General features: G+C 47.9%; 6 protein-coding genes and 3 long non-coding RNA genes across 26 annotated transcripts; 2 read left to right on the forward strand and 7 right to left on the reverse strand.

Annotated features, from left to right (window-relative positions):
* Positions 1-15,569: 15,569 nt before the first annotated feature.
* On the reverse strand, positions 15,570-19,998 carry LOC120681917. Its single transcript, XM_039963597.1, has 3 exons — positions 19,465-19,998; positions 16,286-16,385; positions 15,570-15,970 (listed from the first exon to the last, which is right to left on the reverse strand). The coding sequence occupies exons 1-2, from the start codon at positions 19,901-19,903 to the stop codon at positions 16,318-16,320; spliced, it is 507 nt and encodes a 168-aa protein (XP_039819531.1). The 5' UTR covers positions 19,904-19,998; the 3' UTR covers positions 15,570-15,970; positions 16,286-16,317.
* Positions 19,999-20,089: 91 nt separating this feature from the next.
* On the forward strand, positions 20,090-23,716 carry LOC120681914. Of its 6 annotated transcripts, none has more exons than XM_039963591.1 (5): positions 20,090-20,350; positions 20,696-20,898; positions 21,992-22,201; positions 22,315-22,457; positions 22,880-23,596. In XM_039963591.1, the coding sequence occupies exons 2-5, from the start codon at positions 20,696-20,698 to the stop codon at positions 23,065-23,067; spliced, it is 744 nt and encodes a 247-aa protein (XP_039819525.1). In that variant the 5' UTR covers positions 20,090-20,350; the 3' UTR covers positions 23,068-23,596. The 6 variants fall into 6 exon arrangements, with proteins under 6 accessions (XP_039819525.1, XP_039819523.1, XP_039819521.1 ...); XM_039963589.1 differs by having other exon boundaries at positions 20,093-20,350; positions 21,986-22,201; positions 22,880-23,374; XM_039963587.1 differs by lacking the exon at positions 20,090-20,350 and adding an exon at positions 20,566-20,598 and having other exon boundaries at positions 21,986-22,201; positions 22,880-23,716.
* LOC120681916 (putative RNA methyltransferase At5g10620) lies at positions 23,523-26,054 on the reverse strand. 9 transcript variants are annotated; one of them, XR_005678134.1, is made up of 8 exons: positions 25,814-26,051; positions 25,472-25,611; positions 25,214-25,356; positions 24,879-24,945; positions 24,679-24,756; positions 24,381-24,533; positions 24,023-24,153; positions 23,523-23,916 (listed from the first exon to the last, which is right to left on the reverse strand). XR_005678134.1 is itself a non-coding variant. In XM_039963596.1 (5 exons), exons 1-5 carry the CDS (start codon positions 25,893-25,895, stop codon positions 24,712-24,714), a joined length of 477 nt encoding a protein of 158 aa, XP_039819530.1. In that variant the 5' UTR covers positions 25,896-26,050; the 3' UTR covers positions 24,537-24,711. The 9 variants fall into 9 exon arrangements, 2 of the variants coding, with proteins under 2 accessions (XP_039819530.1, XP_039819529.1); XR_005678135.1 differs by lacking the exon at positions 24,381-24,533; XR_005678137.1 differs by lacking the exons at positions 24,381-24,533; positions 24,679-24,756 and having other exon boundaries at positions 23,523-23,904; positions 25,814-26,054.
* Positions 26,055-26,339: 285 nt separating this feature from the next.
* On the reverse strand, positions 26,340-27,890 carry LOC120681915 (probable plastid-lipid-associated protein 8, chloroplastic). The gene is made up of 4 exons (XM_039963594.1): positions 27,656-27,890; positions 27,300-27,423; positions 26,863-27,039; positions 26,340-26,761 (listed from the first exon to the last, which is right to left on the reverse strand). Exons 1-4 carry the CDS (start codon positions 27,827-27,829, stop codon positions 26,571-26,573), a joined length of 666 nt encoding a protein of 221 aa, XP_039819528.1. The 5' UTR covers positions 27,830-27,890; the 3' UTR covers positions 26,340-26,570.
* A 361-nt stretch (positions 27,891-28,251) lies between these two features.
* Positions 28,252-32,481, reverse strand: LOC120681912 (glycosyltransferase BC10-like). Of its 2 annotated transcripts, none has more exons than XM_039963582.1 (11): positions 32,295-32,481; positions 31,473-31,929; positions 30,547-30,645; positions 30,308-30,408; positions 30,152-30,163; positions 29,876-29,966; positions 29,690-29,770; positions 29,145-29,207; positions 28,922-29,044; positions 28,782-28,820; positions 28,252-28,699 (listed from the first exon to the last, which is right to left on the reverse strand). In XM_039963582.1, the coding sequence occupies exons 2-11, from the start codon at positions 31,824-31,826 to the stop codon at positions 28,571-28,573; spliced, it is 1,092 nt and encodes a 363-aa protein (XP_039819516.1). In that variant the 5' UTR covers positions 31,827-31,929; positions 32,295-32,481; the 3' UTR covers positions 28,252-28,570. The 2 variants fall into 2 exon arrangements, with proteins under 2 accessions (XP_039819516.1, XP_039819515.1); XM_039963581.1 differs by having other exon boundaries at positions 30,152-30,223; positions 32,295-32,480.
* A 1,276-nt stretch (positions 32,482-33,757) lies between these two features.
* On the reverse strand, positions 33,758-37,102 carry LOC120681913. 4 transcript variants are annotated; one of them, XM_039963586.1, is made up of 12 exons: positions 36,827-37,102; positions 36,370-36,476; positions 36,057-36,125; positions 35,868-35,981; positions 35,708-35,776; positions 35,514-35,570; positions 35,347-35,400; positions 35,204-35,266; positions 35,043-35,105; positions 34,592-34,735; positions 34,302-34,506; positions 33,758-33,994 (listed from the first exon to the last, which is right to left on the reverse strand). In XM_039963586.1, the coding sequence occupies exons 1-11, from the start codon at positions 36,969-36,971 to the stop codon at positions 34,315-34,317; spliced, it is 1,077 nt and encodes a 358-aa protein (XP_039819520.1). In that variant the 5' UTR covers positions 36,972-37,102; the 3' UTR covers positions 33,758-33,994; positions 34,302-34,314. The 4 variants fall into 4 exon arrangements, with proteins under 4 accessions (XP_039819520.1, XP_039819519.1, XP_039819518.1 ...); XM_039963585.1 differs by having other exon boundaries at positions 35,514-35,579; XM_039963584.1 differs by having other exon boundaries at positions 36,370-36,497.
* Positions 37,103-37,486: 384 nt separating this feature from the next.
* Positions 37,487-43,789, forward strand: LOC120683545. The gene is made up of 4 exons (XR_005678821.1): positions 37,487-38,081; positions 40,895-41,028; positions 41,306-41,463; positions 41,910-43,789. It is a non-coding gene; the product is annotated as an uncharacterized LOC120683545 (long non-coding RNA).
* Positions 43,790-46,544: 2,755 nt separating this feature from the next.
* Positions 46,545-47,549, reverse strand: LOC120683546. The gene is made up of 2 exons (XR_005678822.1): positions 47,223-47,549; positions 46,545-46,942 (listed from the first exon to the last, which is right to left on the reverse strand). It is a non-coding gene; the product is annotated as an uncharacterized LOC120683546 (long non-coding RNA).
* Positions 47,550-52,393: 4,844 nt separating this feature from the next.
* On the reverse strand, positions 52,394-52,886 carry LOC120683960. The gene is made up of 2 exons (XR_005679009.1): positions 52,698-52,886; positions 52,394-52,611 (listed from the first exon to the last, which is right to left on the reverse strand). It is a non-coding gene; the product is annotated as an uncharacterized LOC120683960 (long non-coding RNA).
* Positions 52,887-57,881: the final 4,995 nt, after the last annotated feature.

Raw genomic sequence — 57,881 nt, forward strand, 5'->3', positions numbered from 1 at the left:
TTCACTCGCGCGCGCAGCTAGTTTATCTCGATCGAGGCTACAAACCGAGCGCAAGAACAGGGAGGGGTCACATGCGGCGATGCCCCATCGTCAAATAATTTGATGGTTACCTCAGGAAAAGGACAGATGAGGGGGGCGCCAACTAACCATGGCTGGTGATGCCCAAACGCTACAAGCTAGCCTTCAGCAGATATCCGCAGGTACATGTTCAGACTACAGTTAAAACTTTATAAAAAGCTTGAGCGTTTATTTGGTTCCAATTTTCTTATATTAGCTGATAAGAGTTTTAGCATGTGAGTTAGAGGTTGGGTCATCTCTTGAGAAAACATCAATGCTTTTCTAAGAAAAAAAGGGAGTAAATTGTAGATGACTTCTGCTCCAAGTGTTGCTGCATATAATTTGTTAGCAGGCTGTGAAAAAAATTCAGGATGTGACTGGACATGGGGCCATTTCGAGATGTTTGTGATAAAAAGGAAAAGCTATTACAAATAAAATTAACAAAAGAAAAAAAAACTGTTGGAAGGTATGTAGGGAGAAGAGGAAAGCTCTGCGGGAACAGCTCTGCTAGCCAGGTGCAATATTGAATCGATTGGCTGGCTCCGCCATGCTACAAAACGATAGAACAGGGACTGCGCCCCGGCACATGCAGGCGATGCGACCCGTTGAAAAAGATTTGCAGGGACGGAGACAGATAAGACACGAGTTATAGTCTCCTTGCCCTTGGTTGCGTACACACATTATTCTACATCCAAATGCAGGCTGCCTGTGCCATGCGTTGGAAAAGGGTCTCCTCACCAAGCTAGCTAGTAGTGCACTGCATGTATCCAAACCTTCAGATTTCCATTTCCTAGCTAGTGTGAGTTCCGGCCAACTCAATTGGTTGGCTATGCTAGCTGCAAGTCACTGGGGCAAGTAGAAGCGTAGCTGTAGAACCGTGGCAAATGTGAACCTATTGGGGGATGTGAAGCTCCGGACGACGCTCAAAACAGAGTACTGACAGTACTGGATTAATAAGGACAATGGCTGTGGATTATTGTAGGCAGCCAGTCATCAATCCACTGGAAGGACAAAACAAGAAAACATCAGTGCCAAGGTGTGCTGCTGTGGGGGTTGAGGCGTTGAGCCGTTGAAGCTCTTTTAAACTTTATAGTGGCTGGTGTCATTATATATAATCATAGTAGCATAGTACCACTACTACGGAACATTTGTCCCAGTTCCAAATGACCATTTATCCCGGCTTTGGAATTGGATTTTGTCCTGAATGGTAGAACCGGGACTAAATGTCCCTCACACTAAAAAGTTTTTGCGCCTCGCGGGATTCGAACCCAAGACCTATTGCCTAGCGCATGGTTTTCTTGCCAACTCACCTAAGTAGTACATGTGACTTAGTAAAGAATAACTTCCTTTTGAACTATCACGTGGAGGAGCCTTTTGTCCGGGTTGGCACCAACCGGGACAAAAGGGTTGGGCCTTTTGTCCCGGGTGGAGCCACCAACCGGGACAAAAGGCCTCTGTCCCCTCCGCTGGCCCGACTAGCCGTTGGACCCGGGACAAAAACCATCTTTTGTCCCGGGCCTAAAAACAATCGGGACAAATGGCCTGGAACAAATACCTGTTTTGTAGTAGTGTACACATGCATGGTGGTGTCAATGCCCCAGTTTTTCTCCCAGTCTTGACAAAATGATGACAGAAACCAAACATTGGACCGAAGCCACCAAACCAAGCCACACTGGGAGAAATGAGCGAGCGGGCGGGGCAACTGATCCAAGAACCCGAACCACGCCCGTTGATCGTACCCGACTGCATGCGTGCGATCGAACTATTTGGCTTTCAGGTACACTATACGAGCTTCTTTAATTTGCAGATCTTTCGCCACTTCATTTCACACCCGGAGCGATTCAAACCATGGGCTCGCGCTCCATGATTAGAGCAACAACTAAAGAGGAAAGCGAGGACGGCGACGCTGTAAGGGAACATGGCACGAGCAGCCGAGCAGGAGCTCCCTAGGGATGGAGCTCTCACGCCGTAGCTATTAGCACGCCCATGCTGCCGCCGTGTGCTTGGTGTTCCGCTACAGGGAGATCAAAAATTCGAAATGCAGCTAGCTGCTAGAGTTGGGTACGTAAAGAATATATGGAGGTCAAGAAATCATCATCTATTGTCACAGGAGTGGATGATGCAATAACAATGACTGGTGAGACCGTGAGAAAAAAAACAAAACAAAGGCAGGGGGGCCGGCCTTTCATCGTCGCAAGGCATGTACACCAACGTAGAAGTCCTTTCAGTCGGCAAGACAGCGACGGTGGAGAGGCCACCTCAGTTTTCAACGCCGACCGGCACTGCACCAACCGCGACGTTTACACCTGGTACGTGTTACATCATCATGAGCCAGCGTGTCACATTCGATTTGGTGAGGAATCACTTCGCACTCTGATGGAATTTAGTTGAAGTCTTGGTACAACCAGAAGTTCTCGGGTGAGAGGAGCACAGTGCAGTAGCTGCCAAATACTCCTATGTGGGCTGTGGCATTGCTTCAAGCCTTCAAGGCAATCATAATAGGCCCAGCTGGGCTACAATAACTCCGGATTATGTATCCAGCTAAGTACGAGTTGAGTACATAATGCCATTATTTTCAAGGAAGGGCCCCGAGCAAAAAAAAAAAAAAATCAAAATTTCCTGAGGTTCTTCATTGCACTGGCGGGAGCTACGATCAGAGGTGAAATTTATTTTAGCTGTCCAAACCTAAGGCAAGCGCCGGGGGCCATTTGGCCGACGGAATCACCATCTGCATGTGCGACGAATGCAACCTTTATGCTTGCAGAATCATGTGTATATAGAACATGAGACGGTGATTAATTACCCCATTTCGATCAGGGTTACTGTCGGGTATCACAATTAGGGACACCCTAATCGGGGTACTAAGATCGCTCTAAAAACACAAAACACCTGTTAAAGTAACTGGGCCCACAAAGGCCCACGACCTGCCTCCCATTCGGAAGAAAGGAAGGGACTCAAAGAAGCCCAGCGGGCGGCCCATTCGCATCCCCCTCGAACCCGCGGAACGATCTCCGCCTCGCTCGAGGGTCCCTCTCGGGCCCGCCGGACAACCTCCGCCTCGCTTGAGGGTAGCGGATCTGCCCTCGAGCAGGTGACTTATCTCCGCCTCGCTCGAGGGTAGCGGATCTGCCCTCGAGCGGGTGACTTATCTCCGCCTCGCTCGAGGGTAGCGGATCCGCCCTCGAGCGGGTGACTTATCTCCGCCTCGCTCGAGGCCGTCTCTCAGCACAAGGGACAAACGGCCCCGCCGTCCAACCGACCGCCGTACGAAGGCATTAAAGGCCAGCCACTCCGCCACGGCTCAAAGGACGGGCGGCGTCAGACTGCCACTCCCACAGTGGATGTGACCGGGGTCCCCATCCGCTGACTCCGGTCACCATTCCGCCATCCCGGATACTGTAGCAGTGCCTTGGGACCTGCACGCGGAACAAGATGGGCTCGGCACTGCTCCCATCACTGTTCTGCCGACGCCGACCATCCGGACTCGCCTCCCACTGGGGAAGGGGTCCGGGACTTCCACGTGTCCCCCGGACCTTTTAGTGTGCACGCCAGCACTCCCACCAGGGGGTCCGGGACCGTCACGCGCCATTACTATCGCTAGTCCACAGGGCCCACTACACACCACCACCACGCCGCCTGCGGGACACTGCAGGACGACCGGCGCGATCTTCACAGGACCAAGGACAATGTCCAGGACGACTGCGATGCGCGCCGCCTTCCCACAGTGTACTTCCTACAGTGTTCGATCACTGTACCCGCGATTCGGGGGAAAACAACGACTTCCGTGCCCTACACTCGTGTATGCCGCCCCCTCCTTGTGACTATAAAAGGAGGAGGCGGACCCCTTTTAGCCTCTCTGGGCTCTAACTGGACTCTAGGCTGCTGGCTAGTTAGTCTCTCTCTCTGGTTTCTATCTCCCAAGAGAACTCTCGGCACTACTGAGCACTCATCTCAACCGACTCCGCTCTTAGCAGAGACTTGGGAGCTTCCCTCCCGCTCTCGCCTCGCTTGTATCCCATACTACAAGCACTCCGGGTGCAAGATAATACAGTGCCCTCGCACACCCCCTTTGCTGGACGTACGGCCTCGCGGCCGGAACTAGGATAAACCGCGCGTTACTGTGATTGTCTCTTGCATCATCATCTGGGACGAGGAAACACGCAGTATTTACTAGTTGGGATCCAGGCTCCCAGGTCGGGACTCCGACAGTTGGCGCGCCAGGTAGGGGCCGCTGCGTGACTTTTTCTCTCTTTTTCCCATCTTCAGGGATGGCGGGCAGATCCAACCCATACCCTATGGGTGTTTCGGATCCGTTTCCGGCGGGACGCGTGATCTCGTTTCGGGAGTCTCGAGTTCAGGGCAACCGGCAACGGTTACCTCATGCAGCTCCTCTCGCCCGGACGTAACCCCGTCACCTCGACTTCACCAGCCCGGCGCAACAGGCGCTCGGGCCAACGTTCGCGACAGGCACAGGCGGAGCGGCGTCGCGCGGTACGCCACAACTCCCCCACGTGGGTCGAGGCTGGCATGTCGCTGCTCAGCATCACGACTAGCGGGGCCACCGCCTCGTCATCACGTGCCTCGGCGTCATCTGCGCCGATATCGTCACCTGCTGCGGCACTAGTGCCTCCCAGGGGGGGCTTGACTTCGGCGTCGCCCTTCCCCTTCGGGATGCGCAACGCTGCCGCCCACGCCTCGTTAACCAGCGCTAGCTTCATCGAGCATGAGGATCTGCCGGGTCATCATCTTCGGTCGATTCGCAGCCCTATCGCGTCGTCCCCTGACGAATCCTACCCCGAGACGGTGAGCTCGATCGCCGACGACATCGACTTCTTCATGAACAACTTCGTAGCCGAGGAGGCCGAGGACTACTCCGGGGTCTGCGACCCCGACGCTCTCCACACGTTTCAGCTGGCGACGGCTTACTGCCTCACCTGCTCCGAAGACTCCAGCGAGGGGGATTTCGATCCTTCCAGGGAATGCTTCATGGCGGACCTCGCGGACGAGCAAGACGACAATGCTCCAGCCAACGATGAGGACGACGGGGCGGACGTGCGGGCAAAGCAACCGGTGGTCCCGCCTGCAGCCCCTTCCTCGTCAAGTTCAGCGGCGCGACAAGCTCAACTGGCGCAGCTCAACGAGCTTCAAGCCAAGCTCGACGAGCAGCGTCAACAAACCCAGGAGCTACGCGCCGCACTCGAGCAGCAGCGTACCGTGCGTGGTGCACACGCCCAGGCGGCGGGACGTGTTGCCCGGGAGCGCATCCTGGCCGACGACAACGTCGACAAATCCCCGGAACTGAAGACGGCGGGCGAGAAGCTCGTCGCTGCGGCTTACCTACTCCAAGCTATGCCCGAGCCATCGACACCTTCGGGCCGCAACCTGCGCCGCGAGGCACAGGAGCTCATCGAGCAAGCTGTCGTGCAGCAGGTCGAGAGTTCTGCGTCTCGTATGCGCTCGAAGGCCCTGGAGCAGCGTGATGGGACTGCGCATCAGGACCGCGAGGTTTCTGTGCACACACCCCCAGCGGGGAAGGGCAAGGCGGCCGTAGCGCCCGGTGCGAGGGCACCCTCGGTGCACGAGCACATCGGAAGAGTTCCCGTAAGGGAGCGAATCCGTGATACTTGCGGGCACGCTGGCGACGGCGACGCCCGCAACGTCATCGACGGCAGGAGGTACACCCCTCGACGGGGTGGACGCTTCGACCCTGAGCACGACAGGGGTGAGTCACCGGAGCCTCCGGGCACCCGGGTGTTCAGCCGGGAGATTCGAACAGCATCTTTTCCTCCGCGCTTTCGACAACCCAATACCCTCGTCAAATACTCGGGCGAGACTGATCCTGCAGTCTGGCTCAATGACTACCGCCTAGCGTGCCAGCTAGGCGGCGCGACGGAGGACGCGGTCATCATCCGCAACCTCCCTCTTCATCTTGCCGACGCCACACGAACGTGGCTCGAGCACCTGCCTGCGGATCAGATCCACAACTGGGCCGACTTGGTCCATATCTTCGTGGGCAATTTCCAGGGCACGTACGTGCGCCCTGGGAACTCCTGGGATCTCGCCAGGCGGGCCAAGTCCTTCGTTCTGATCGACAACGAGCTACACAAGCGCAACCCCTCGGGTGTCTTGCAGCGATGCATCCCCATCCCCGAGGGCAAGGAGCTGATCCGCGACATCCATGCTGGCATCTGCGGCCATCACGCCGTGCCACGTACCCTCGTGGGTAACGCGTTTCGGCAAGGATTTTACTGGCCCACCGCGGTCGCCGACGCCACCGACGTCGTGCGGACCTGCGAGGGTTGCCAGTTCTATGCTCGAAAAACACACCTCCCGGCACATGCTCTGCAGACCATCCCCATCACGTGGCCGTTTGCCGTGTGGGGACTGGACCTCGTCGGTCCACTGAAGAAGGTGCCCGGGGGCTTCACCCACTTGCTAGTGGCGGTCGACAAGTTTTCCAAGTGGATCGAGGCTCGACCCATCGGCAAGATCAAATCCGAGCAAGCAGTTCTATTCTTCACCGACATCGTCTTCAGGTTCGGGGTCCCAAACTCGATCATCACTGACAATGGCACCCAGTTCACAGGCAAGAAATTCTTGGCGTTCTGTGACAGCTTCCACATACGTGTGGACTGGTCGGCTGTGGCACACCCACAGACGAACGGGCAAGTGGAGCGTGCCAATGGCATGATCCTCCAAGGACTAAAGCCAAGGATCTTCAACAAGCTGAACAAGTTCGGCCGGAGGTGGCTCACAGAGCTACCCTCGGTCATTTGGAGCCTAAGGACGACCCCGAGCAAAGCCACGGGCTTTTCCCCGTTCTTCCTCGTTTATGGCGCCGAGGCCATTCTCCCCACTGACTTGGAGTACGGGTCGCCAAGGCTCAAGGCGTACAAAGAGCAACAAAACCAGCGAGCTCGCGAAGACTCGCTGGATCAAGTGGAAGAGGCTCGAGACGTGGCACTCCTACACTCTGCATGCTACCAGCAATCCTTGCGAAGGTATCAGGCGCAGAGGGTCCGGCGCCGAGACCTCAACGAAGGGGACTTGGTGCTGAGGCTTCGACAGGACAACATGGGCTGCCACAAGCTCTCACCACCATGGGAAGGACCGTACATAATCGCCGAGGTGCTCAAGCCCGGCACCTACAAGCTGGCAAACGAAAAAGGCGAAGTCCTCACCAACGCTTGGAATATACAACAGCTACGTCGCTTCTATCCCTACAACTTCAAGTTTTTTGTACATTTGCTCGTACTCGCATTTTCAATTTCCCGAAGTAATAAAGTACGCTTTACTGGTTTATTTTTGGGAACCATCCGGGCCCTCGAAGGCTAGGATGTGCGCTAACTTTGAGGTACGCTCGGCTTTACCCTCGGCAAAGCCGAGCCTCCCTCGGGGGCTACTACGGGAGGAACCCCCGAACGTCTCCAAAAAGTCGCCAATGTTTTTCGAAATATTTCCGTCTCGACCTTAAGCTTCTCGTATCCTTGGAAAAAACGGACGCGAGGCGTAAGCAACTATGGTACGGGGCTGGCCGAGTCGTGGGGCCGCCTACGCCTCCGGGATACGGCACCCCCCTCACCACCCTACGCCTATGTTGCTTATGAACGCGAACTTCCTCGCAGATGTTTATCTAAGTCGCATACGAAGAACACGGAAATAAAGTAAAGAAATATAGGCTCGAACGCACAAGGCCTCGACGGGCCACACATTCAAATTACGAAAATAAAATCTCTTATATTCATAGGATGCGATTACAAAGCGCGACTATGATAAACACTAATCTATTTACATGGGCTTCGAGGCCCAGTTTTTCTACAGGCTACCATCCCCCCTTGCGGGCCCTCAGGGGCGTCGAATTCAGCGATGGGAGGGATGTCCGCTTCGAGCTTCTCGGCGAGGACGGTGGCAAACTCCTCCGCGGCTGCATCGGCTTCATCCATGATGACCGACGCGGCGTCCGTATCCGCATCATCGGGAACGACGTACCCCGACGACACCCTCTGGAGATCCATGAGGTAGTGTGTCGAGGCCACGGCGAGAGCCCGTAGGACACCGAGACGGACGGTGCTCTTGGCGTGTTCGGCAATCCGGCCACCTAGCGCGCGCAGGCAGCTGATCACCGAACTGCCCGAGACGGCACCCTCCCCCTCGAGCTCTTGACACACGCTCACGGCGGTTTGCTCCAGCTCAGCAAACTCCATCTGCGCCGCCGTGAGCGCGGTGTGGACCGCTTCCTTCGCCGCGGTCTCGTCCGCCACCTTCTGCCTCAGCTCTGAGCAAAGGAAACCAACGTCAGTTACGAAAAGTAACAAATCAATGAAAAATTGAAGGTACTCACCCGTGATGTTCCTCTGCGCTTCCTCCCTCTGGGCTCGAGCGGCCTCTACGAGTGAGGACAAGGAGGCTTCCTTCTCCTTAAGGGTAGCCCCCATGTTCTGGAGAGCCACCTCCTTCTCTTCGAGGGCCTCGCCCTGTTCCTGGAGGGTCCCGGTGAGCGCAACCACAGCTACCTCCCTGTGGAGGAGCTCGGCCTTCTGCTGCTCGAGCGTGGCGCTGAGACGCTGCAGCTCGGCGCTTTGCGCCTCAGCCTCCCGGGCTCTATCCTCAAGCGCCGTCCGAAGGCGCTGCGGCTCAGCAGCTTGTGCCTCGGCCTCCCGGGCCTTCTCCTCCGCCGCCGCCCTCTGGACATCCCGCTCACCAGCAACCCGCGCCAGCTCCTCCTCCAGCGCCTGCTGACGCGCTCCCAGATCCGCCATCTTCACGTTGGCATCAATGTTCTTGAGTACTAGCTCGGCGTTGTGCTGCCCGAGCCGGCTCAGCTGGGAGTACAGCCGGTTCATCTCGGCGCTCTTTTCACGCGAGATTTCCCTCAGCTGCTGCAAAGGGGAGGACGTGGGTGAAGACGCGTAAAAGTTAAACTGAATCCGAGCAATTTTCGGGGGGGGGGGGGAGTATTTACCTGGCTGACCTGGTAATCCGCATCCTGGTGAAGCGTAAAGGCGCGGTCGAGGGCTTGCAAGATCTCGCGACCCACGCCCATCTGCTTATTCCAGGCTTCCTCCTCCTCTTGCTCCTTGCGGAGGAACTCCGAGGGGACCCCGGACGGAACGATCGCCCCGAGATGGCCCCCCCCGGACATCCCCGCCTCGAGCATGCCCGCGCTGGCTGACGCGAACTCGGCGATGTGCGCGGCGGCGCTCGCCGCAGCAGCGGGGTCGATGTCCATCGAGTCCCCGTACTCCTCGCTGCTGTCTGGCAGCTCCACCACCGCCGTTACACCCCCTCGCGCCGTTGGCACAGGCGCTACCACGACAGTACCCTCGTCCCGGGCCTCCGCGGGCCCTGGGACGGGAGCTCCTTCCACCGTCGGCGCCTCTTGCGCCGCCTCCTCTGCGACGCCCTCGCCCTCGGCCCTCGGGGGCTCGAAGACGAGGGTCTCCTCCTCCACACGGTCGGCAGGGCGCTCCTGCGCGCCCCCGCCGGTCTCTCCTCCTGTGTCCGGTCGGGCGGCGCTGGCCGTGTTGCCCTGACCGGCCTCAACTTCAGTAACGGCAGGGGTGGCGCCGTCCGCACCACCCTGACCGGTCTCCCCGGCGTCGGCAGCCGGAACGGCTGCTTCGGCACCGCTCTGGCCGGCGCCATCCTCCTCCTCCTGTGCCCGAGCTTGCTGCGCCGCCTGGGCCCCTCGCGCCATGGCCTCCCGTAGCCTCGCGGCCGCCGCCTCGAGATCCACAGCAGGCGGAGGCTGCGGCGCTGTATGCGGCGTGCTTCGTGCCCCGGTCTTGAGAGCCTTGGCCGGGGCAAGCTGCACTGCATCCTTGGGGACGGCCCCGGGGCTGGAAATCGAAGAACACGAGCTGAGGACAACAGGATCGAGAAACCCACCAAACACGCAACAAAAACGAAAGCGAGGTCTGCTTACCCGGATCGAGCACTCATGCTCCGCTTCCTCGTGGCGCTTCTTCGGGACCGAGTCGCCGTGCCGCCCCTCGAAGACTGCCCCGAGGGCGCCCCCCTCGTGTCGGCCTGGTGACTCGAGGCTGCCAGCACGGATGACTCCTCGCCTTCCGCAGCCTCATCGCCACGGACCAGCGCCTGGGGCGCAGGCGTCTCCTCACCGGCCGCCAGAGGCGACGACCCCCGCTCAGCCCCCTCGAGGGATGGGTGCGCCGAGGCCTCTGCTATGGCCCTCGTCACCTCCGGCGCCACCGGCTCCCCCTCGTCGTCATCCCACAGGTAGAACGGCGGGGGGCTCGTGCCCGCTGCTTCCCCGTCGCTCCCCAGAGCGTGGTCCTCGGCATCCGAGGCCTCCTCCTCCTCCTCCTCCGAGGACTCGGGCGTGGCGGGCCGTGCTTTCCCCTCCACACGAGCAAGCTTGCACTCCTTGTCGTGCTTCGCCTTTCTCCTCCTCTTCCTCTCGGCCTTTGCCTCCATTGCGTCCTTCCGCCTTTTCATCTTCTCCGCGTGGAGACGATTGATTAGGCGTTGTTTCGGGACCGCGGGCCTCGAGGAGCCACACCTCAACCCCTGCAAAGCACGCCCGAGATAGGGTCAGGAAAAGGGGAGCATACAACATACAGCACATTCAAAATCAAAACTTACCAGAGAAATGTACCCCGGCTCGGGGCGCATCTTGATCCTCCAGAGATCCTCGGGATTTTGGAGGAAATCCGCCACCGCGTACTTCGCCCTCCGGGCGGTGGTGGTGTGGGAGAGGAGCTTGCTTGACGTTCTCGAGCCCTCAACCTGGCTCCCGGGAGTGAGCTGGAAGATCGGCAGCGCCCTCTCCACGAGAGGGATCACCCTCTGCCGGTGGAAGTTCGCGATGACAGCCGCCGCCGTCAACCCCTTCTTCGCCAAACGCGCCAGCGCGTCCGTGAGGCCCTCGAGCTTGTCCTGCTGTGCTGGGGGCGACACCCCCAATCCCACTTTGCCGGTCGCTCGCGGAGGACTCGGTTGGTGAACGCCGGGAGCGCGCCCCTGTAGTTCCGAAGGTAGAACTACCCTCGACTCCACCCGGCGTTATTCGTCGTCATCCTGCTGTGGATGTAGAGGTTCCTCCGGGAGTGGCGCACGTGGAACGTCAGGCCACCGGCGCGCGCGAACCGCCTCGGCTGGCCCCGCCCGCTCTCGACGAAGAGTTCACCGCGGAACAGATGGAATCCAGAGATCCCAGTGCACCTCTATCTCGAGGTACCCCTCGCAGACGGCGACGAAGACTGCCGCCTGCGAGATGGCGTTGGGGCTGAAGTTGTGCAGCTCCGCTCCGTAGTACTCGCACAAGGCCCTCATGAACCTACCGACGGGAACGCCGAAGACTCGCTCGTGGAGGCGCACGAAGCTCACGACGTAGCCTTGCGGGGGCTTCGGCTCGGTCTCGTCCGGATGTGGGGAAATCCACGCCGGCGCCCCCGAGTCGGTGATCCGCGGCAGCAGCCGGTCGGCGACCAACTGTTGCAGGACCGCCACGGTGGCGGAAGACTTCCCCCACGGCAAAGGCTCCTGGATGTCCGACATGTCTTCGATTCGAGGTGGGATGCGGGAATGAAGGCTGCGAAACGGCTAAGGTTCTCTCTCTCCTCCTTCTTCCTCCTTTTCGCTCTTGGCTACAGGTTCAGGATGCAGAGGAGGCGGAGAGGGCGGAGAGGGATGAAGGCAAATGGCCAGGTGAGCCCAAACAACCCATTCCTCTTCATTTTATTTCACCACGACGGGCGCATCCGCAGCCGCGGCCCAAATCTACCGCACTGAATGCGGTAGGTTTTGCTATCGCTGACGGATGGGCCCCACGACCGCGGAGTCTCCCACGCGCGCATGCAGCAATAAATGCGGCACGGTAACCGGCGGGCGCGGTGCGACTGTTGCGCTATCCCATCCATCAGCCGCCGCCCACGCTGCTTCGTCTGCCCGAGGCTGTCGCCTGAAAAGGCGCGCCCACACCGCACCACACAGATCGGGCCACGTCGCCCACCACCAGCGGAAGACCCGCGCGCATGACTCGCGACTCTGTGACGTTTCTGAATCACGACGGAATATTCCCTCGAGGGGTCTCTTTACCCTCGAAGGAATCACATTCCGAGGCCTTACTGATCAGGGGGTCGAAGCCTGGCCCTTCAGGGGGTTCGACAGGCGCCCCAGATCACCAGAGCCAGGGACTGCAGGGATGTGCCGTATAAGCTACCCTCGAACACGGAGTTCGAGAGATCCTACACAGTGTTCAAGGCCAGTCGAGGGTGCCTAGAAGGGGGATCCCATCGAGGGAGAGCATCGAGCCCTCGGACCCTATCGAATGGGTCCGAGCCCCGCCTAGCGAACCCTCGCGAGCGCTTTATAGGACGTGTCTATGGACCACGAGCCGACCCCTATCGAACGGGGCACAGACGTCCGCTTGAACAACCCGCTAATAGCTCACTGAAGCAGCCATAGCTCGCGGCCCGGGCATGGGTAGCATGGTGCGCTTCACACCTCCTCCCTGCGGAAGGGCGACGAGGGTCGTAATCGAAGTCGAGGGTTCCCCTGAACGCCCTCATACAGGCCTGGGCTCGGGGGCTCCTCGCACACCACGGTTCAAAACCACACCCTCGAATAAATCGACAACCGTCACTTATGAAGCTCCACGTGTAAACCGAACCCACCGCTATTAGCGTACGTTCCCCTAACCGCTAAGCTGAACGTCGGGTCGCTGTACCAGCACTAAGAGTGCCGAGGCCGGCTGAAAATGTGCCGATGCCGGCTGAAAAAGACGCTGGACGGCCATCCCAGTAAAGCTACCCAGCGGGACAACGTTTATAGCCCTTGGACGAGCACAAACTCTCCTCCAAGGCCTCGGGGGCTACAGCCGCGGGTGCGCTGACGCGCCCCCGCGAAGGTGACTTCACACATATTCGAGGGTCGTGACTCTATGTACACCCCTATACCCTCAGTGATCCTCCCCGCAGAGGAGGAAGGGAACTTTATTGCTCAATGCAAATAGAGATTACAAAGGGTCACCGGCGCGAAGCCATCGAAAGATACAAACACGTTGCCACCTACGTGGCAATTTTCCCTGTCTTGGGGAGGAGCGCGCGACGAAGAAAGGCACCGAGCCCCTAGCTGACGCAACAGCGAGGCTGCTAGGGATGCGAGAAGCGGCCCCCAGACCTCACGGGTCCAGCAGGACGCTCTCCTCGCAAGCCTTCTTCTAGCGTCTCCTCCACCGAAGACCACGCGGGGGGTCGAGCTGGCGAACAGCGCCCTCCGCACCATCTCCCCGAGAGCAACCTTGTCGCCGGGGGGGGGGGGACGATGCGAAAAATAGCCGCCGGACCTGGCGCCAGTGCCCCGGTCAGGCGTCTCCACCCCCCTTCAGGCCAGGGGACATCGCAGAAGCATGACCCCACGGGCCCAATGCTCTTATGCTGATCCCACTGAGCCTGGGGGATGGAGCGCACGCCCACTCCGGTCTTCCCCTACCGCTCGCAAGCATTCTTCTAGCGCCAAAAGCATAAAAAAGCCGGGCCACCCCATCTGGGGGTCGGTCATAAAAAGGCAAAGGAAACATTACAAGATTTAGGCAATGCTGGAAGAAAGAGTTGGGAGGCTGGAGAAGGGGAACCCCACGACCCCTATTTATAGCTGCGCCGGGCACAAAGTTTCAAGCTTGTCAAAGAGCGGAGGCTTGTATCGCCCATGACGAAGCGGCGCTCCACGAGCAAAGGATGTCCTCGGTCCCCGCGCCGAGACATGACCAAGCAAAATAAAGCGGAGCTGATCCCCTGGACGCTAAGCGGTGCAGCATCGGCTCTGGCCGGATGCCCTCGAACGGCGCACCGTAAAGCGACCAGGAACGCCGGGGCCAATGCCCTACGTGCGGGACAGCGCGATGGGAGCACCAGCTGCCAAGCAGCGGGCGCTACCATCACCCTGGCCCCCCTCAGCGCGCGGACACATCTTGTCCTTCAAACAAACAAACAAACAAAGAGGCGCGCGCCTCGAAGCACTCCTCCCACGGGCGTACTACCCCGACCGGTGAGTTGTCACATCCGCCGGGCTGGCGCTCAGGCACGTCTAGCGGGTGCGCGACATTGACTGATCACGTCAAAAGGGAGATCCCCGAATTACCCTTTGGCCGAACCCACTGATTCAACCAAAGCCTCGGGGGCTACTGTCGGGTATCACAATTAGGGACACCCTAATCGGGGTACTAAGATCGCTCCAAAAACACAAAACACCTGTTAAAGTAACTGGGCCCACAAAGGCCCACGACCTGCCTCCCATTCGGAAGAAAGGAAGGGACTCAAAGAAGCCCAGCGGGCGGCCCATTCGCATCCCCCTCGAACCCGCGGAACGATCTCCGCCTCGCTCGAGGGTCCCTCTCGGGCCCGCCGGACAACCTCCGCCTCGCTCGAGGGTAGCGGATCTGCCCTCGAGCAGGTGACTTATCTCCGCCTCGCTCGAGGGTAGCGGATCCGCCCTCGAGCGGGTGACTTATCTCCGCCTCGCTCGAGGCCGTCTCTCGGCACAAGGGACAAACGGCCCCGCCGCCCAACCGACCGCCGTACGAAGGCATTAAAGGCCAGCCACTCCGCCACGGCTTAAAGGACGGGCGGCGTCAGACTGCCACTCCCACAGTGGATGTGACCGGGGTCCCCATCCGCTGACTCCGGTCACCATTCCGCCATCCCGGATGCTGTAGCAGTGCATTGGGACCTGCACTTGGAACAAGATGGGCTCGGCACTGCTCCCATCACTATTCTGCCGACGCCGACCATCCGGACTCGCCTCCCACTGGAGAAGGGGTCCGGGACTTCCACGTGTCCCCCGGACCTTCTAGTGTGCACGCCCGCACTCCCACCAGGGGGTCCGGGACAGTCACGCGCCATTACTACCGCTAGTCCACAGGGCCCACTACACACCACCACCACGCCGCCTGCGGGACACTGCAGGACGACCGGCGCGATCTTCACAGGACCAAGGACAATGTCCAGGACGACTGCGACGCGCGCCGCCTTCCCACAGTGTACTTCCTACAGTGTTCGACCACTGTACCCGCGATTCAGGGGAAAACGACGACTTCCGCGCCCTACACTCGTGTACGGCGCCCCCTCCTTGTGACTATAAAAGGAGGAGGCGGACCCCCTTTTAGCCTCTCTGGGCTCTAACTGGACTCTAGGCTGCTGGCTAGTTAGTCTCTCTCTGGTTTCTATCTCCCAAGAGAACTCTCAGCACTACTGAGCACTCATCTCAACCGACTCCGCTCTTAGCAGAGACTTGGAAGCTTCCCTCCCGCTCTCGCCTGTATCCCCTACTACAAGCACTCTGGGTGCAAGATAATACAGTGCCCTCGCACACCCCCTTTGCTGGACGTACGGCCCCGCGGCCGGAACCAGGATAAACCATGCATTACTGTGATTGCCTCTTGCATCATCATCTGGGACAAGGAAACACGCAGCATTTACTAGTTGAGATACAAGCCCCCAGGTCGGGACACCGACGGTTACCACTTGATGAAAAATAAGAGTCCAAGACCAGAAACATTTGAGCGGCAAAAACTGCGACCTCAGTACGAAAGAACACACAACCAAATGGACCTTACACTGTTACACATCGAGACCTGTCATGTGCCGCAAGGGTTCAAGCCCAGCGCATGTTTTTATTCAAAAGGAAAAACATGGTACTAAGACTATTACATCAAGCATCGCAGCTACTGAGAATCTTACCCCATGTTCAGGTGCTAGCGCACCGGGTTCTGCGAAATACAAAGGATTACATTCGTGGCTTTTGCCTGGCAGTGCGCAAGCATCATATTCCAGCGAAGAGATGAAAGAGGGGGGTGGGTGGGGGGTGGGATTCATTGTAGCTGGGCTCCCTAGCTTCTATATGTACAACCATCAGTGGTGTTTCACAGCTCCGAGCTGCCACCGCTTGGAGCCTACACAACAAAAATATCAGCCCAGATTAGAGTTAATAACTCATCATACTATTTGTAGGTGCATTTCAACTGCAGTGTTAGAAAGTTCTTCTTTATAACAGGAAGCCACTTCAGAAAGTTAGCTAAAATGTTAATATTTTGCTGCTAAAGAGCAAAATTGTTTTGGGATATGTTAAGCATGGGTGAAAATTATGGTGGTAAACTGTTTCAAAAAATGCTAAGCATGTGCAAAATTATGGCCTCAAAATGCAGCCATGGTATAAAAACAAAGTGACTACCAAATATTTATATTTACTTGACTAAAGAAAATCTTACCCTGGGTAGACTGGTAAAGTAGCATTGGTGGATTAGCTTTCCTCATCATCAGTTTGAGTAGCATCGTTTCTTGGTCTCATTACAGGATGTGGAAATTTTCCTTCGAAGAATATATTTTTTTAGAAAAAATAATGCTGAGAGTATAAGAAAATGAAGAACCAATTGCAATCTAGAATAACATAAATAGTGGTGGTCTAAGTGCAGAGACAAGAATAATACTAAGATACAAACCAAAACAATCACTCAACCCTGACAAGTTGTCAAACAAGCAATCTTTACTGGTAATAAATTGAAATATGCCCCAAGTGCCTAAGGTTGTTAGCTCAGTTGGTCTGGGCGCAACCAGCGGCACCAGCAGGTGGGGGGTTCGAACCCCCACCGGGGTGGATTTCCCCCGCCTGCGGAAAAAAACCCTCCTCGCTGTGCTCTTGATGACTTGGGCTGGTGTAGTCAGCCTGGGCCCGGTCCGGTGGGTAACGGTCCCAAGAACGTGGCACCAGACCCAGTGGGCTGAGTTGTCAGCTTGGGCCCGGCCCGTTGGGTAACGGTCCCAGGAACGTGGCACCAGACCCAAGATCAAGAGCCGGGGTTCGGGGGGTTTTCTCGGCCGGGGTCAACTTGGCCTCTTCTTAATATAATGCCGCAGGGGCGGTCTTTCCCCTGCCCGGTCGAGTTTTTTTATTTTAAAATATGCCCCAAGTCCTACATGCAACAAGAACTACTAACCAACCCAAGTACCCAACCCAATTGAAGAAAGCAAGATCAATTCAAGACAACAAAACCACTATCATCTTAGTATCTTACCGACAATTTGCGCTTAGCTCATCCCACATGGCACTGAAAGCGCAGCCTGCTCAATCAAAAACATTTCTGGTCCAATATACAATTTGTACCTAACCAAGATCAATCCAAGCTAACCAAACCACTACCATCTTAATATATTACCAATAACTTGCACATAGCTCATCCCAGGTGGCACTGAAAGCACTACCTGCCCAATCAAAACATTTTCTGGCCCAATCACAGTCACACAGATCGAGGTACGTAGCCACGATCCACGCCCCGGGATCTTTCGTTTCGGATCGGGATCAGGATCGATCCATACTTAAGACGGATCGATGCTTGGGATGGTACTGGGGACGTCGTCCCATTCGTCGAGGGTACCTGCGGCGAGCGCGTAGGGCGGCGGGCGCAGAGCGGAGGTAGGGTGGCGACGGCAGCGTCCGGGGCAGGCGCACGTGGGAGGAGAGCGCAGAGGCACAGCTTCGACGGGCGCAGTTCCGACGAGCGCGCAGGGCAGCGGCATAGAGGCGGCGGAGCGGCGGCCAAAGCAAGAGCGAGTCGAGCCTTCGAGAAAGGTTGCAGAAGGGGACGACGAAGCAGGAAGGAAGGGGCGATTGTTTCTTTTTTCTTTTCCGACTGCACAGTAACGCATTATATGGGCCAATTGGGTCTTAAATTTAGTGGGCCGTGTTTACAATTTTAGGAGTTTGACCACATCAACTGATTCATTCTAATTTCACTAGAAAAACTAATTCAATCTAATATACACGTTTAATTTTGTTCATGACTCAATTCAATCTAAAATCATAATAATATAAACGCTTATGTAAATAATTCTTTCTTGGATCACGATTCTCATTTTATATCTATGCTACAGGTACATCGTCCCAATTATCTGAGGATCGTGTTCCACTTTTCATACCAATCGTTCCGAAGAGGTATACCCCTCTATGAACCGGGAACTTAAAATTGTCGATCCACGTTCCACGTACCACGTTCCTCGTAACTACGTACCGGGAACATTTGTGACTGTGGGCCCAATACAGTTCACATTTTGGACCTAGGAGAACGCTCTGGATGGCTTTGACACCCAAGAAAATAATATTCTGTCAAGATTGACCCCAACAAAAAACAATTCATTTCAACGGGCCTGGCTAATTTACGGGCGACCGGACGAAGCGCTCCGTCCGGTCGCGGTCCTCCACCCCATCATCAGTCGCTCCATACACATAGTCTGTACTCCTAGTTTGTACATGATTTTATTTGCAAATATATAACAAAATTTCCAGCATTCAAACCAACCAATTTCTTCAATTCTCATTTTGAATCAGCAACCATTAAAATTCTAGAAACTAAGAGTGATATAAATCACCCCACCATGCTTTGTTGCCAGCAACTTGAAAGACCAAATAGGATGATTGAGTATGCTACTGCAGGAAATATGTAGTCCACATAAATGAACATGTACGGGAAGGAACACTGCTTTGGGTTCCTGACATAGCTCTGCTTTATAAATTAAATATTAAGTGTCATGTATCTAGGGGTAGTAATGGGCCATGGCCCTAATGCTCTCTTCACAATCCTACATGGCCCTTTATTTTTTTAGCTCAAAATTGAATAAGATTAGAGCCTGATCCTTTTAGGGTCCGGCCCTTAGATTATGTAGGCAAAAAATTAAGGCCCTTGATGTATCGATAAACCTTTCAATGCAAAATTGGGTGCAATAATTTTATTTCATGAAAACTTATGAGGATATAAAACAAACATGCCTAGGAAGCTAACCAGCTAGAGAATCATAACATCATGCATGCAAAAAAGCTAAGGAACCTCTGTTCACAAAACAAAAGTAATGGGGAAAAAAGATCATCATCTGCTGCTTAAGCTTGTTTGTCCAGCAAAGCAGGAAAAGAAATGAGAATACCACAGGCAAAGTAGTAACATGAAAATAGGATACTACAACTAATAAACATTTGTTGTTTTTATACCTCAGAATTCAGGCTAATCAAGTATGAATAAAGATCGTGTTTCTTTATATGTCTCAGAACCTATCATTACAATACGACTGAACATGTTTCATACTAGTGGAATAACCGATACACCAAAGGAATGCCATTGTTATGACTCATAAATGAAGTGCCAAATCTCCACTGTGAACATCTCATCAGGATTGCCATGATATACTAATTACCATCTTGCACGGTTCAGCATAATATCCAGATGTATACACTAAACGTGCAGACATAAATACCCAAAATTTCAAGCACAACTTCCAAACACCCCCACACGGCCACACAAAAGTTCCGAATCTACTATGATTCACCGGAGAATCAACAATAGAACGCTAAACGCATCATCATTCCGCAAACAAAATGAAATGGTACCTTAATCCATCTCACCTTCCACAAAGTACGCCGCGGACGGCCACCCTCGCACGGTGGTGAAGCTCATCGCCTCCTCAGCAGTCATCGCCGGGGCACCCCTCGCGGTGTATACGGCCCCGCCGAGGAGGTCGGCCACCCCGAGCGGCCGCGGCATCGGCGGCACCCAGTAGGATGCCCCCGGCACGAAGGGGAGCCAGTAGGGCGCCGCCCGCCGCACGAGCACCCCGTGGATGGCGTCCTCCAGGCGCCGCAACCCCCTCTGCGCCTGCACCTTGGCGGAGTCGCCCGCGCCTCCCCCTCCGGATGAAGAGGACGGGGACTCCTCGGAGAGGTCGATCTCGACGAACTCCACCTTTGCCGACAGGGCACGGGAGGGGCGGAAGCGGAAGGCAGAGGAGGGGCCCGCCGCGGCGCGGGCCACGGTTAGGGTTCGCGCCGCGAGGAGGCGAGCCATGGTTTGCGAGAGCGTAGCCGCGGATGGATTTCGATGGCGCTAATGGAAAGGTCGAGAGGGGACGCGAGAGCGAGACGAAGCCACGAAGGGGACGGAGATAGTTGCGCTACCACCGATGACGTGTAGCCTTCCCATTTGCTGCTATTTGGACCGTGGGTCCCGTGTGCCAGTGAGACATATGGTGTCATCGGTTTCACGGAGTCAAGGGCCCCACTCTTCTTCCCCCAAGCCTTTGCAGGCTCCGCCCCACCTCCATCATCGACGGCCACGTCTCCGTCCAGATCCAGGCAGCTGGCATCCTTCCATAGTTCCGCCGCAGCTCCCCCCTGCCGCCTCTCTTCCTTCTCCTCCTGCAGGTATCCTTGTCGCCCTCGTCCCCGCTCGATTGCAGCCGAGTGGAGATCCATCCAGACTTGTGTTGATTTCTTCTTCTCCTGACTCCTGCCGGTGAGGATGCCCTAGCTTTGCCTGGATTAATTGTTCCTTCTGTTCTACAAAAACTCATCTTCTCCTCCTGTCAGACACTGAATCCAAATGTCTTCGATCAAAAATAGTTTTTTCCCATTATGAATCCAAAATTCAGTTTTCTTTCTGGATTTGAATCCACTTTTTTTTGCGAATGGTGGAGTAGTGATACCGCCCTTTATTTTTCTGAAAGACAGAATTGAGAAGCCCCCATGACCTCGCCCGCCACTGTGATCTTCGTAGCATCGTTTATTCCTATTGAAAACCTCCTGTAATTTGTGCTGCCTTCTGACGATACTGCTGTTGCTGCTGGTGATAATAATCCAGATGGCCGATCCGAATGGCCCCGCTACTTCTCCGATGGTCACGTATCCCTTCTACCCCGCTGGGGCGTTTCCCCAGCAAGCCGGGGATGATCAGGCTCAGGGCCCGGGGATATATGCCATACAGCAGAATCAACTAGCAGCGCCAATGGGAATGGGGTGTTATGCTCCAACTACACTCGTACCGCTCACTTACAAGATCCCAATGTAAGTTGTTACCTTCTGGTACTGAACAATCTGCTACATTTTCCAGTTTCTTGTGTAGTTCCCTTCTGCTAATGAACAATCTGCTACATTTACCAGTTTCATGTGTTCATATTTGGATTGCTGAGGCTATTTGCATGCCGTAGTAGTAGTCATCATATTCTGTCCGTGCAAGTCATATGCGTTTATAGAATTATGCTTTTGAAATTCTTGGACACTTTTTGGGTGGCTGTATGGGACTTGTGTGGTAAGAGATCGCAAAATCTATGTTGAAAACTTGAGATCCAAGTGCTGTTTTCCCCATTGTCCTGGGTAGAGGTTCATAAAAGCATGCTCAGGAGCTGCAGTGCATAACCAGTGTTACTTCAAGAATGACGATATCCTTATATATTCATTTGAATTATACATACTGGATAGGCAAATAGGATCTATTTCAGGCTAGCGGCAATCTTGGATATCCAGAAAGCAGTGAATCAACTTTTGCTAGTGTAACTTTTCCCATGAATTCATTCACATGGCACTTTGTTGATCAAGTAACGGTGATTGCTGATTAACTCGTCAACTTGACATGTAGAAAAATCTCTCTGCTGTAGCAATGTGAACGACCCCATCCATCTCTCTTATTTATCTAGGGACTTTAACATGCAGAACAGAAGTAAGGCGGAATATATATTGATATTTACTTCAGTCCTAAAGTAATCTATAATTTTTTTATCACTATGACTGTATGGACTTGACATTTGATATTAGTGACTAGTGACTAATTTGATTGAGAATACCACAAAGCAAATGTCTTTGCATAATTTTCTCTCAGCTAAGTTTTATGTGAACATTGCCTAAGTGCTTTTGATGCTGGAAGCTAGAATGAAACTACAGAGGAGATGAAAGGCCTAGTTAGAGAATATTGAGTATCTAAAGAAAATTTTTGTTGTGAGAATGATAGGGTCCATGTAGTTTTCTACTATGTTCTTGCATTCTTCATGTTGATTTGAATATTTGAGAGTCAGGGGGTACTTAGGATCAGTGCAAAGCATTATTAATTTATGGCCCCTCCAATTGCTTGCTTATTTCTGCTCTTTTGTGCTTGAAGGGAAAGTGTCGGTGCTCCGGCTGGTGAAGAGAATGTACAGAATGCTGGGCAGCAAAATGGACCTCAAAGACAAGTTGTTGTGAGGAGGTTTCACTTTGCTTTTCAGCTTGACTTGGCCCTGATCATCAAACTAGCAGCAGTGGTCTTTCTGTTTAGCCAAGAAGGCTCAAAACAAAGGCTGTTTCTTCTCATACTGTTTGCCTCATTGATTTACTTGTGAGTACTCATTTCTCCTCCAAAATACTTTATGCTTTTCCACAGTTTGCTCTTCATTCCTTGTATGGCCTATATCGCGCTGTTAGGTAATTTCGTTGTTCCGTGTCCTGCAGATATCAAACTGGAGCAATCACACCTTTTGTAAGATGGCTTCAGCGAGCAGGAGGTGTGGCCGCTCGTCCACCACAGGCTCCTGCTCGAGTGGAGAATCGTGCTCCTCTACCTGCCCAGAATGATGCCAATGGCCAACCCAATGGTAGTTTCCACATACTTCTCTCTGTATTGTCTGTGTGCTATGCATGAATATTCAACATATTGCAACACCAAATTCACTTTTTAGTGATATCAATATTGTAAGCTTCCTTTTCACTACTATCTGCTCTTCGATGGGAGGTTCACACAAACAACAGTAGCAAGTGCATCAGAAAATAAATTTGTAATGGGCCACAGTGAGCACCAATGAATGATGCAGATGTTAAAGCTGTCTAATGTTTGTCATGTTGATTTCTGTTTTGACAATGGCGCTTCATGTTTAAGCGATCAGTTTATATATCTTTTCATTTGTCAACAAGCACCAAGCCACCAACAATAAATCATATTTCTTGTTGTCTTAAGGAAATGTTGATGGATAACTACTCTATTTCTAATTGTTTTTGCTTTTTGGGGAAAATCTTGCAGATCCTGCAAACCCTGATCAAGCTGCAGAGAATCAGGAACCAGGGGCTGCAGCTGGTAATGAGAACCCACAAGCAGCGGAGGGAGAAGGCAACCAGCGCAATTGGTTTGGAGGCATATTGAAAGAGGTCCAGCTGGTTGTTGTTGGGTTTGTTGCATCACTTCTCCCTGGGTTTCAGCACAATGATTAGGCCTCATCTCGTCACTGGAATAAAGTTATCGGCAGTGATATAGTTATTGTGACATAGGGAGAAAAGAAACAATTATATCAAACGGCTAAAAAACTTCTGTTTAAGTGTATACATCAATGTGTGGTTGTTGTTAATGTTGTTTTGTCTCATTTGCTTATGTTCTCGTTGGTGGTACATTTGTTGTAGAGCTTGAACTTATCTTGGGATAATGGCAGTTCAATGTAAAGAGTAGCCTGACGCCCTATCAGAGAAACAGACTATTATTTGTGTTAGCAGAAACATGGGATGCTTGCACACAAGCACAGTAAGTTTCTGTTGTAAACAATCAGAAACATGAAGGATGCAAGAGAATCTTCAGGGCTGAAACCTCGGATTTATGACATGGGAATCACACCCAGGGGGACAGAGATGTTCCCTTGTTCAAACAGAAAACTAGCAGATGATTCATGTTAGAGTGAAATAAAGCCATTATTACCATTTTGTTGATAAATCAATACAGTCTGCTGTGCAGGCATACATTCAGCTCCAAGACAGGATTTTCTGTGTTTTGTTCCCTTGTTTTGAATTTGTAACACCACAGATTGATAAGAGATGTCTGTTCTCTGCTCATTCTCTATGTTCACAATAGAAGAGGAACTAAATCCAGTGACATGTTTGATCTTGATTTTAGCTGTTCTTGTCTGCCATTCTCTTCGCAGGGTGTGTGCCATTCTTTTTGCAAAACTTCACTTGCAGATGGCATATGTTCCTTGGTAAGGCTGCACGAGGCCTTTCTTTGAAGCATGCAGCAACCAGTAAATAACCTAGCAAATTTTCATCTTGTCTGTACCGTCCATGCTGCGCTGGAAACTGACATACATCAGTCGAAGAACATGCTAAGTAAACCATTTTGGAGAATTTGGGGTTCTGTATATGAATAAGGAAAAATACAATTATGAATCCTTGAACGCTGCACCTGAAAATTTATGCATGCACAGTCTTCCATATTCCCAGTTCTTCATCTTTACAAATAGCAGTGGATGATGATGAGATGAGAACACATTAGCTTAATGGTGATACTTCTGTCCTTTTATTATAGTCCATGCCCTGCAAATTAATGTAATACCTAATGAACGACCAGTCAAATTCAACAGCAAGTAATTACTGATAGATATGCATCGGGCATTGCTGTTTCAGTATCCAGAAAGAAAGCCTATGTTGCATGGTTTTTAAATGGCAGTGCTACATTGTGCCTATCTCGGACCATACGGGAGTTTGCTCCACAGAAACTATGTTCAAGTGCAGAAATGGCATCAGATAGGCTAATTGCTTACCTGTAGAGCTGCTCCATTAGAACAATTAAAGCAACCTGGTGATTCAAAACTAATGAGGACAACCTAATGGTTGCATCTGCACGCTCTCGCACTTATACCCCAAGACCATATGGTCCACCAATACAAAATGTAAGCCTTGATGAATGATGATCCCTATAAGATACGGGAAACATTTATTGATGCCTGATAGAAATTTCCAGCAGTTTGAGAAGAGGTCACGGAAATTTCAATCGCAACAATTGATGATTAAAGAATAGCTCAGTTATGATGAACAAAGAGGCAGAGCCACAGAACATACTGTGTTGCCAGCATCCCCGATCAGATCAGCTACCTACTCAGATATGACATCATTCCCGTTTTCATCCAACACAACTACCTAACCATATACACTAACATCAGGCACTGAACAAAGCCATATGAAGATAGGGGATTAGGGGCGAAGGGAGAATTTACAACAGCACAAATATGAGCTAAGGATAAAAAGGCAGGGAAACATACAAAATCTTCAGGTTTGAGTTGCTGCATCATAGCTGTGTCTTCTGCTTCAACTTGAACCTTAACATCACTGAAGAAAGCTTCAAAGGTCAGTATATACATCATAAGTGGGAATTATTTTTGGCTGTATGCACCATAAGAAAATCAGCTTCAGCTATGTTATGCGTAACATTAGTTGTCAAAAGCCAGCCTACTAATATCAGGAACAACCATACCATACAAAACACAGTATGATGTATGTGCATGCCGCACAAATTCATATTCACACTACAGCAAAAGATAGCCTCTAGCCATCTATTGTGTACCAACTACCGTCGTACAGAGTAACGATCGCCTACCTTGTAAGTTTTGGATTGGACCTGATAAGGGTGTCTTCAAAATCGCAGTAGTATCCGAGCTTCTCTTTGTATTCTTCAACAAGAAGCTGTGTCCCTCGAGACCTCTTCTTTCCAACCGTTAACAAACGCATAGGCATTGCCCTCTGCAAAGTGCAAACATGGGCATACAAACATCAAAAATCAAAATCACAAGCTTGATCAAATACATTTGGCCATTATAAGGCTACATGAATTAGAACTGAAGCTCAAGCTCTTCACTTCAGCAAGTTTCGCCTTATTCCGTAAAATGCAGGCTACATTTTCCTTGAGGAGAAATGGATCAAATGAATCGATGTAGCTAGAAAAGTCAATGCTTGCACTCTTTACCACAGATTGTCCCGAGTATTTGGATCTCCTGCCTGCATACAAAGGAAAAGTAGGACTTAAAAATGAAAATCAGAATCCTCGGCGAGTTAGAACTCAGAAAGTAATCGAGACCTGAACAGTAGTGAAGGCAACTATACATAATTTAGAGAAAAGAAAATACCAAGAGATAAGAACTCGAGAAGCAGCAAGAAGATATGGAGGCACACCGAGAGACGGAGTGATCCGAAATCTTACCAAGAGAAGGGGCGGGCGCGCCACGGTCCTTGCTCAGGGAGTGCTGGGCCCCACATATGCACCGGAACGGAGAGATGGCCATGGCGAAGAAGAGACAGAAGTAGGGGGAGACTGGGAGAGGCTCGCGAAGTCGTGGGGGGCGTACCCTGCCGGCGTCCCGGCCGTGTCTCAGCGGGGAAGAAGAGCAGCCTATCCGCAAAGGCGCGTGTAGGCTGGAGAGGCGTATTTCATGTGGTTAAGGTGACGTCACAGAAGGCGCTACTAGAGGTGGAAAACGTATATCTGTACAATGGCTTCAAAGGCTGCGAAGGAGACCTACATCCAACCTTGTCGAGTCCAGCAATACGCCTGAAGCAGTGAAGCCTCATCTGAAGCACTGGATCCTAGGATTATACACGAGCTGACGTTTTCTGCAAAAACACGTACTGTCTTCAATTGATAGAGCACGTTGATTTGGTTCATAATCCAGGTCTATCCGAATCTGAACTTAAAGCTGCCCACCCCTACCAACTATCAGAAGGATATGTCAACCAAAAATTCAAGTTCGAAATAAATCACTTAGTTGACAAAACATCATCGGTTGTACACTTGTCCAAAACGAGCCAGATAACGTTCTTTAGGTTACAATATGCAGGAAAACTGCCCCAAATTGGCTTCTGAATTTTACATGTGAAATCCTGAATACTACAATATTGTACAGACGAGCACACCCCTTGCGCTTGTGGTGTCGAGCACACCCCAGTGCACACATGTCGTTCTATCCTCGTCTGAGGAACACGAAAAGCGAGCCTCTAGACCCTTTCCCTAGTCTGATCTTCTCGTCGACATAAGTGATCTCCAGCTTGACCTCGCTCTCCCCACCATATTGGAACCCCAAGGAGCCTACCTTCAACTCTGGGGCCTCAAAGATGACCTGAATCCACTTACTGTCCAATACATTCAGCTTACCTGCATGATCGACATTGGAGAACATGAACAATTAAATCACAAAATTTCCTAGAAATTGATGCACTGTCCGCAAATCAATTAAAAAAATACTGTCAGTTTACCTTTCAACGATACTGCACCCTCGAGACCAAAGACGGAGAAGGACACCTTGTTCCTGACAACATCAGGGGCTTCCACCACCTGGATCATCTCATCAGTTTTGAATATCAGGCGGCCGAGGGGCGTCCGGTATAGCCCTCCTGGAGACGTTGGCACCGAGCAATACACAACCTCCCATTCTGGTCAATTAGGTGAATTGTGAAAACCAGTTAGGAAGATGGCACAGAGGCATGGATACGCTGTAATAACAACATGAAATGTAAAATGTAGCACATGCATGGATAATTAGCTTATGCTCGCATTGCTGCAAACTGCAAGCTTCACCTATGGGTCGTTCCAACATTTCTTTTCATTTTTTTAACGTTGTGTTAAGTGTCTGACAGTGGCACGCCAGATGGAAATATGACTGATTTGGGCTCACAAAGCATTTGATTATTACCTCCAAATATAAGTGGGGACTTGACGGGCTCGTCTATGCAGTACTTTCCAAGCTGCAGCGCGACATCAGCCACTTCCTGGTGCCCATCTTTAGGCAGCAACACTCCTCGGTCAGTTCCCTTCACCTATTGGTATCAAGTGACGAAATCGCATTTACCATTCCAAAAAAGCTGCAAACTTGCAACTAAAATACTCTGACCCTCCGAAGAAATCGTTTAAGAAGCGAACTAACTAAATTGCCCCTGGTGGTTCCTTGGCCTATATGTACGAATGGTATGCGAAATTGGAGAAGCAAAGCAACAACCATGAATCTGGAAATGGAGCAAGAAGCAAGAAATTAACTGGCGTCAGTGTTACCTTGGAGAGGATGGAGTCGACGAGCTCCGGCGGCGCCCGGACACCGGGGTCGGCGGCGAGGGAGCACCGGACGGACGGGAGCCACCGGCGGAACGGCCGGTGGAGAGGAGCAAGTGGGGGTGTGGTGGAGGAGAAGCGGAGGACAGGCGAGGCGGCCGCAGCGGAAGCGAACATGTTTCTCCTGTGTGTTTCGTGTGGTGATAGCTGGACCTCGTCCCTCTCTCCTATTTCTAATTTTCTTTTCTTTTTCTATAAAAAAAATCATGTGAGGTTTTCCCTTATCCCTTTTTGTGCCGAAACAACACCACCTGAATTATTTCATATTTTTTTAGTTTGCAGGACACAATATTTCTCACCCACCTGAACAATGACAACAACAAGAAAATCCTGACGTTCAAATGGATTTTTCCTCATACAAGACGAGGTTCATTATTCCACCGTCTATTTGCTGTTCCCACCGGTAATTTTACACGGCTGAAAAGCGCAACGCCACAAGGCCACATCCGAGAAAGCTGCTGTCAGCCACTCTGAATTGAGAACTCCACTGCATAGGTGTAATCTAGCTGTGGTTTGACAGTTGAACTGACAAAAAAAAATAGATCCAAGCTGACAGCGTATGAATAATCACGACCTCAGATTCTCATCCAATGGCTTTTCCTGTCACAATAAGCTCGATACACATCGCAAAAAACTGCAGCTAAAAATCAGGAGAAACTATGAAAAGCAACTAGAGCCTAAATGAGTGGCAATGGCTTTTCCTGGTAAATCTGGAGCCACACTGTTTCTGCCGCGAAAGCCTTTTTCCTCCACTATTGCTATGCCCAGCTACTGTTAATCAGTCTGCTATTTTGCTGTTCTCCAATGTACAAAGAATCCTATAATGATGTATACCCTATAACCTCCGGTCCGGGGAGCTCAAACAAGTGTATAATTCGAGAACAATGTCATGAGGTTGTTTATGGACTCAGGGTAGAACTTTCTCGCAAACAGGTAGCATGGTCTCTTTGCTCCGTTCCAGAGGCAAGGGTTCTCTGTAACCACTTTCTGCAAAGCAACGAGAAAACATTTAAGCACACTTGTGAATTTTATCCATCATTGTGGAGAAACAGGGGAAGAAGGGAGGTACCTGGCTATCACTAGTGACATGATAGCTCATGTCAATGGACTGCACCAGGATTAAGAAAAAAAGTTCGAATGTTAGAAAAGGAAGCTATGGGCAATGAACCACCTGGAAAATAAACATAAGATGAGCACACAAACACATACAGTTATATTTTTCAGAAGCTCGAAAGTGACATCCTGTGCCCGGTAAGCTTTCGGATGCCATTTTCCTTCAGACCAGTCAACATGGGTTACAGACCAATTAGCAATTCCATCTGGGTCCATCATCTGGTTGCCTCAAATGCAAATTTGCAATATCAGTAGTGCTGCAGGGGGTGTTACTGATGACAAATAAATTTCAGTATTTGAAAGATCATTGTGTACTGACATGGAATAATGTTGGCAAATAATGCTCATCAGCATAGCAGTTGCGACCGTCTTCCATCCCAGGCTGTAAACGGAATAAGAAATATGTTAACATTGATATCTATACATAATATGTAGCAGAGAATAATTGCCAGAGTCTAATGGGGTAAAACAAAGAAAAAAGGTGCACTATATCCATCATCCGTAACTTGTAAATTAGTTTTTGTAAAAAAAACTACAGTGGAATAGGACCGATACAAGGCCAAAGCTGTACTATGTGGCTTAGTTGAGATATACAAGATATTCCTTCATACAGCTGTACTAAAGGCCATTAACAACTGTAATCTCAAGGAAATAGATAATTCAATATCATCCAGTGACATATAAGGGCACCACATCCTGAAGTTTGAGGAAAACAAAATATAAAGAAAGAAAACAGAAATCTAGTTATATTGGGCATGTAAAGAAATCAATAGATGTTTTTTTGTGCCAAAACAGGACAAACATATACTATGAATTTGATCCTATACTGCGCAAAGAAAATAGTAATGAACTACAGCATCTTACCCTGCAATGAATCTTGAACTTAGTATAGTAAAGACTGTCTGCAACAATCATCAACGCATGTTGGCGCTTCACTGAGAACCACTGAAATAGTTATTACAAGTCAGAAGACACCATCCAATAAGAATGTCTGTTGGTAGATAAAAATATAAGTAAACATTCTGCACAATAAGAGAACTGTAAGCTTACCTGTGAACCCTTCCTGAAGTCTGACTCTGTAACCTCAGGTAACATATTCTGTGAATACCTAAAATTTCCATGTGGCCCAGGATCATAAAAGCTGACCGACAAATAAAAAAGAATGTAAGTTGAAAGTATATCAATGATATTACTGAGTCAATAAAAATGTATGAAAATAGAGAAGCAAGAAAATCATTGCAGAGATCAACTTTGTCATTCAATGTAAAAATAGTTTAAGAGTGAGCTCCAATAATAGTTAGATATGAATTCGAGATATAAACTTACCAGTCAATAAAACTGAGATTTATCCCCATCAGGTAGTCATACACATAGCCAAAATTGTGCAAAGGTACACAGCTTTAAACAGTTAAACACACACAGGAGTTGAGATCTGAAAGAATAAATTATGAAATAACAAGGGATGAAGGCAAACCATAATACCTGTCAGATAGCAAGACAAAATGCTGATTGTCAATGTCTTGTAAAGCATTTGCCAACAACCTCCTCTCAGCATCAACCATAGAAATTTGACCCCAGGTTACCTGCAATGATGACCATTCCACTTATCATTTAACCTGGGCCAGATGAGTTCTACACAATAAGTATCAATGTACAGAGCATAAGAAAAAAAAGATCGTCAAAAACATAATGCTATTTATGTGGAAGTACAAAATCATTACCTTTTCACTGTGTATCTCTCGACCAATAAATATGGGACTGACATGTTCTGGTTTCTCCCTTGAGGCATGCACATATATGGTATACTTTCCATCATGGCCCTGCAGAAATAACAGGAGGTCATGGAGAAACAAACTTTGAGCGAAAGATGATGACACAGAGGGTTATGATATTCCTTAAAAGATAGATGGACTTTGGCAATACCCATATTGGACCTTTAAATAAAATGCTCAGAAGGTAGCACTATTAACTATAACTCTTCCAAAATGAATGAAGTTATTATTGAGTTGCATGCACCGATCAGTTCAAGCCAAAAGTTTAAGCTGATGGGGAAAGGTGGGCAATTCACTTATATTCCAACACTTCCCCTCACGTGGAGGCTCCCTCAGGCCTCAGATGTGGAATAGGAGCGAGCAGCAATTATTTTATTTAATTGCGCTAACCAGAATTCAAACTCGAGACCTCTGGCTTTGATACCATATTGAGTTGCATGCACCGACCAGTTCAACCAAAAAGCTTAAGCTGATGGGAAAAGGTGGGCAATTCACTTATATTCCAACAATTATAATAAACAATCCTAAAAAAAGGTCTTCATACAGCATCATACAAAGAGTGACTTCAGGCTATACCACTATAGTAGTTACGCAATTCACGACTTGAAAGAATATCATAGTTGAATCAAGACCAAACTACCATCTTGCTTACATACCCATATTTACATCTTTAAATACCCATGTTGCACCTTTAAATAAAATGATCGTGAAATTTTCAAATATTTACATCATTCTTGTAGAAGTACCAATTTTTATTACTGTATCAATATGGTATAATATGCAAAGGCCAATATCAATTATCAAAGCTAATAATATGGCACAGAAAACTGACAAAATGCATGAATCTATCAAGAGCATAAACAAGGGATATGTACCTCAAAGAATTTTTCCCATAATCTTTCAAATGGCAAAGTTCCTGGAGTCAAGAACATGAAAGCTATTTTCGAACTCCTGGATTGAACAGGAGGTGTTGTTAGTATTTGTCTGAAAACAACACGTGAGGCTCTTTCTTCATCAGTCAATTCCCTGGCAGGCTCTGCAGGAAGCCAGTCTCTCATAGGAGACTTGTAATGTGGAGGAGGATATAGATATGCCCAGGCTATTGCAATGGCAATGAAAGCTGCAATGACAAGTATCCACACACGTCTTTTTGGAGAAGTTCTCTGGCGAGGAAGTGGAACGGCCTTCATATCCTTAATGCCTAACTGCCAAAATTGATGTAGCTTCATCTAATTAACATTCACACTTTCACAGTGAAGGCCTAACTCTCTGACTTGGCCAGAATTAGTGAAATGACCGGCAGATAATTTCCTTGGCCTTCTTCAAGTCTGCCTGCAAAAGTATAACAGTTCGATTGATCAAAATGACAGTAAGCTGCGCTGAAAATGCCGATAAAAAGGATACACAGAGGTGGGTGCCTTGGTCTGCTTAAGATCCGCTGATTATAAAAGATATGTGAGATAATTGTCCACCGCGCAGGAATTCAGTTACAATACATATGTGCCACGAAGCCAAGCAAGGGCGGACCCAGCATAGAACATGGGTGTACACCCGATAATTCTTGCAGACGAAATCGAAGTTAGTAGGTAATATATTGTAACTGGATTCAGATCCGAATACAAATAGTTTTGTTAGGGTTTGGGGTGCTCCGTGCATCCGTCTCGCACAGCAGAGGGAAAAAGAAGGGGCGGGCATACCTGGAGGATGCGCTCGTCGCCGGCAAAGGGCAGGGCGAAGACAGGACAAATGGCGCCGCCGCTCGCCCAGCCGTCGCCGCCAGGGAAGGAAGAGCAAGGGAGGAGAGAGTCCGAGAAGGGAAAGGTTCAAGAAACAGAGGGAGGAGATGAACTTGAGGCCTTGAGCGGAAAGGTTCATAAAACAGAGGGAAGAGGTGAACTTGGATCAGCCCTTTATGTCGTGCTCCTGCGTGAGCAAGTCGGGTCATTTTCTGCTCAAAAAAAAAAAGTCGGGTCATTTTGACCACCTCTTACTCCTTTTCTTCTAATAAAATTTGACAATAAAATCCTTACGTTTCTCTCCAAAGGTTTGGTTTGAAAAATATTATTTTTACTAGAACGTATTTGGCATAATCCAAAGTTTAAAATTAAAAAACTATGTTATCATGATTTTTTATTTCCCTTATTATTTACCAAAGTTTAGTTTTTTTGTGTTACGATCGAAAGTAATTATCATGGTTGTTGGTTCTCGTTCTAAATATAAAATTAGCATTTCTCTTTGGTGGCGTTTAGTCCTATTTTACCTTGATTTAATTGGCATTTTTTAATGGCAATGTGAATTATGAAACAAGATTTATGTTTGACGTGTAAGGATTTTGTCTCTTGTTCGTCCACAAAAGTTAGAACGGTAAAAAGAAGATCACCATTGAGGAAGAAAGAGAAAAGTAAGACCGGAAGAGGAGGACGATCGAATGGAACAGTGCAAATAAAAGTTCTAGGCACCAAAATGATATCCCACCATGTGTGACTGATGAAGAAGGGACTTGCAAATATAAGTAGTTTTAGCATTGTGCACATAAATTAAGGAGTCAGATAGCGTGACATGCCGTTGTTCCTTAACTTTCTCAGCTCGTTTGTTAGCCAAAACGCTTGAACACAGTAGTGTTCTCTGAGTTTGGGGTGGCGGGGCATCGCGTTCCCAGCAGGGAAAGATGTACCGTGAAATCCTCGAGTTGCAACGCACGATGTGTTGAGCCGATCAACCAACCCGGACAATCCCTCACGGTTAAAGCAACATGCTCCCGGCTCCCACGCCGCCACGCCACGCACCGCACTTCCCTTGCCAGCCGAAGGCACCTCCCCGATCGAGAAGACGCGATCAACACACGATCTACCACCACGTCTCGCGCGCGTCTTGACGGCGACCGGTCGCCCCGGCGACCGGTGCCCGTCGTCATCCGCCATTCCCAACCCGACAGGTTTCCCCTCCCTCCACCGCGCGGGCCGGACGACTCGCCGGCCGGCCGGGTCAGATTCAGGCGAAGAAACCAACCACCACCACGCCTCCGCCGCGCCCGCGTCAAACAGCGGCGAAAACAGAGGGGCGCACCTCACGCCAGCAGACACGGGCGGCTGCAACGGCCGCCACGCCGCGTCCGTTTGACACGGGAGAGGCCAACCTTTTCTTGTTGAGACCTCCAAGGTGCCAACTCGGAACTCGGAAAAAAGGAAACTGATACATACTGTACACCGGAGGAAAAAAAACACATGCAAATATGTCGTGTATGCAGCAGGTTCGTTCGTGTCCGTCGAGATATTCAGAATTGCCGGCATCTGAAGGGGTTGCCGCGCCGTTCTACGCTTCGGCGGCCGGCAGGTCGGCGATGTCCCGGAAGGAAGCTTCCACTGTTCGGGGTCGTCAGCTTTCACAAGAAACGCACCTGCATACAAGAAGAGGAAACATCTCACACCGTATGGCATCGCGAAAACCCAGCTCAGACTCCGTGTCAGGATTGGTTAGCCGCATGTCCCAGCTCGCAGGTTCTGAAGAGGAGCCCGGGAGCCGGTCGCAACTGCAGTCTGACGGGACAGCGCGTCGGCCGCCGTGACCATGTTCTGCTCCGAGTTCGGTCAACGGTGCCAGGAGTACGTGTCACAGAAGGTTGACCAGCCGTGCAGTATTTTTAATTTTTATTTATACACCAATTCGTAGTTTTTTCACCTTATTTTTTAGAGTCCAGTTCATACCTTACGTGGTTCGCTACTTGTCGACTCTGCGCTTGTTCTTGCGGCTGCTGCCATGATGGTACTCGCTCGCTAACGAAACGAGGCTTCTCCAACCGGATGTCACAGGCTTCATGTAAGGTTCGAGAGCCACGCTTGCCCTGGACAGATGAGGTTCAGACAAGGTGACGATACGGCTGATGTATGGTTGGGAGAACGTCTTGTATTCCTGAATGAGTCAAAAATGTTCAGATTCAGAATGGGAGTTTAGTTCAACGATACAATGAGATGGGAAGGAACATATGAATCCAAACCTGCCAATAGTGTCCGGCAAATTCTTGTGCCTTGACTATACATGGTTGGATAGCATCTCTACAAACTCTGTATACTGCCGATGTGTATACCGTGGTAGTATTCCTCAGTGAAGTGAGATGCCTTTTGGCGATAGGAACCCAATTCTTCAGGAGGCATGCAATTTAGGGAGTTCATGTAAAAGAAGAGTTAGCGTCTCAATCTAACAAGACTATGCTTTATCAATGTGCATGAAACATTGAGTATGCACACTGAGAACCAATAGGTAAGCTTTTTTTATTTAATTTTAGGCAGGGGCACCAGTAAATGGTGTTGAATGCAAAGAAAACTTGTGAAGTAACCTTTCAGGAAGAGCATACAGTAGCTTCTAAAAATCAGAATACATGTTTCCCTTTCTGTGGAAAAAAAAGGAAAATAAATTCTATTTTAAGTCTGCAGGAACCAGGAACCTACATTTCGTGCCTTCTGCAAGTGTGGCTCCACTAGTCGCTGAGCATATGTCGATTTCTCAGCAACCTGTACGATTGACATATAAAGTCAACCGGTGCGTTTAGAAACAATTTGTCTATGAATCATTGCAGAATTAAAAACACTCCGGGAATCATCAATATAACCTTATGCATCAGAGGACCAAGCACAGGTTTCCCATGGACCTGCCATTTGGCAGATGCTACTTCCTACAAATGCATAATTCAACTAAATTTTAAGTTGAAAGCTACTAGAACTCTTACTAATTCGATGCAGGATTCCACCGAACCTGACAGCGCCCGACACGTGCTGCAAGCCAATGAGGAAGCCACATACCATGAACCTGAAAACAACACATACTACCTTGATGAATAATGGTAACACTAGGCACGCAAAGAAATCCTAGTACGTTTGAAACCATAAGAATTCCTTACTAAAACTAAACAATTTTGATACCTTTGCCAACTCTTCATTATTCAGTTTTGCTTCCTTTTCCAGTTCAGAAAGTTTATCCTGAGAAAACTAAACCACATGAAGCACGATCATTTCAAAACATCACATGGAACACAAGTTTTTTCTGAGGTCTCTATGAAGCACAGAATCAACATGCTTGAGTGCGAGACTCCAGTTATTTCGTTGTACATACCGACCTGTGCACTCTGAAGTCTGTCACCGAGGTCCTGAATTTTTTTCCTCTGCTCAACATTAATATACTCTGCCTGAAAAATGATTTAAATTCTGGTATAATTTGTGAAGAAACCAACACTAGGTCATATGTTCATATCAAAGCATACTATAACATACACTTACATGCTCCAACTTGTGGCTAAATTCGTGCCAGTTTTTTTCTGCTTCAGTAGCTCGGGCTTCTAATGATTCTCCTTTCCTAACCTGGTCTTCCAAATCACTACCCAATCTCCCAATCTGTTTGTATTAAAAGTTAGTCCACATTCCTTTCTTTTGGAACATCAACTACTACTGTAAATGTAATTCTGTTACCTGCTTTTCCAGCACATCAACATTCGTGTTTGCCTTCATCACCGACTCATCATCAGCCACGTTTACCTTCTGTAAAAGAGAAAGTTATGGCCACAGACATACAAACAAACGAGAAGAAATGGGAGGACTATAGGAACGATGGATAATAAGATAAGAAAGAAAGACAGTTCAGATTTAAACCGTTTTAATTTCTTAACTACCACACATATGCTATCATTAGCCCTTATGAATGTCCCACAGATTAGGCAACTACTACTACGAGATTAGGCAGCACTTAATTCTGGAGACAAAGAAGAGAGTCTTATCCTCTCACCTGCAGAAGTTCTAGTTCGCCTACTAGTGCTGCCATCTGTGCCGTCCTCTCTCTGACAACTCTCTCCAGCTGAGAGGTCTCCTCCTTCCTCCTGCTAATCTCATCCTCTAAAGCCAAAGAACTTAGTTCTTTCACCCAGTAAACAACAAGGAATCAGGAACTCTTCCCATGCACAGCTAAGAGAATCTCAACAGGAAACAACATGTACCAGTAACCAGTTGGCGCTTACTGAAACAGACAAGTTCTGGCTAGTAGTAGCTACAATAATCTCTTTACCACACCAGCGAACCATTGCATGACTTAGAAATTTCAGGATGAATTTGAAGTTCAAAAACCATGCAGAAGTTAAACCCGATCAATATCAAACGGAAACCACAGATGGTACTTCTACCCATAACAAGAAGAAACAAGGTCAAAATGACGATGACTTGTAAAAGACACACACGTGAAGACTCACCTAAGGATGCGACCTTGGACTTGAGCATCTGAATTTCCTGTTCCTGCTCCGGTGACGGACCGGCTGAGGCCGCCGCGTCGCACTGCGCTCGAACAAGGCAGAGGCAGAGGATTGCGGCAGCGATTGGAGCCTTGCGATTTGCCATGGCTCGATACCTTTTTCCAAATTCCTCTTTGATTCACTGCAACTGTTCTTCCGATAAGGCGATAACACCCCTGCCCTTTTTTCAGTAATCTTCAGGCCTGTTCATGGGCGCCTGCACTGATGGGCTTTTGCTCCAACTGTGCTTCCGTAACGGGTGCTTTCTTCGTCTGCTACCTGGGGGACCGCAGCTCCCCGGTCGTACACGTGGCAAGGTAGGCCGCACACGTGGCCTTCCGCGGCATGGAGCGCCACGACACGTCGTGCCACAAGGACACACGGTCCCAGACACACCGGTCGCTGATCATGATGACTCGTGCGTGACGCGAAAGGTAAGTACTCCGTACTTTTGTCGCACCCGTCTTCCAAGGGAAGTCCAGCGGTAAAAAGTCCTTTCATTGAGGTGCTTTGCATAAAATTGACGGAAATCCCAGCCTTCCCAGGAGGCCACAGGCCCAGAAGGCCCAAACTCCCAAAAGGCCACAGCCACAGCAACCGCGGCGACGTGCCGCCGTCTGGCTCCCTGCCCAGCCCAGACCTCGCTGTCGTCCTCTCCTCCCCAATAGCCGCCTCGATGTCTAGAGAAGAGCGCGCCGCCCACACCTTCCGCGGCAACGCCACCGGAACCACACCCCTCTAGAACCTCCGGCGGGAAGCCCCACTTCGCCGGCCGGCCGCCTCGCCTCCCCGCCTCCCGCGCGCGGCCTCCCGGGGCATGGAGGCCTCGATCGATCGGCGCCCGACCAATTTGCCGCGTCGCTTTGCGGCCGCGGTGCGGACCGGAGCGCGCGATGCGAGAGTGGACGGGGAACTGCGGCGAGCGGCGAATGCGGAGCTCGACCCGTCTCTCGCTCCCCCTCCGCCAGTCTGCCTTCCGCCGCGCACGGGAAAACGCGGTTCGCGGACGCCGCGAATTGGAAGCCTCGGCGGGCTTGTCGTTCAGCACGCCGCGCGCGTCGAAATGATCGCGTGGGCCTGTAGCCGCGGCTAGGGGCCGGAGTGCGTCGAACGCGGCGGGCGGCGACGCTCGGTCCCTTGCCCTCCAGGCTGCGTACGGATCGGCGACCGGCGGGCGGCGGCCAGAGGAAATCAGGAGAAAGTAGAGCTTCTCCAGGTGCGTCTCGTATTCGCCACTCCTGCTCTCACAAGGTGACAAGGGCACGCATGCACGTGCTCGACGCCCCCGACAGCTACGTGGGCGCGGAGCGCGGGTTGGGCTTGATGAGCACTTGACTCGTAGGATTGCACTATCGGAGCGGTCTGGAAATTGATATCGTTATGCAGAATGTCAGATGGATGAACATGAACACCCAACTCACGCGCGGTGGATTGCGTTTTATGGGATAGCTGAGGTCGATTGTTAGGTTACTTCGGTCCAAGTGGATGTGCAGAAACTGCATAACGTGGGATTCATCTCCTCTATGTCTCCCCATTATATTGTTTAAAAGTGAAAACCATATGTGCATTTGCTGCAAGTTGGTTCTCAGTGGTCGAGAACCATATTTGTGCTTGCTGCAAACAGGGTTTCAGGGGTCAGTTTAAGCAACATCCATGCTTTAGTACGGATGTACGGTTGTGTCGAAAACCATATTTGTGCTTGCTGCAAACAGGGTTTCAAGGGTCAGTTTAAGCAACATCCATGCTTTAGTACGGATGTACGGTTGTGTCGAAAACCATATTTGTGCTTGCTGCAAACAGGGTTTCAGGGGTCAGTTTAAGCAACATCCATGCTTTAGTACGGATGTACGGTTGTGTCGAAAACCATATTTGTGCTTGCTGCAAACAGGGTTTCAAGGGTCAGTTTAAGCAACATCCATGCTTTAATACGGTTGTTTATGAAAAAGGAGGTAACTAGCCGATTGATTGTAGGTTCTGTTAGAGTAAATTTTACACCAGATCAGTACAAGAGGCCGAACGACGTACCTCGATCTAGTGCGTGAGACATGAGTGCTAGTGTGCTACTAACTCAAGTCTTTTAATTTGGCAACCACCATCTGTCCACCAGCTTATGTTTTCCATTGGATTTGTGCTTGATACTTAGAGGAGATTCAGAACAAATTATAGATGGATAAAGTTCAGTGGTTGGTTGGGGTTTTCAATTCAGTGGTTGATGAGTTGGAACTCCGGTGTCCAATGTGTTATATTGATAGCATGTACCAATAGCATATCATACAACTCTTATGTGGCTTTGAGAATGAGGGGACAGTGTTGGTGTTTATTATATATATCTTTTTTTTTGCTATGAACTCAGGATAAACAACTAATAGTTAACTATGATGATCATCTTGCACACGACATACATTTATCAGCATTTTCTTAAGTTCAATTTTTGTATGTCATAAGCAATTGTACTTCAATCTTCAACGAAATTTTCTCTAACTTTTGTGTACCATACACATATATTCTGCATTGATTAGGGCCGTGTATCTGTAGATCCCATAACATGATTGTAGATTTTTCCATGTTCTAGTGCGGTTTTTGCTCATACTCCCTCCATCCACTTTTGATAGATATATTTCAAAACTTCAAATGTTCAAAAATGATAACTATATTTGCTATTGGCATGGGTTGTGGCAATAAATAGCATTAGAAACGAGGAGTTCCCAGTTAAAACATTGGAGGACCAACAAAAAGTTTATGTTGTATTTATGAGATTGATAAGCACACTTGGTTCTCTTGGTCATTGTGCCATATGGAAATATATCAATCAAAACTGGATGGAGGGAGTAAAGCAGAATGCAAAGCAAAACAGCATATGTACGAGGCTGCCTTAGTGTTTTGGAGATGCTGTTTTTTTATTTCTATTTATAGTATTTTGATGTAGCATGTTTTCATCTCCTTTTTTATGTTTTATGGGGAGACCACATAAATCTCAAAAGAGAATGTGTTCCTTACTCTGTCTGTTTTCATTTACATGTCGTATTAGGTTTGTCCTAAGTCAAACTTGGCAAACTTTGACCAAATTTATAGAAGAAAATAGTAAAATTTACAATACCAAATTGTTTCATTGAATCCACCCTAAAATATATGTTGATAGTGCATATGTTGGATAGTATAGTTGTTATATTTTTCGTAGACTTGGTCAAAGTTAGTCAAGTTTGATTTAGGACAAACCTACTCCCTCCGTCCCAAAAAACAAGTCATTCTAGGATTCAAAATTTGTCCATAAAAACAAGTCATCTTACCCTATTTAGAAAGTGCATGTGCATGTAAGAATCAATTAGTGCCAAATATATGTAATAAATAGGGGTTAACATGGTCATTTTACCCTCTTATTGTTTTGTCCTAGAATTCCCAAGATGAATTCTTTTCGGGATGGAGGCAGTAATATGACATGTAAATAAAATCGGAGCGAGTATTTTGCCTTATTGTCAAACCTTGTTTATGTAAACATTGAGGGAGGTCTCTAACATGTGTGTATAAAATATTAAATAATAAGAACAGACTAATGTACCGCAACCATGAAGAATTTACCAAGCATTTTAGCCTAAAGTATCTAGCCATGATTTAATCAGCATCTAGAGAGATTGTTTTATCTGAAATAAATTTTAATTAGGTATCCACATTTCTGAGATGTGTCTTCCACTGGCCAACAAACACTGATTGATTTTGAAAAAAAAAACTTATCCATTTCCTTGCTTCTTGATTTGCTAGGCAGATTTCATAAACATTTCCATGAAGAACTGCCCTCTACTTGTTCTGTGATTGTATTGTAGTTTACTTGACAGACATGCCTTGATCCTCATGGTAGTTGCACTGCAACTGCAATTTTGCTTTTGATCAATATTGTATTGGGGAAGTTTCAAAGAAACATCTAAAGGCCGTTTGATCAATAAAAGCTTTTTGAAGTGGAAACTGCTAACGGAATATCAGACACTTTCTCTTTGCGTTGTTGGACGGACTAAGGAGGACATTTTCATACAATAGGCTTTCAAGATAGAACCTGACCTGAGGTGAAGCAGGAGATATGGCAGGATCAACTCTGAGCATTTAAATTCACAGCTCGATGGAATCTTGTTGGGTCAACTTTGCTGTAAGATACTACTGTTTTGAAATGGAAGGTATCTGCTTATTGCTGCTGAAACTCATATACATGTCTTTTTCGTTGCGTGCGGTTTGGATTTTTTTCCCAAGATAATCTTCATTTAGAGCTAACTATTATTGTTTGGAGCGCGGAATCGGTACAGCAATAGTGTATATACCTATATGTTGATGTTTTTGTTTGAATATTATGTCTTCATCTGCTACTGTAATTAGCCATATGGCAGTAGTGTTCATTCATAGAGGCATGTCCTTTGCAACAGGAACAATATTCTAACAACATATCTTCATCTGCAGCTTCTGGCACTGCTTTGCATCCCATGTGGTGCCTAATGTTATCTGGTGTGATCTGAATCAGTGCTCTTTCTGTCACAGCTTATATGGAACTTTCTTGCTGTGATGAACTTGTTTACATGATGATTATGATGAGTACCAAGCTTACATGCGGCTTTGAGGTGTTAATTATATATGCATTATTAATTAATGTTTATTTTACCAACCTTGCATTGATAATTCATTTTCAAGCATTGCTCTATCCCTTTTATTTGTTGTTGGCCAAAGTGGCATATACGGATCTGTTCTGAGCAGATATTGATGCATTGCAGTCACGGATGAAAAAACAATACATATATCATCTTATTTTAGTACACAGATGTAGCCACTGTGCATTCCATGGCAAGGGCCAAAGAGAAAAACACTATCTAAAATATAGGTACATGCACATATTGTTAATAATATTCTGTTACCTTATAATAACCATGTAGTAATATTACTTGAGTTGAACTGTCTTTTCACCATATTTGTTTCGCTTCAATTATCCCCTTCTGGTTTAAGTACCTGCTGATTTGGATTTGCAATTTGTGAAATTTCCTTGCTCGTTTGCATCTTTCTTCTTTTCCAGGTATTCAGATCTCTTACTGCTATGGCAACTATTATGGATAGATGAAGGCATTTTACCTTGCTTGAACATCTACAGATCAAGTACCAGAATTGGTCTATGCTTTGCTAAGAACAAATCAAGTCCATGATCATACTATCAGTAACTGTACGCTTATCATCTCTCCTAAGTCTGCAATCAAACTATATATGGTCTGCAGTCATATGATATTTGTGTTTAAGTTTTTTCTTTGTTTGCATGCATGAATTATTGCTAGCTTGCCTGCAAGACCAAAATGTAGACATTGACCAAATTCAAGTTGTCTAAAGCCTGCAAGAGCAATACACGATAGGTAGAGATCAAGATGTAGCCAATGATGGACATGCCAAGCAATTGGTACTGTCTGTATTTCCTCTTCATGATGAGGTGCTGGCAAGCCATTCTTGGCTGCATCGCACTCTCTGCCCCGTTGTGCATGGCCCTTGCTACACTCTTTCATTATGCTTTTCTTTAGTAATTTTGCTAGGTCCTTATGGTGTATACATAGATAACTATATTTATAGGAAGCACTGCAAGTTCATCTGGAACGGTTCTGGAACCTCCTTTTGTCATAAAGTTTGAAATTATTGGCATAAACTTTTTCTTATTGGACTGATGGTTCTAGAGCCTTTCCATTAGTTGAGGCTTTTCTTGATTTCCATTTTCTAACAAGATTTGTGGACCAAGAAGTTGGCACCTATGGATTTGCTTTGTCAGGCTGGTTGAGTGAAGCATCATCTATTCATTGGTTTTTGTTTTGGCCTTTCTGAGGTGGCATCCCGTGTCAATTGCGAGTCACAATTTTTGACTGAAAGGTGGAGCCTCGCATCTTCCCCATTAGATTAAAGAAAAAGAGGTTTTGACTGGATAGCATGTATCATCACAAAAGATGGGATCATGGGACCCGTGCTTCTGACAACAAAGATGACTCATGTAGCTCATGAGTCACGACTAGTTACTTTTGCTTGTTCATGGTGCTTAGTGCCTTTATTTATCACATGATATTGTGAAGCTGCTCTTGATACAATGATCCTTTGGTGGCTCTGGTCCTTATTTAGATTATTGGTCTTACTGCTTTCCCTGCACATATTCAGTAAATCCTGGCCTTCAGATTTTTCAGGATTAGTGACAGCCTTGTTCAAAAGCTAAATCACACCTGCAAGCACAAGCGAGGCATCCACTTTGACATATGAAGCTAAAAATGGGCATTGCATTTCAGTCTGCTAGCTGTTGCTAGGTTCTCTATCACTGTACTTTGCATGTGTTTTGGCATATGAAAGCTTCAGTACCAGTGCCCATCACTGTATGGATATCATGAGCAGAACCAGGAAAATGGACGAAATTATCTGATCTCTGAGGCCTGAAAGTCTATCAAAATTTTAGTGTGAATTTATTTCAATTATGGCAGATGCTATGGTATGTTGGGCAGGATACCTTAATTTAAGCAAACCATATATATTTAATTTCTCCAATGATTGTAAAGTTCTTGATTTAATTCCAAATTGTTAGGTCTACTAAGCGTTTCTCTTCATCTGCCACTGTATCTGTTTTCTTCCTGATTGGGAATACTCAAGAGTTAATATGCACTATATTTATTCTGAGGTCTAACAATGTTATATTGGTAACCTTTGCAATGTGCTTTTGCAGGCAATCTTCTGAGAGTGTTTTTTTATAAAAAGAATAAAGTGCAATCTTCAGGCGTCTGTCATGTAAAATGTGCGTTTTTTTTTAAAGAATGCAATGTGCAATCTTCAGACGTCTGTTATATAAAATGTAACTTCAGTAGAACATGCCAGTGCGAAGATGCCATTGGTAAGTCTACTAATGTGAGAGTGGGAGCATCTTGACCTAACTTTTAGAGACAATCCTTCTTTCTTTATGTCTTTGTTTTGTTCTTAAGATGGAATGGTTGTTCCACCTAAGGTGCTAGTTTATGTTGAACTGTTACCGGTTTTTTTTTTGCGAAAACTGTTACCGGTTCTTATTTATATCAAAAACGTTTTGATGCTGTGTGTGTGGCCTGACAAAGCACAAGTAATAATATACACCCATCAGCATAATACCACACTATTTACTTATTTATTTACACATTTGATCTGTGACAATTCTTACTTTTTCTCCTAATTTATCTATTTAGACAATGATAATTATAATTATAATTCTATCTTCATAACTAGATGTCATTTATACGAATGAATATAATGCAACTTTTGTTGCTTCAGTTTTTCTCGAATACTTGTTGCTTCAGTTTTAATCTATAGCTTGGCTTCATCTGTAATTATTATAGTAAATTTATTAGCACAGACTGGGCATGAGGCAGATAAAGACCGAAAAACTTGTGTTCAATTTTAAAAATAAGATAGTAAGCTGACATAGGAGATCTATATACTCTCAATAGTTCATGCACAGCTTTATTCCTGAGCATTCTTAGAGCTTCTTTGTATGGGCTGGGATTGAACCCATACTTTCTTTACCTGAACTCGAGGCTCATTCGTTCAGATGGGCTGAAATGATTTTCATTCCAATCTGAACTCTGAAGGGATTGAGCTTAACTAATTGTTGAGATTACCTTATTGGTAAAATTTTAATATATTTACTAAATGCACGCTTTGTTTGAATAAAAGAAGGGCTGCAGTAGTGTTGTGCCATCTTCTATGTTTGCGAATAAGATATTTAAGATCTATTGTTGTTGCTGGTTAGGCATCATGTCCACTTGCAGTCTTCTGCTCTGGAATTTTTGAATTATTGTTATGATCGTGGACGACTTTGCCTTTATTAATTGTTTCTTAGAGCAACTCCAGCAATAGCCCATAAATCGGACCCTTCAAATGCTAAATGGGGCTACTTCTATTTTACAGGGGCCTTAAAATTTGTTCCAACTCCAGCAATAGCCCTTAATTCTAACTTACAATAGAGGGCTCCCTAGAGAGACCCCCCTAGGAATAATGGAGGGTGGAGGAGGAAATTTGAAGGCCTCCCCAAAATAGAGGGTCTGCTGGAGTGTATCTTTTTGACTTAACCTTGTAAACTTGAGATAGGGGGCTATTTAGAGTGTCTGCTAGAGTTGCTCTAAAGGCAACAATGTTCTAAAATTTTGTCTACTAGGCCATATACAAGGAATTGGTTCGACTGCTTGTTACAATAATTAATGGCTAGCAAAAATGCCCGTGCGTTGCTACGGGTGTTTTATTAATAATTAATGATTGTGCCGCATAACTGGATTAATTAGTTATATTGTACGATCACAACTAGATGGTTTTTAATTAGAACCTTCCAAGGAAGAGAATGTCAACTGATATCTTTATACCTCCTGTCGACTTACCCTGATCCTGATAATTAAAATTGTATATTAATGGCATTGATGACAATGAGTCCTGTTACAAATTCATGATAATGCCTGTATATATTGATTTTTTTTTCTCGAACACGCAGGAGAGCTGCGTATCTTTGTATTAAGAGAGAAAGAGTGGTCCAATTACAAAATACATTCCACACCTTGGACCATAATGTGGAAAGTTCAGTTCTAGAGTAAGACTATTACAAAGCCACACATTTTTAGGACCAGACCACAAACACTCCCAAATATTTTATATTGATAAATTCATTCTTTATTTGACATTGAAAGAAAAATTGCAACCCTTGCCATTGGTGTTGTTCGAGGAAAAAAATCCTTGCCGTCGTGTCAATGCCTAAATGACATGCAGGGTCACCTGTGTCACTGACAGTGGAAAATAAAGGATTGTACAAAATTGCAATGATAGGCTGGAAATTAGTCCTTTTATATTATGCTTCATTTGCAAATATTTTCTCATAACACTGTTATAGTTTGCACCAATACATGGCCCACTGAAATAATTATCTTCTTAGAGTAAATTTCAAACATTGATGGCTTGTTTTTTTTCCACAAAAATATCTACTAACTTCTTTGTCTAATGTCCCAAGTAAAACTGCTTCTACAGAATCTACCATGTTTGTACATACTTTTTGCTTCATCAGGCATTGCAATGGAGGTTGGAGGGTTGTGGGCTTCTGTCCATAATTATTGCTGTGGATACAAATGCTGACATGGAGCTTATCTCATCCGAGTCAGCTTTGGGGTAATGAATGGTGTCTTAAACTGAAACTAAAGTTCACAGGTCTGATGCTACCATTCTCAGGTATACATTGCCTGTAACTTTAACTCAATACCACTGCAATCTTGAATTTTAGTGAAGTTAAGATAAAAGCCTTGTTGCCCATTGTCCTTTTATAAATAAGGTATCATCATGATCTAATGATGTTAAGGCCGCCATTGAGATGCTCTTGTGATGATGTGTTAGATTTCCTTTTAGCTTTAGCCGTCCAACCTGCTCTTAATGATAAGATAAGACTTATTTTTTACATGAAGCAGGACCACAATTAGTGATTACTTGAGGAAAGTGGTAACCAATGTATTCATTTTTTTCTTTTAAACAAGGTGCAGCACTTTCTTAACATGGTACATGAACTGCATAGTAGCTGCACCTTTGTGCTTCTCCCGTAGTGCATGCTACATGTGTTAGAGGAGTCAAGGGCCTATTGGGCCTTAGCCCATTAGGGTTAATTAGTCGCTTGCTTAGGGGTCAAGTAAACCTCTCTATATAAGGAGAGGAGATGTATCAATCTAATCAAGCAAGAGATTAGAAGGAAATCTCTTCTCTCTTGCCGGCCGTGGGCGAAGCCCCGCGGCCGGCGTTCCCAGCAACCCCAACCCTAGACGCCGCTCTCTCACCCTCGCAGCCGCCGCCTCGTGAACAGTACCCGCGCGGTCCTGTAGCCCGCGGGTACTGTAGCGCGGCAGCAACCACCCCTTCTTCCTCCACAATCCTCTCAATTCCACCACGCTCATAACAACATGTTTTCTTCTGCATACTAGTGCTAGCACAATTTTAAGTACATTTGTTGCTGCTGAGCGGGAACCTTGAGTCCTGATGTGTAGTGTCTGTTGTACTTCCCTTGGCCTTTTGGTTTGCATCATGAGGCGACACAATTAAGTAGTTCTTTTCAATCAAACGCCAAATGTTAGCATATGATAATGGGACAAATTATAGTGAGAATATTGTCTGACAGATGCACGTATTAAATTTGACATGAGATGCCAGATGGAGATCTCTTGAGCTTGTATATGCAAGCCCTGTATACTTGCAATATTCATGTATCTCAAATAGCAGAAATAGCAAGGTGTATCTGACTCCTAATAATACATGCAGATGTATAAAGCTGCGAATAATAGATGTCAATTAGAGGTTTAACTTGAGATGCAGGCTTTTTAGGACTTACATATATACTTGTCCTTATAATTCCTTAGTCGAGCTGACATGAATGCAAATCTTGGAGCTCTTGAAGTGCTTGAGGGCCACACACGAGAGGAAGAGAACTAGGTGTAGCCAAGGACAGACTTGCCGGCTAACTCTCTAAGCCTCAGTAAAGCTGATGAGACGCCCAAATTCCAGGAGCCGGCAAGTCATCCTTGGCTGCATCCCGTTCTCTGCCTCATAGTGCATGGCGACCCAGCAGAAGCCTCCCTGGTATATTGGTTGGTTCTAAAGCTACAGGTACCCTTCCCTCTTCCTCCTCTTCCTTTGCTTCCCCTATCATGGCTGCTTTGCTTTTGTGTGGTGTGGTCTGCAAGTGCTATGGTGTGCATTTATAGGCACGAACAAGTTGGATTTGGAATAATGGAGATCACTGCACAATGGATTCTTTATCACCTGGGATGCGATACGGCTCACCAATTGGCTGGCCTAGGTGTGTGTGTGTGATTTTCCATTTTTAAATTGATTTTGTGGGTCCCATGAATTTGGCATGTTCTGTATCGGCCTTTTACTGATGAGGTGCCTCTTTCATTGGTCGAGGCTAGGCTGCTAATTGGTGACCCTTAGGTTCACCTCTAATCGTATTTAGTTCAAAATTTTGTACTACTTTTTTGAGATCTCAATTTAGAAAATTAGTACAAAATTTTAAATTAAAAAATGTTGGAGGTCACCACCCCTAGGTCGAGGCGTGACCTATGCGTGTGATCGAGATGTGCTACTGCATGCTGCAGCAGTGCGTATGTGGGGGTGTTGCGGTTTTTTTCTTCTGAAATGGATAATTTTTTTTTTGAACGGAGGGTGTTGCGGCTTTTGATCTTGAGACTTTTTAACCACTGCGGCAGCCTTCTTCGTAGTCCGATTTTAGCTCTTGGAATCGCAAGAAATTTGGTGGCTTGGCTTCATACCTACAGGCCATTGACTGTTTTATATCCATCTCGTTTTTTGTTTATATGTTTCTTAAACCAGCAATCCGATTTAGCAACGACTGAGGCATTCCCTTTTTATTGTAGATTTGATTATCTAGCTAAATTTTCTCTATTCCTAAAAACAAATTATGTGTAGTTTTTCATCTTTCATGCTTGTGTTAAGCACATCATCCTTTTTCTGGTGGTGGGGTGGTTTGCCGAATTGCAACGGACACCGACAGCAGTATCACCTCCCCATTCCTCTATAGATTTTGTAGGACCCCGTGTTAATCGATTTTCAGAGGTAATTTTCTTTTCTTTACCATATACTCCGGTGGTTTGCTCAGAGCACCTCGCAATTGGACATTTTGGCAGTATCCTCATTTTGTATGGGTCCCCGACCCGACCCTTCCTTGATTTGATGCCCTGCGTATCCCCATTGGATTTTGCGTGTCAGCTGGTCTGCCTAAAGCGATTGGTGCGCAACCTCGTAGGTGATGTGTAACCACGCCTGGTGAAGGTCTTGGGACTGGTGGTAACTAGGCAAGTAGGCCTAGATTGATGACTCACCCCCTCCGGCAATAAGCAGGTGATGTCTGCTTCTGTTTACGTACGGTGTTGCTATAGGGCTATCGATCGGGACAGTACGTTTTAGCTTCAGTTGGACGGCGTTCGCGTCCGTGTGGGGGTTCTAATTCAGATCCTGATTGCACTGTTAACGGGTACAATGATGCACCAATAAGTGGCCTCAACGGCGGATCTAGGAAAATATATTAGGATGGCCTATTCACTTCGTCTTCTATTTATAGCTATTCTTTTCGGCACCGTATCCTATGGAAACCAAGACTTTTGTGGAAATTTTAGAAACTCCAATCAAGACTACAAAATTCCCATCTGAGGGCTATGAGCAGAGGTGGGCTGTTTTAGCACTTAACACCCCTCCCCTACCTCATCCATCCTAATCTCAATTTTTCCAAATCACCCCCTAAACAAAAGTAGCGCCCAACCCACCCTCATCGTCTCGTCGAGTAGCCGCCATAGGCCAGACGGACAGCGTTCCACAGGCGAACGTTCGGCCTCACTACTTGTTTATACTATTTCTAATCACTATGATCTGAGTGACAAAAGCCTATCCCGGCAATTGTCTGCTCATTTGATAAAGATGTGTGGTATTCAATGGCTCACTTATTTATCTTGACAGGTGCTTGCTATAAAGTGCCATCAACCATGTTAAATAACATGAGCAAGAACTTAGTAAATTATTCTAGTAGCCAAGTATATTAGAAATAAAGTAGACACTATTACATGCACATCAATTGATGGAGAGTAGTCATTACCACTTGAGTGTTCAGAGTTTCTTTCAGTATCACATTCTCTTTCCATAAGACCATCCTACAATAAATTAAGCAAACCAATGTTTCAAATTGCTTGCATGTGCTGAACTGATATGCTATTCTTTGGTGCATGACAAATCAGTTGTAACATATTAGTTCTAGAATGATTACATCACAATGCAGAGAGGAAGGGGTTGCTATCAACTCCCTTGTTCAGAAATTAGACGTATCTTTTATGACTGAAAGCGCGTCGCGCTCGCGGCCAGGGAGGCCATCCACGTCAGCTCCGAAAATATCGGCCGTCGGATCGCGATCCGACGGTCAGGAATAGATAGGGACGTAAATTTTGAAAAAAAACCCCGAACTTTGTTAAAATGAATACGGAGTCCATCAATTTAACGGAAAACCCCTCGGACTTTGTGGAACCTTACTTTACAAAAAAAACCTGAACTTTTAGTAATCATGCCGTACTTCGTGAATTTTGTAAAAAAAATCCTGGACTTTGTTAAAATAATTATGAAGTCCATCAATTTTATGAAAAACCCCTTGAACTTTTCAGTAATCGACCGGTACTCCGTCGACGCCAAATTTACCAAATAACCCCCGCAGTCTACTAATTTTACGAACCCCCCCCCCGAACTTTTTGCAGTTCAATTTCTTAAAATAAACCTGAACTGGAGGGCATATTTCTGCGCGGCAACTTCGCGCAATGTTCTAGTAGTCATTATTCTTGTATTTGTTTAGACGTATAGGCAGGCGAATGAGCAGCACACGGTGTTCCGCAGGTGAACAGGCGGCCTCACGACGTTCCGCAGGCTCACAGGCAGGCGGCGGCCTCACGGCGCCGGGACCCTTGTTGCCTCACGATGTTCCGCAGGCGAACGGGCGGCCTCACGATGTTCCGCAGGCGAACGAGCAGGTGGCGGCCTCACGACGCCGGGGACGGTCCACAGGTGAACGGACCCTTGTTTGGCGACGAAGCGGCGAGGGTTTGGCGTACGTCCGCCTGCCTCTGGCGGCGACTCGACGAGACTACGAGGGTGGGTTGGGCATACTTTGATTAGGGGGTGATTTGGAAAAATTGAGATTAGGATGGATGAGGTGAGGGGTTAAGTGCTAAAACAACCCACCTCTGCTCATAGCCCTTTGATGAGGATCATGTGATCTTGATTGGAGTTTCTAAAGTTTCCACAAGAGTTTTGGTTTCCATAGGATACGGTGTCATTCTTTTCAACCTTCAATGGTTACAAATTTATTGAGGTGGTTTAGGAGAGGCTCCATACTTCTGGCACGGGTAGGAGGGGCTCGAGCCCCAACTGACCCAAGTGCTAGATCCGCCCTTGAGTGGCCTAGCTATCATTGGTTATGGCAGCAATAAGCAGTGATACATGCATATTAAAAAGAACACAATGAGAAACTTACTTTGGTGGAACAACATTATATTGAAATCTCTTTTCTAGTAGGACTGAATACAAACTTTCATAAGAAATAAGACTTGGTATAGCGGTTATGAACTTTGGTGTGAGGATGGCACGCATCCACTGATCAAGATAACAGAAATATATGCTACCAACAAGTATTTTCAATCCATAGTGTTTGTATGTATTATATTCCCAATTGCATCTAACTTATAATACAGCCCTTCAGGGGGCGCATTTGTAATACAGCCATCTTCTGAGGGCTTCTTTGTTACTTGTTAGCTGCCTTAATATAATTATATGAGTCCTTATAAAAAAATTGCATCTAATTGTTCAAGATCTAGCTAGTGCTGTTGTGCGTGGCAGCTCAGTATCCGGCCCTTTTTTCTGTGGCTCCACTCCTCGCTGGCGCAAGAGGGGCCGGGCATGTCGGCACATTTACGGATGCCTTGTTTTTGCATCGGGCAATTTCTGTTCCTTTTTTTGGTTCGTCGGGACTTGGGAATTGGATTCTTTCCGGTGCTGGTGCCCATCCCGACCCGTCGTCCACCCCAGAAGCTGTAGACGCGACGCCTCTTGACCTCCACATGGTGCTTGGCGTACTGCTAAAGCCGCAGCCCGATCACTCATGACTGGCTTTCTATTGGTGGCCTTCTTGTGGCCATGTCTGAAGCTTCGACACGTTACGTTTTCAACTCACTACTAGGATACACCCCTTGTAGGTACGCTAAATTTGGACCTAGACACGCTTTATTTCATCTCTACAACGATGTAGACACAGTTTCATAAAGCGTGTTAGGAGCGTCTTCGTATGGACCGTGTCAGGCTTTGTAGAGACGAATTATTGAAGTGTATCTATGGGAAATAAGACGTTTCGTAGACACGTTAGATGCATGGGTACACACATTAATACAATTTTGTAGGCACGTGCATAAAGCGTGTGTACTGGTGTCGTTACGTAGTATAGTAACACTTCATGTCATGTCAAGAAATGTTGAGACAATCTCATAGTTATGCTTATAAAACATGTCTAATAATGCAGACACGTTATTAGACATGCCACGTTGTGTATTTAGTAGCATAGCGATTATTTAGTAGATACGTTTTATACTACGCGTTTGACATGATGGACAACGTGGCAGCTGACGTGTCAGGTGACGTGGCATGTGATACACTTTATTGTAACACCTAACTGCGTCTAAACAAATAAAGAAACAATATCGTAGCCACATTTCTATTACCCATCTATAGATATAGACACGTTCTATAGTACACCATATTGCGTATTAAGAAAAGTAAAGATGATTTCATACGTACATTTATATTTCACGTGAATTAGTATATTAAGATTCTTTTATTTATATTTATAATTCATATATTCTCTTGTTTGTAATTTGTCAGGACAATAATGGAAAAGTAACTAATCAATGGAATTGCATTTGCAATAATTTCATTGCCTTCCCAAAACAACAAACTGAGTAATTCTGGAACCAACTCATCCATTAATTAAAGTACACTGGACAAAACAAATTTGTTCTTAAAGAAACATAGAAAGTAGCAGTATCATACAAATATTTCTAGAATTTTCTAACAACTAAAATATATCTTGCTTTGCCCTTTCTTTCTCCTTTCCACTCATGGCTTGAACTTCTTTCCAAGTTGGTTCAAGTATGATTTGAACTCGTAGCTTTTTTCACCTGCAACGGGGTGAGGGTATGAGGAGCAGCACTATAAGTGAACATAATAGAAATCTGTAAAGAAGTGAATAAAATAGAACACTTACATGTGATTTGGGCCAAGGAATGATAAAGCCAATAGCATCTATTAGTGTATGAATACTATAGAGTGGCCGAGGTAACTGCTCATCTCCCTTTTTTTCAATTCCATCAACATAAACACCAACAAATTCGGTTCCAAGCATGCTTCCATCAATAACTCGTTTGCTATCAGTAGTCTTTAACGTTCCTTTCGCCGCCACTCTCCCTTTGTTTCTTAGTGAAATAAGATAGACTTCCGTTTCGCACTAACATTTTGCAAACATGAAGATGTGATATTTGAGCTTTTTAACTAATTTTATTTTAGTGAAACAAGAGAAACAGATGCATACCGATTCAGATTACATCAGATGGTTCATTACCGTACAACTCTATGCGGTAGTGAGTAGAGAAGCGCCACTATCGCGAGGATTACGATCCACACACACGCAACGATATTAAATATAAAAAGAAGGTCATCAGAGTCTTGCGTCATGCGGTATCTCCTGCGGGTGACCCAAATCCACAGGCAAGGCTGGGTGCAGGACGGTACCCCTACTCAACATCGTCAGGTACAAAGTCTGGATCTTCCTTTGTAAAAATAAAGAATGGGGTGAGTACAAACGTACTCAGCAAGTCCAACCACACCCATGGAGGGGGGTATAAACAGAATATCATGCACATGGTAAGTCAAGGATAGGGCTAGGGTTTGATTTGCGGAAAGCAATATTTTATGCAGGGTTCATTTGAAAGAAAACATTTTCCCCAAAACCAGTTTTCTTGTACCAAGTAACACGAGGGGTTGATCCCCACGGGATCCAAGTTTTAAGCTGCTACCGGACTCCTCATCCGCCGTAGCACACGGCACAGCTGCCGGACACATTTCCAAAACAACTCACGCCAACCCATCCCAAAGTAAACACTAGTTATGTGACCACACCGTAACTCGCCCAGTACCGTGGGCACGGCTATTCGAATAGATTCTTAACTCTGCAGAGGTGTGCAACTTTACCCACAAGCGGGGTACCGCAACTCGATCACCTTAGTGTCGGTGCAGATCCCAACAAAGCCATTACCCACCTTAGCTAGGCCTGACTAGCCATCACGGGATGCACCAAGGGGTCATCGACCTTTCACCTAGGTTTAACCGGGGCATAAGTCACTCGGGGCTTATCCCTTCTCCTTAGTCACCCGTTGCTCTCAGCTCTCCTGATGGCTATCAGACTAACTAGTGGGATTTATGCTAAGCCGTTGCCCATACAACGGTCGAGTGGTTTGCACGATAGTGGAGTTAGGTGAGATGACACACCAACTCGGTCCTTAGGGGTGACAAGATGGATATCTCTCTTCCTTGCCCTGCCACACCGGCACGAGCACACCAAACGGCAAATCGCACCGAAATGCCATCCATCCCGTCTAGACTCATTTTTCGAAAATCCACTTTTATCCCTTCCCACACACACACACACCTTTTCTTTATAAAATAAGTTGTATTGTATGTAAGGTCCTAAGCGTTCTAACAGCGATTAACGTCCAAACAAAACCAGACATTAATCTAGGTGGTCAAGGAATGGTTATAACAAATCAAGGGGTGGCTATCCAACTGTGTTTTCAGCAAGCAAAACATATGCAATTTTGCAAAATAGGCCAATGGGTGGTGTTTATAAAAACTAGGACAAAAGTATGCATCAAAGGGCGAGATTGAACTTGCCGTCTTCGAAGCCTTCGGGGAGGTCCTGGTCGAAGCACTGCCCTTCGGGCTCGGGGTCGCGGAACCGGTCCTCGTTCGCGGGCTCGCAGTACTGCTCATCAACAGGCTCTCCTTCGTTCACACCGTGGTCTACGACGCATACAAACAAACACACAATCAAGAAAAGAAATAAAAGTTTTATCGTTGAGCTCGAATCGGAAATAATTAATATATGGAGATAGAAGTAATATTTTTGGTCGGTTTCTTAATGGCACGGTCAAAACTATATTAGAAAAGGCGTGGTAAAGTTTCGGGTCGATCGGAGATTGTTTGGCACATGAAATGATAGGTTATATAAAGTTTTAGGGGTTAAATCAGAGTCCAGGGGCGGGAGTCGGTGAGGGAAATGGGGAAGGAGGAGGAGAAGGTCCGTTTCCCCAACCTAGCGCGAGCTGGGGTGCAGTGGGGCGGCTTGGCCACGGTGACCGACGGCGGCGGCGGAGGTGTGTGTGAGGCGGCGGCGCTGGGGGCTCCGGAGGAGGCTGTGCGGCGGTGGAGGCGGCTGTGGAGCTCGGAGGCGAGGATGGAGGCCTACTTATAGGTGTGGTAAGGCGGTGGAGGCTTGGCGGGACGCGGGCGGAGGCCGGCGAGTGGTGCGGGCGCGTTAATGGTGTTCCGGCCGCTCGCTCGTGTTGTGACGCGGCGGCGCGGGCGGCGAGGTGGGATGAGACGCGTCGGGCAGGCTGCAAGAGGCGCAGGCGTCGCTGTGCGGGCACAGGAAGGTGGCAGCGGTGGTGGCGGGGCGGCGCACGTGGGCTCGGCGGAGCTTGCTGCTCAGCGCGCGGCGTGGGCACCCGGAGGTGGCAGCGGCGGGGGGGGGGGGGTGCGGGCATGCGGTGCACGCGCGAGCGGGGAAAGGTGGTGGGCGGCGTGCGCGTTCGGGCGGCGACTTGGCACGACTGCTTGTGCGGGCGGCCGGTGTTGCGGCTCGGCGCACCTCGGCGCGGCGAGCTCGAGCGCACACGCGCGCATGCACAGCCCGGCTTGGCGTGGCGTGTCGCTCGGCCAGGGTGGGGAGGCCGGGGGTGGAGCGCGCGGGCGTGCGCGGGTGGCGCCGAGAGTGGGCGTGCGCGCGAGGGGGAGCAGGGTGCGAGGCGGCGTGGGTGGAGCGCGCGCGCGGGAAGCGAGGGGGGTCGGGCCGGTGCGTGCACGGCAGAGGGAAGAAGGAAGAGAGAGAAGGAAGGAGAGAGAAAAGAAAAGAAAATGGAAAAATGGGAAAAAGAAAAAAAGAAAAGGAAGGGAGAGAGAGAAAAAGGAGGGGGAGATGGAGAGATTCGCGCCGCGATCGCGGCACCCAGTCATCCACGCGCGGCGTTGGGCACGCGTGCGCGGTCGGCCGCGACGCGCGGGTCGAGGGCGAACAGGGAAAGGGCCGGGGTTGGAAATCGGACACTTAGAACAGGGAAAGATTCCGGGAAAAGGGGTTCGGGGTTTAGGAGGGTTTTGAGCTCAATGATGAAAAAGAAATTTTGAAAAAAATATTTAGCGTGTGATTTATTTAGTAAATTTTTCCGGGATTTCACTAACCTATCCCACTTAAAATGAATCTCGTCCTCGAGATTCGGCTGGCTCCTAAACAGATGGGGGAACTCCTTCCTCAGAGCGTCTTCGCATTCCCACGTAGCTTCCTCGACTCCGTGTCTGCTCCACTGAACTCTGCAAATCCGTACTTCAGAATCTCTTGTCCTTCTTGTGACAGTGTCCAGAATTTTGACCGGTATCTCCTGATATCGCAAGTCCGGCTGCCGATCTATTGCTTCTATTGGCACATGTTCTGTCTCGGGTACCTTTAAACACCTTCTTAATTGCGAGACATGAAATACCGGGTGTATATCCGACATTTCTTCCGGTAGCTCCAGTCGGTACGCTACTGCTCCGACTTTCTTCAGAACTCGGTACGGTCCAATATACCGAGGGGCCAACTTTCCTTGCACCTGAAATCTTCGGGTTCCACGAATGGGTGAAACCTTGAGATAAACGAAATCTCCTGGTTTGAAACTTATTTCCCGTCTTTTCTTGTCCGCGTAGCTCTTCTGTCGAGACTGGGCGGCCTTCAGCTTTTCTCTAATCTCGGCAACTCTTTCTTCCGCTTCCTTTATAAGTGCGGGTCCGACTAGGGCCCGTTCTCCAACTTCTGACCACATTAGGGGAGTTCTGCACTTTCTCCCGTAAAGAGCCTCGAACGGCGACATGCCCAAGCTTGCTTGGTAACTGTTGTTGTATGAAAACTCGGCATAGGGTAAGCTCTGCTCCCAATCTTTGCCATAGGTAAGGACACATGCTCTCAACATATCCTCCATAATCTGATTCACCCTTTCTGTCTGGCCATCCGTTTGCGGGTGATAAGCGGAGCTGAAATCCAACTTGGTGCCCATGGCTTTATGTAGACTTTTCAAAAACCTAGAGGTGAACTGGGTCCCTCTATCTAAGACAATTCGGCTGGGCACACCATGCAGCTTCACTATGTTTTCCACATAGAGCTTGGCCAGCTGTTCCCCGCTGTAGTTGGTTCGTACGGGTATGAAGTGTGCCGCTTTAGTGAGTCGGTCCACTATTACCCATATGGAGTCATGACCTTTCTGGGTCCTGGGCAAACCCACTACAAAATCCATTCCTATCTCGTCCCACTTCCAAACCGGGATGGGTAGAGGTTGCAACAGCCCTGCTGGCTTCTAATGTTCGGCCTTGAACCTTTGACAAGTATCACAACGGGCAACAAATCGTGCAATGTCCGCCTTCATCCCGTTCCACCAATATTTTTGTTTTAAGTCCATATACATTTTGGTGGATCCTGGGTGAATGGAATATGCCGAGTTGTGAGCTTCATCCATGATTATTTGCCTGAAGTCTCCTTTCTGGGGCACACAAATTCTATCTTTATACCATAAGGTTCCCCTATTATCCACCCTAAAATCTGGTGCCTTATTTTCTCCAGTCTGCCTCCGGATTTCCATCAGCCCCTTGTCCAAACTTTGTGCCTTTCTGATTCTGTCCTCTAGTGTGGATTGGACATTCAGCACTTGGCTGGAACCTCGAGGAACAATGTGCACATTCAATCGTGCCATTTTCTCTCGCAGATGATCCTCCTTGGGCCCATAGGATTTCCTGCTTAGGGCATCAGCTACCACGTTCGCTTTTCCAGGGTGGTAATGGATTTCCAAATTATAGTCCTTAACCAATTCTAGCCATCTTCTTTGCCTTAAGTTCAAATCCGGCTGGGTGAAGATGTACTTCAGGCTCTTATGGTCGGTATAGATTTCGCACTTATTTCCAATCAAATAATGCCTCCAAATTTTAAGAGCGTGCACTACGGCTGCAAGTTCCAAATCATGGGTCGGATAGTTCTGCTCATGAGACCTTAGCTGGCGGGAAGCATATGCAACGACTTTCCTGTCTTGCATCAGCACACAACCCAATCCTTGTCGGGATGCATCACAATAGATGACAAAATCCCGATGAATAT

Source organism: Panicum virgatum, chromosome 7N (genome assembly GCF_016808335.1).
Source record: "Panicum virgatum strain AP13 chromosome 7N, P.virgatum_v5, whole genome shotgun sequence".
Classification (NCBI taxonomy): domain Eukaryota; kingdom Viridiplantae; phylum Streptophyta; class Magnoliopsida; order Poales; family Poaceae; genus Panicum; species Panicum virgatum.

Coding starts and splice junctions, on each gene's coding strand:
- LOC120681917 (XM_039963597.1), bottom strand. CDS start 19,903: ATGGCTCGCCTCCTCGCGGCGCGAACCCTAACCGTGGCCCGCGCCGCG. Junction 16,386..19,464: donor CGCGGCGTACTTTGTGGAAG/GTGAGATGGATT, acceptor TATTCTTCGAAG/GAAAATTTCCACATCCTGTA.
- LOC120681914 (XM_039963587.1), top strand. Junction 20,899..21,985: donor CTCACTTACAAGATCCCAAT/GTAAGTTGTTAC, acceptor TTGTGCTTGAAG/GGAAAGTGTCGGTGCTCCGG. Junction 22,202..22,314: donor TTTGCCTCATTGATTTACTT/GTGAGTACTCAT, acceptor CGTGTCCTGCAG/ATATCAAACTGGAGCAATCA.
- LOC120681916 (XM_039963595.1), bottom strand. CDS start 25,895: ATGGCCATCTCTCCGTTCCGGTGCATATGTGGGGCCCAGCACTCCCTG. Junction 25,612..25,813: donor CGCGCCCGCCCCTTCTCTTG/GTAAGATTTCGG, acceptor CTTTGTATGCAG/GCAGGAGATCCAAATACTCG. Junction 24,946..25,213: donor TCCAATCCAAAACTTACAAG/GTAGGCGATCGT, acceptor AGCTTTCTTCAG/TGATGTTAAGGTTCAAGTTG.
- LOC120681915 (XM_039963594.1), bottom strand. CDS start 27,829: ATGTTCGCTTCCGCTGCGGCCGCCTCGCCTGTCCTCCGCTTCTCCTCC. Junction 27,424..27,655: donor TCGACTCCATCCTCTCCAAG/GTAACACTGACG, acceptor TGATACCAATAG/GTGAAGGGAACTGACCGAGG. Junction 27,040..27,299: donor GTCCCCACTTATATTTGGAG/GTAATAATCAAA, acceptor CTAATTGACCAG/AATGGGAGGTTGTGTATTGC.
- LOC120681912 (XM_039963581.1), bottom strand. CDS start 31,826: ATGAAGCTACATCAATTTTGGCAGTTAGGCATTAAGGATATGAAGGCC. Junction 29,967..30,151: donor AATCTCAGTTTTATTGACTG/GTAAGTTTATAT, acceptor TTTGTCGGTCAG/CTTTTATGATCCTGGGCCAC. Junction 29,771..29,875: donor ACTTCAGGAAGGGTTCACAG/GTAAGCTTACAG, acceptor TAACTATTTCAG/TGGTTCTCAGTGAAGCGCCA.
- LOC120681913 (XM_039963583.1), bottom strand. CDS start 36,971: ATGGCAAATCGCAAGGCTCCAATCGCTGCCGCAATCCTCTGCCTCTGC. Junction 35,580..35,707: donor ACAGACTTCAGAGTGCACAG/GTCGGTATGTAC, acceptor CATGTGGTTTAG/TTTTCTCAGGATAAACTTTC. Junction 35,106..35,203: donor TTGGTCCTCTGATGCATAAG/GTTATATTGATG, acceptor TCAATCGTACAG/GTTGCTGAGAAATCGACATA.